At 38.0% G+C, this 56132-nt stretch overlaps 2 protein-coding genes and 1 long non-coding RNA gene across 4 annotated transcripts; all 3 read left to right on the top strand.

Annotated features, from left to right (window-relative positions):
* The first annotated feature begins 26710 nt into the window (after positions 1-26710).
* LOC139187524 (probable leucine-rich repeat receptor-like protein kinase At1g35710) lies at positions 26711-31542 on the top strand. The gene is made up of 2 exons (XM_029106609.2): positions 26711-30515; positions 30923-31542. The coding sequence occupies exons 1-2, from the start codon at positions 26711-26713 to the stop codon at positions 31321-31323; spliced, it is 4206 nt and encodes a 1401-aa protein (XP_028962442.2). The 3' UTR covers positions 31324-31542.
* A 999-nt stretch (positions 31543-32541) lies between these two features.
* LOC103428618 (uncharacterized) lies at positions 32542-36006 on the top strand. 2 transcript variants are annotated; one of them, XR_011583521.1, is made up of 3 exons: positions 32542-33630; positions 34324-34447; positions 35391-36006. It is a non-coding gene; the product is annotated as an uncharacterized lncRNA (long non-coding RNA). The 2 variants fall into 2 exon arrangements; XR_003775214.2 differs by having other exon boundaries at positions 32546-33630; positions 34536-36006.
* Positions 36007-45228: 9222 nt separating this feature from the next.
* On the top strand, positions 45229-48787 carry LOC103428619 (MDIS1-interacting receptor like kinase 2-like). Its single transcript, XM_017330454.3, has 2 exons — positions 45229-47752; positions 48164-48787. Exons 1-2 carry the CDS (start codon positions 45244-45246, stop codon positions 48562-48564), a joined length of 2910 nt encoding a protein of 969 aa, XP_017185943.3. The 5' UTR covers positions 45229-45243; the 3' UTR covers positions 48565-48787.
* The last annotated feature ends 7345 nt before the right edge of the window (positions 48788-56132 follow it).

The following is a 56132-nucleotide window of genomic DNA, read 5'->3' as shown; positions in this document are numbered from 1 at the left end:
GAGATTTTAAAGTACTAACAAAAACATTTTTTTTAAATATAGAACTTATTACATAATATTAGACGACAATAATTCTGGGGGCCCCTTCAAATTTGAGGCCCTGTGCGACCGCACATTTTGCTCTTCCTCAACACCCTCTCTGATTAGAAGTTGCAAAGTCTTGGCTTTGTGCTCAATTTATCAAAACAAAATTATATTTCGCGCTAAAGCTAGGGCGTCACCCGTAAGTGGCGCGCTGTGTGGCCTGAGCACAGTGATAAGTGAGCAAGGGTCGCTGTATCTCCATCGGCACCCGGATGCAGTGTTAAATGAGCAAGGGGGCCATAGAAACTTCTTTTCGAACGACTCCACTCAAAGTTGTTTGGGAGCATATGCTCCTATCAACTTTACCCGGGACACACAAAAGAAGTACTTTGATCCTATTAGACGGGGGAGGGTGAAGAAGCTAGGACAGAAGGGTAGAGTTCAAGAGAGCAAAATGCGTTTAGGAACGTGGAATATAGGAACCTTAACGGGAAAATCTATGGAAGTAGTGGAAGTTATGGTGAGGAGAAGGATAAATATTATGTGCCTACAAGAAACTAAGTGGGTTGGTAGTAAGGCAAAGGATCTAGAAAACTCAGGGTTTAAACTTTGGTATTCGGGCACAAATAGAACGAGAAACGGTGTTGGCATCATCGTGGACAAGACCTTGGTACAAGATGTTGTAGATGTCAAGAGGGTAGGAGATAGAATCATGGCAATCAAGATTGTAATAGGACAAGAACTTATCAATGTGATTAGTGCGTACGCACCTCAAGTAGGGTTGGATACGAGTTCGAAGGAGAAATTTTGGGAAGATCTTGGAGACTTGGTGCAAGGAATTGCCCAGACGGAGAAGTTATTTATAGGAGGAGATTTAAATGGACACGTGGGCAGGGAGACAGGCAACTATGGAGGTTTTCATGGTGGCCATGGTTTTGGGGAGAGAAACGAGGATGGGGAAGCTATCTTGGATTTTGCAATGGCATATGATCTCTTCTTAGCCAACACCTTCTTTAAGAAGAGAGAAGAACATGTGATCACCTACAAGAGTGGGTCGTCAAAAACACAAATAGATTTTCTTCTAATGAGGAAAGGGGATCGTATAACTTGTAAGGATTGCAAAGTTATACCAGGAGAGAGCGTGGCTAATCAACATCGCTTGTTGGTGATGGATGTACATATCAAAAGAGTAAGACAAAAGAACAAGACTTGGAAGTGCCCAAGGACTAGATGGTGGAATCTAAAAGAAGAAAAACAAGCCATTTTCAAAGAGAAGGTAATCACCCAATGTGTGTGGGATAGAGAGGGGGAAGCTAGCCAAATGTGGGATTCCATGGCTAGTTGTATCCGAAAAGTAGCAAAAGAGGTATTAGGAGAGTCCAAGGGCTTTGCCCCACACCAAAAGGAATCTTGGTGGTGGAATGAGGAGGTACAAACAAAGGTGAAGGCTAAGAAGGAATGTTGTAAAACCTTATACAAGGAGAGGACTGATGAAAATGGTGAAAGGTATAGAAAAGCGAAGCAAGAGGCGAAGAAAGCTGTCAGAGAAGCTAAGTTAGCGGCTTACGACGATATGTATAAACGACTAGATACCAAAGAAGGAGAGTTGGATATCTATAAACTATCTAGAGCAAGGGAAAAGAAGACAAGGGACCTAAACCAAGTGAGGTGCATCAAGGATGAGGATGGAAAGGTTCTTGCTACAGAGAACGCGGTTAAAGACAGATGGAGAGGTTATTTTCATAATCTTTTCAATGAAGGACATGAAGTGAGTGCTTCTTTAGGGGAGTTGAGTAACTCAGAAGAGTGTAGAAACTACTCTTTTTATCGTCGAATCCGGAAGGAAGAAGTGGTTGTAGCTTTGAAGAAGATGAAGCATAAAAAAGCAATAGGCCCAGACGATATACCAATCGAAGTGTGGAAACTTTTGGGAGAGACAGGTATAACATGGCTCACTGACCTTTTCAATAGGATTTTGAAAACGAAGAAGATGCCAAATGAGTGGCGAATGAGCACTTTGGTGCCTATCTACAAGAATAAGGGCGACGTACAAAATTGCATGAACTATAGGGGTATTAAGCTAATGAGTCATACAATGAAGCTCTGGGAGAGAGTCATTGAGCATAGATTGAGGCAAGAGACACGGGTTTCGGACAACCAATTCGGGTTCATGCCAGGGCGCTCAACCATGGAGGCAATCTATCTCTTACGAAGATTGATGGAAAGATATAGAGATGGGAAAAAGGATTTACACATGGTCTTTATAGATTTGGAAAAAGCGTATGATAGGGTCCCAAGAGACATTCTTTGGAGGATTTTAGAGAAGAAAGGAGTACGAGTAGCATATATCCAAGCTATAAAGGATATGTATGAAGGAGCAAAGACTGCCGTAAGAACTCATGAAGGACAAACCGAAAGCTTTCCCATAACTGTAGGATTACATCAAGGCTCATCCTTAAGTCCTTACCTTTTTGCGTTGGTAATGGATGAGTTAACACGACATATTCAAGATGATATTCCTTGGTGTATGCTTTTCGCAGACGATATAGTGTTGATAGATGAAACTCAGGAATGGGTAAATGCAAAGCTTAACCTTTGGAGAGAAGTGTTGGAATCTAAAGGTCTTCGCCTAAGCCGATCAAAGACAGAATATATGGAGTGCAAGTTCAGTGCAAATGGAGGCCAAAACGAGTTAGGGGTGAGGATCGGAGATCAAGAAATACCAAAGAGCGACCGTTTTCGTTACCTAGGATCTATCTTGCAAAAGAACGGAGAATTAGATGGAGATCTCAACCATAGAATACAAGCTGGATGGATGAAGTGGAAGAGTGCATCCGGCGTGTTGTGTGACCGCCGTATGCCACTGAAGCTCAAGGGAAAATTTTATAGGACGGCAATAAGGCCGGCGATGCTGTATGGCACAGAATGTTGGGCGGTGAAACATCAACACGTACACAAAATGGGTGTAGCGGAGATGAGGATGCTTCGTTGGATGTGTGGGCACACGAGAAAGGATAAGATTAGGAATGAGGATATCCGGGGTAAAGTAGGAGTAGCCGAAATTGAAGGAAAGATGAGAGAAAATCGGTTACGGTGGTTTGGACATGTGCAAAGAAGGCCTACTGACGTTCCGATTAGAAGATGCGACTATGGGACAGAGGTTCAGGGCCGAAGGGGTAGAGGAAGACCTAGGAAAACTTTGGAAGAGACTCTAAGAAAAGACTTAGAGTACTTGGATCTAACGAAGGACATGACACAGGATCGAGCACAATGGCGTTCTAAGATTCATATAGCCGATCCCACTCAGTGACTTGGATTTTCCAAGTCTCCAACCGAGAAGTTTTCCTCACTCGGGAAATTAAGGGAACATTACCCCAACCTACATGCTCCACTCAGAAAGCTTCAACATACAAGCTTTAACAAAAGAAAATTCAAAGAACTTAGCGAAGAAGGCTTTGGTGTATTTAACACAATACGTTGAAATGAAGGAAAGCTTATTTATTGATATCCCTGATAAGCTACAAATATGTACATATACATGAGTCAAAATAAGCACACAAGAGGGAGCCTTCACAAAGGTTGCTTAGGAGAAGTCTCAGCAGTCGGTAGAGCCCTAGAAAGAGAAGGCACCGGAGGGGGATCATTTGGAGCCTCAGTACTGGACAGAACCCTAGAAGGAGGAGGCATCAGAGGTTGATCATTTGGAGCTTCATTACACGGTACAGCCCCAGAAGACGAAGGCAATAAATGCCTTTGGAACAAACCCACAAATCTCTGATGATCAAGTAAAACCTGACCATCAGTTTCCTTCATCTGGTCAAGCTTCCTCTTCATGTTTGTAGCATAGTCATGTGCGAGCCGGTGCAACTGTTTATTCTCATGCTTGAGCCCTCTAATCTCCTGTTTGAGACTCATCACTTCAGCCGCCAATGATTCAACTTGGCGGGTTCGAGCAAATAGGCGTTGGGCCATATTAGACACAGAACCTGCACACTGAACACTGAGAGCCAGCGAATCCTTAACAGCTAACTCATCAGACCGTTTGGAAAGTAGTCTGTTATCTTTGGGAGTGAGAAGGTTCCTGGCCACCACCGCAGCGGTCATATCATTCTTCATCACGGAATCCCCAACGGTAAGAGGACCAGTAGGGGAGACGAAGGATGGGCGCCATATGTTGTCTGGAGAAGGCGGGGCTGCCTCTTCAACAAGGTTCAAGTCAAAACGACGGTCGGAGGGGCCAGACATTTTCAAAGGTGTTGAAGAGAGAAGAGGTCGGACAAATCAAGATCTTAGAAGTGCAAGAATGAAGCTTCTACTAGTGGAGATTCAAGTGTGCTTTGGAACTTAATGCCAGCCCCTATAAAAATCTGCACTCGACGAAGCTTCAGAAATCGAAGAGGCGCCTGCTCAGAAATCGAAGAGGCGTTTGCTTTCTCAAAAGCTGGGCTGCTTAGAGATCACGAGGGTTGATCTCAGAAATCGAAGAGGCGTTTGCTTTCTCAAAAGTTGGGCTGCTCAAATACCACGAAGGCCGATCTCAAAAATCGAAGAGGCGCTCGCTTTCTCAAAAGCTGGGCTCCCCAGAGACCACGAGGGCCGATCTTAGAAATCGAAGAGGCACCTACTTTTCCAGCCTTTTCCAGCCTTGTCAGCACCTGTCACACGCACACTCAGTTTTGCGGAAATTATGGGCATTCTGTCAAAGACTTCTGGGGAAGTAGAAAACACATGAATCTTACTGTTCAATCACCCACTTCCCATACGCAACAATAGCTCATGGGTACCACAAATAACTTTGCCAAAGTTCTCTGCCAAAGTTGAGCACGTGAAGCTTGCAGCTCCCACTACATCGCTCTGACCAAGAAGGGTAAAAGAATAGCAAAGAAACAGCACTAACAAAGTTTAGACCCATAAATTTTGACGGTCTAGCTACCATATTATTACCCACAAGGGTAAAGGAACAGTACCACTGCTGGATAATTGGAAAGTCCCTGTGTGTCAACCTCTGTGCTTCGTGGCAAGGTAGACTAGCAAACATGCCCAACCTTTACTCACATTCGAGAAAACACTCCCAATAAGATTGCTTGCTCCAAAATCGAAGAGGCACCGTCCTCCGAATCTCGAGAGCCAGACTCCCAACATGACTACTTTCTTAAAAATCGAAGAGAGGGTAAAGGAACAGTACCATTGCTGGATAATTGGAAAGTCCCTGTGTGTCAACCTCTGTGCTTCGTGGCAAGGTAGACTAGCAAACATGCCCAACCTTTACTCACATTCGAGAAAACACTCCCAACAAGATTGCTTGCTCCAAAATCGAAGAGGCACCGCCTTTCGAATCTCAAGAGCCAGACTCCCAACATGATTACTTTCTCAAAAATCGAAGAGACACTGCTCCCCGAATCTCGAGAGCCAGACCCCCAGCATGATTGCTTTCTCAAAAATCGATGAGGCATCGTTCTCCGAATCAATCGAAGAGGCGCTCGCTTTCTCAAAAGCTGGGCTGCTCAGAGACCACGAGGGCCGATCTCAGAAATCGAAGAGGCACCTACTTTTCTAGCCTTGTCAGCACCTGTCACACGCACACTCAGCTTTGCAGAAATTATGGGCATTCTGTCGAAGACTTCTGGTGAAGTAGAAAGCACATGAATCTTACTGTTCAATCACCCACTTCCCACACGCAACAATAGCTCATGGGTACCACAAATAACTTTGCCAAAGTTCTCTGCCAAAGTTGAGCACGTGAAGCTTGCAGCTCCCACTACATCGCTCTGACCAAGAAAGGTAAAAGAATAGCAAAGAAACAGCACTAACAAAAGTTTAGACACATAAATTTTAAAGGTCTAGCTACCATATTATTACCCACAACTGTAAAGGAACAGTACCACTGATGGATAATTGGAAAGTCCCTGTGTGTCAACCTCTGTGCTTCGTGGCAAGGTAGACTAGCAAACATGCCCAACCTTTACTCACATTCGAGAAAACACTCCCAATAAGATTGCTTGCTCGAAAATCGAAGAGGCACCGTCCTCCGAATCTCGAGAGCCAGACTCCCAACATGACTACTTTCTCAAAATCGAAGAGAGGGTAAAGGAACAGTACCATTGCTGGATAATTGGAAAGTCCCTGTGTGTCAACCTTTGTGCTTCGTGGCAAGATAGACTAGCAAACATGCCCAACCTTTACTCACATTCGAGACAACACTCCCAACAAGATTGCTTGCTCCAAAATCGAAGAGGCACCGTCCTCCGAATCTCGAGAGCCAGACTCCCAACATGATTACTTCCTCAAAAATCGAAGAGACACTGCTCTCCGAATCTCGAGAGTCATACCCCCATCATGATTGCTTTCTCAAAAATCGAAGAGGCATCGTTCTCCGAATCTCGAGAGGCAGATACCACAGACCACTTTTTCAAAGTGCTCTGACAGAGTTAAAACATGTGAAACAGGCAGCTCCCACTACCGTGCTATGACCAAGCAGGGTAAAGGAATAGCATTACTACTTGTTGTTAGGGAGACTCCTATATATGTCGACCTCCATCCCCAACGGACAGGCAGACCTGCAAAAATGCTCAACCCTTCATCATATCTGAGATGGCACTCCCAACGAAGCCTTTCGAAATATTCAGCTTTCTTTCCCCCCGATAATACCTCTGCAAACAAGCTATACTAGAGCAAGAATATCTCATATCATCAGGGTTAAAAGCAAGAGTATCCCATATCATGCTTTTTTCCTGTCTTTTCTTTTGGCCTTGTTTTTACCTGCAAGACAAGGAGAAAGAGAGCAATCAGTCAGCACTTGGAATCAAGCTTCCAGCCAGGAACTGACTGCCTGGAACCCCTTACCTGATTACTTACCTGGCATTGCTCTCGAGTACTCATCTTCAACATCTTATGTTTCCAGGGAAGATTCCGCATCTGCTTGAGGAACAGATAGGGCAAGTGCGAAGGATATAAGGAAGCATGTGGAGACAAGCGTAACAGCACACGTGCCGATACATTCATTACTCTGTCAAAAGCAAAAGTATCCCATATCAGCAGGGTGGAACGTACTCTAGATTTGATGGACTTGTTTTGACCCTCAAATTCTTCAGTCGGCCTTATACTCTGGAGGAAACCAGAAAACCCTCCAGCTCAGTTCAAGAATAAGCCTGTGGAAAGTTACTTCTTCAAAAGCAAAAGTATCTCATATCATCTCTTCTCATTTTTCTTCTCTTTATCCTTCATGCTGCTGCAAGATGGGGAGAAGGTGAACAATCAGTCGGAGCTCTGATTGCTTACCTTGTCTGTCACCTCTTTCAGCAGACCCCCTAGCTCGGCGACTTGGGGGACTCCTACTACATGGTTTGTATCGCGCTTGACCAAGCCTGAAACTACAAGTAAGCTTCAAGTGAAATTGATACATTACCTTGTGCATCTCCACCAGTTAAAGATACCACCCCTGGATGGAGGAAGAGTACTTCCAGAGAAGATGCCACATCTACCTATGAGACAGATAAGGCAAGTCAAGACGACACCACACTCCGATACTTAGAAGTTTCGTGATTACGAGATCATTCTCCCACAATATTTCCTAATGTCATTTGTACTAAATCATTCACTTGTACTCACTAAATGAGAGCTTGAACCTATGTACTTGTGTAAACCCTTCACAATTAATGAGAACTCTTCTATTCCGTGGACGTAGCCAATCTGGGTGAACCACGTACATCTTGTGTTTGCTTTCCTATCTCTATCCATTTATATACTTATCCACACTAATGACCGGAGCAATCTAGCGAAGATCACAAAAAGCGATCGTTTTCGCTACCTAGGATCTATCTTGCAAGAGAACGGAGAATTAGATGGAGATCTCAACCATAGAATACGAGCTGGATGGAAAGAGTGCATCCGGCGTGTTGTGTGACCGTCGTAGGCCACTGAAGCTCAAGGGAAAATTTTATAGGACGGCAATAAGGCTAGCGATGTTGTATGGCACAGAATGTTGGGTGGTGAAGCATCAACACGTACACAAAATGGGTGTAGCGGAGATGAGGATGCTTCGTGGGATGTGTGGGCACACGAGAAAGGATAAGATTGGGAATGAGGATATCCGAGGTAAAGTAGGAGTAGCCGAAATTGTAGGAAATATGAGAGAAAATCGGCTCCGGTGATTTTGAACATGTGCAAAGAAGGCCGACTGACGCTCCGGTTCGAAGATGTGACTACGGGACAAAGGTTCAGGGCCGAAGGGGTAGAGGAAAACCTAGGACAACTTTGGAAGAGACTCTAAGAAAAGACTTAGAGTACTTGGATCTAACGGAGGACATGACACAAAACCGAGCGCAATGGCGTTCTAGGATTCATATAGCCGACCCCACTTAGTGGGAAAAGGCTTTGTTGTTGTTGTTGTTGTTGCCCTCATACAGTTACCATGTATTGTTCACGTGATCAAGATAGATGGAAATTGGATAAAAAAAAATCAAAATCTAATGTTAGAAAAAAAAAATTAGCAACTCTATAACAAATCGATAAATAAGTCTTTTCAAATGGATTGCAACGTTGCAAGCATGAAAGGCAACACAAAAACACTCTGTGGTGTGAGACTAAAAACGACATGCCCAACTAATTGGATAAAATATTAAAAATCAGAGCACAAACATTTTATGTATAATATTATAATTATTATTTTATAATATTTATATTTTATCTTTTGGGACAACGTTAATTCAACCAAATTTTTTAATAGGTTAATGCTTACATCATTGAAGTCATCGACACTGTTCCATGTAATATGTAATGTTTTCTTTTCTAGAACCATCATCACATATATTAATGGTTTTATAATCTACACGATATTGGTTTTTCTAGGAATTGAATTCCATCCAAATCTACTTTGTTGAGATTTTAGAGATTTCTATACTTCAAGTATTCATCGTGTATCGTACGATCAGAAATCATTTGATTTTTTATTATTTACAATTAAACACAAATAGCATCTGACGAAAACTGATTGTACAATACACAATGAACGATTAAGATGTAAGAATCTCTATGATCCTCACAAAGTAAATCCGAAAAGGATTCTCTTTCTTGGTTAGAGGCAACAATAGATACGTCATCATCCATTTGTAAGCCCTAATCATGAGAAGAAATTTCACGCACATAAGATCTTCCCATGGTATTTACTCAGGCTATAAATCGAGTTGGATTTGAACGCCATAGGCAAGTAAAGGCGCCAAGACATCAACTCAACTCCAGCCCAACACAAAATGAAAGTAAGGTGGGGTTGGGTTCGAGCAAGTTTTTAGTTAATTCTAACTCTCCCATCAAGTTTAAAAATCTAGTTGAGTAGGAGGGATTCAGGTTGTCCCGACCCTAGTTGCACCCATGTGTTGCCTCAACCAAACCACTAGGTATGAAATTTACAATGAGGCCCGCTCTTTATGTTTTTGGCCGCAGGTAGAGATGTGCAAAATATTCGCGGGTATGGATAATCGCAGTTACCCGTTCATTTAAAATTAATAGTTACGACGATGAATAATAGTTTAAAAAACTGCATAGTTATAGATATAACCGTTTACATCGAGCTAACAAGGCTTACAAACCAATCCAATGCCTGCAGACTCCATAACCACAAATGTAAACCTCCACAATCACACGAGACCATTGTGACACGAGTTAATCGAATAAAGGTGTCACTTTATGTGTCTGTTCCAATGACACTGCTTTGTGCTTCACATGAAGCTTATCTTTTTCTGCAAAAACAGATAATTTATAATAATACACTACTATGAGCAAATCTCGAAACGAAGCCAAAACAAAATTTTCTTAAATTTTAGAATCACAATGTTGTTTCAATAGTCAACACACTCACTCACTAATCACTACAACACAAAATACACACAAACATATATCATGTAACATGCTTCATATAAACCAATATCATCCAACACATCTAAGCAGACATTCATGTCTTAAAACTAAAAAATTTAGAGTAAAAAATGAAAAACTAAATCAGCTAGAAAGAAACACAATTGCCGATGTGTGAGACTATGTTCTCCGAAACACCCACTCATGAGTGGCACCACACTGTGTCTCATGGAAAATCAATTCCCACATTGGCAATGGTCAAGTGTTTGACGTCAACTTAGTACTACGATCTAGTGGTACTATTCTTCACTTGTAAGTAAGAAGTGTTAGGCTTAACTCTCGCCAAAAGTGAATTTGAACCACATTATTATAGCTAGCTCATTGTGTGGCTTAGCCCACTTTCCCATCTCTTTAGTGTAAAATATCGTTTGTTCATAAAATGCTATAAAATCATTACAAAGTTTCAATAATCATCCATTCAATGATATTTCTCAAATGGTACTAAATTATTAGAAATTAATGTGATTTCAGAAATTGACCCGATTATGAGTTGAAATACATAAGCATAGAAGAAAAAGGAATATTTGTTTGGCGTGGAGGAATCACTCAAGGAATTGACTCAGCTAGCTGATACTGCTGGACTTATGGTTGTTGGTTCCACGCATAAAATGTTGGATGCTAAACACTTCTCTGTTGACTGAGAAGGAATGCAGCAGAAGCATAAAGGTGCTAACGGCTAGTTGTTTTAAATTGTAACGGCTAGTTAGCCTTTAGTGATAGTTTTAGACAAGTGTAAGGCTTAGATCAAAAGCCCCAATGAAGGGTTAAGAGTAGCCTTGTACTATCAGGTTGTTATGCATTTTGTCAGCTAGCTCCAATGGGGATAAGGGCTGATTGTGCTCACTCTAAAACCCTACTGACATCATATATAAATGAATGCTATAAGCTGCTGCAATTGCAGAGCAATATAGCCGACATTCCCTTCTCACATTTTGTGCAATCATCACCATTCTCTGAATACAAAACCCTGTCGAAACAATCACTCAAAATATCAACTTTATAAAACACTATCATGGTATCAGAGCTTAGTTCTTGATTACTGAAATCTGGGCGTTGTGGAATCTGTTTCTTTGAGGTGTTCAGGTAAAGGCTGAAACCCTAAGTGTCAATACAAGTCGAAGATGAAAGGATCTGGGGGTGGCGACCTTAAAGCTCCAATCTTTGATGGAGAAAACTATGACTATTGGAGGATTCGGATGACTACCATCTTCAAGTCATATGATCTCTGGGAAATGGTTCAATATGGATATGACCTACCAGAGATGGAGATCAATGCTCTAGAAGAGGATCTCACAGAGAAACAGATAGCTACACTGAAGGAGAATAGGATGAATGATGCTAGAGCGTTGGGGATCATTCAAGGGGCTGTCTCAGACTTCATATTTCCCAGGATAGCAAATGAAGAAACTGCCAAGGCTGCTTGGGATACTCTGCAACAAGAATACAGAGGAGATGTGAAGGTACGAAAGGTAAAGCTCTAGTCTCTTAGACGTGATTTTGAATACACACGCATGAGAGAAGATGAACCACTTAAAGATTATTTTTCTAGGTTGTTTGATGTTGTGACTCAAATGAAAACTTATGGAGAAGAACTGCCAAATGAAAGAATTGTGCAAAAGCTCCTAATTAGTTTGACTAAGCCTTATGATTCTATTGTGAGTGTGATAGAAGAAACCAAAGATATTGATACACTCAGTGTGCAAGATGTGATGGCTTCCTTGAAAGCTTTTGACCAAAGACTCGAGAGGCATGCTGATAGTGCAACTGAGAAAGCTTTTCAGTCACTAAACATAGGGTCTTCTAGTCACTCTAATCAACATCAAAACAAACCAAGGAAAGATTGGAAAGGGATAAACAAGAAGTGGGAAGGAAAACCAAATGGAGAACACAAGTATAACAGTGGAAATAACAGTGGTAGTAAAACCAAACCATTGTGCAAATACTGTGATAAAACACATTTTGGTGAATGTTGGTTCAAAGGGAAACCGAAATGTCACAAATGTTTTAGGTTTGGTCACCTGCAGAAAGACTGCATATCAAATACTACTCAGAGAGTGAACATTGCAAACCAAGTAGATGAAGAAACAAATGTCTTCTGTGCTTTTAGTGCAAGTGTTGAAAAGGACAATGAGGTTTGGTATATAGACAGTGGGTGTAGCAACCATATGACTGCTCATGAGTCCTTATTGACAGATATTGACACTGCATTCACTGGAAAAGTAAAGATGGGAAATGGTAACATTGTGAAAGCAACAGGCAAGGGCACTCTCATCATAGACACCAAGAGGGGAAAGAGACACATTAAGGAAGTCATGTTGGTACCGAGTCTAGAGGAAAACCTTCTCAGTGTTGGACAGATGATGGAACATAGCTACTTTTTATTGTTTGGAGACACTATTGTTGAGATATATGATGATAGGACCCTGTCAAATCTAGTTGTGAAGGTTGAAATGAAAAACAGAAGTTTTCCATTGTTACTTAAATGTTTGGAAGAAGTGGCAAGGAGGGCAAGCACATTTGACTCAGAAAGACTATGGCACAAAAGGTTTGGGCACTTAAATATGCAGAGTTTGAGAAACTTGCAAAAATATGAAATGGTGCAAAGCTTACCCCAACTAGATGATATGAATGAAGTTTGTGAAGGATGTGCACTCGGGAAACAACACAGGGAAAAGTTTGAAACTGGGAAAGCCTGGAGAGCTGCAAAACCACTAGAATTAATTCACACTGATGTGTGTGGTCCAATGAAGAATGCATCCATAAGTGGGAACAAGTATTTTCTGACCTTCATAGATGACTACTCAAGGATGTGTTGGGTATATTTCATGAGATTAAAATAAGAGGTCTTCAACATCTTCAGGAAGTTTAAAGCAATGGTTGAGTTACAAAGTGGACATCAAATCAAGAAGATAAGGAGTGATAGGGGAGGTGAGTATACCTCACTGGAATTCAATGCTTTGTGTGAAGAATTGGGTCTAGAAAGACAGCTCACAGTAGCATATACTCCACAACAAAATGGCACTGCAGAGAGGAAGAATAGTACAATAGTGGAGATGGCAAGGTCCATGTTACATGAAAAGAAAATTCCCTACTCATTCTGGGGAGAAGCTGTGAATACTACAGTTTATCTCTTGAAAAGGTGTCCCACCAAGGCTTTGGAGAAACAAACTCCATTTGAAGTGTTTAGTGGAAGAAAGCCTGGAGTTAAGCATTTGAAAGTTTTTGGCTCTGTGTGTTATGCACTTGTGCCATCACAACTCAGACATAAATTACAAGAATCCAGCAACAAGTGCATCTTTGTTGGATATGGAACTAATGAAAAAGGTTACAAGTTGTACAACTTAAAAACTCAAAAGATCAATCTCTCAAGAAATGTGATTTTTGATGAAGAAACACTGTGGAATTGGGAAACAAAGGCAGTGGAAGAAGACAAAGTCTCACTGCAGATTTGTGTCACTGAGAAAGGAACTGCACATAATGAAATTGGTGCAAGTCATGAATCCGAAGAAGGAAGCTTGCAGATCCCTCAAAATTCACCATTTCAAACCCCTCAGAGTTCACATAACTTAAGTGCAGGTTCAACATCCCAACAGGAAGGGCAACAAAGCTCAAACTCAAGATCAAGTGTACAAAGCTCAAACTCAAGCTCAGGGTTAACACTAATTAAGATGAGAAGCCTGGAGGAAATCTATGCTGCTTGCAATTTATGTGTCATTGAACCAGAAACATTTGAAGAAGCTGAGAGTGACAAGGCATGGCAGATAGCAATGGAAGATGAAATCTCAATGATAGAAAAAAATGGAACTTGGATTCTAGTTGATAGGCCAAGTGATAAACCTGTGATTGGTGTGAGATGGGTCTATAAAACCAAGCTGAACTTGGATGGATCTGTGCAAAAGAACAAGGCTAGATTGGTGGCTAAAGGCTACTCCCAAAAGCCTGGAATTGACTTTAATGAGACATTTGCACCTGTGGCTAGACTAGATACAATTAGAACTGTAATTGCATTAGCTGCACAGAAGGGTTGGTAGCTATACCAGTTAGATGTTAAGTCTGCATTCCTAAATGGTGTGCTAGAGGAAGAGGTATATGTGGACCAGCCACAAGGTTTTGAAGTCAAAGGGTCCGAGAGCAAGGTGTATAGACTAAAGAAAGCACTTTATGGCCTAAAGCAGGCACCAAGAGCATGGTATAGTGAGATTGATGCACACTTCACCAAGTGTGGATTCAAGAAAAGCCTTAGTGAAGCAACACTCTACACCAAAGTTGAAAACAAATCAGAGATCCTCATAGTGTCTATCTATGTGGATGATGTGGTATTCACTGGAAATAGCAAGAAAATGGTTGATGAATTCAGAAATGAAATGATGGGAAAATATGAGATGACAGATTTGGGGTTACTTCACCACTTTCTTGGCATGGGGGTAATTCAAAAGGCAAATTGCATTTTCATCCATCAAATGAAATATGCACAAACACTCCTAGATAGATTTGGTCTCAAGGGATGCAAACCAGTTAGCACTCCCTTAATTGCAAATGAAAAACTCAAAAGTGAAGATGGAAGTGAATCGGTGGATGCAAGTCTCTATAGGAAAATTGTTAGCAGCCTGTTATATCTCACAGCAACAAGACCAGATATCATGTATGCTGCAAGTCTACTATCAAGGTTCATGCATAATCCTACCAAAATACATTTAGGAACTGCTAAAAGGGTTCTCAGGTATGTGCAAGGAACAATTGATTTTGGAATCAAGTATGAGAAAGGACAGACAACCATATTGGTTGGTTTCTGTGATAGTGACTGGGAAGGCAGTGAAGATGACATGAGGAGCACATCGGGGTATGCATTTACTTTTGGCTCTGGTGTATTCTCGTGGGCCTCAGTTAAGCAACAAAGTGTTGCACTATCAACAGCCGAAGTTGAGTATGTAAGTGCTGCAGAAGCAACATCTCAAGCAATCTGGCTACGATTCGTTCTCAAAGATTTTGGGGAATTGCAGGTTGAACCAACTAAGCTAATGTGTGATAATACCTCAGCCATAGCAATGCAAGGAATCCAGTATTTCATCAGAAAACAAGACACATCAAGAGGAAATATCACTTTATCAGAGATGCATTACAAGAAAATGTCATTGAACTAATGTATTGCAGAACAGAAGATCAAGTAGCAGACATTTTTACAAAAGCACTACCAAAAGGAAGGTTCACTTACCTTAGAAGCTTGCTTGGAGTCAACACGAGGAAGAGTTTAGAGGGGAGTGTTGGATGCTAAACACTTCTCTGTTGACTGAGAAGGAATGCAGCAGAAGCATAAAGGTGCTAACGGCTAGTTGTTTTAAATTGTAACGGCTAGTTAGCCTTTAGTGATAGTTTTAGACAAGTGTAAGGCTTAGATCAAAAGCCCCAATGAAGGGTTAAGATTAGCCTTGTACTATCAGGTTGTTATGCATTTTGTCAGCTAGCTCCAATGGGGATAAGGGCTGACTGTGCTCACTCTAAAACCCTACTGACATCATATATAAATGAATGCTATAAGCTGCTGCAATTGCAGAGCAATATAGCCGACATTCCCTTCTCACATTTTGTGCAATCATCACCATTCTCTAAATACAAAACCCTGTCGAAACAATCACTCAAAATATCAACTTTATAAAACACTATCATAAAAAGTGATTAGTTTTCGATGCTTTCGTGTTCTTTGCTAGTATAGTGCTGTCCAACCTAGTAGTTTGTGTCAATGTGTGCTCAATTATTTGATGCTGATCACCTATCTTCAAATTGCTAATGCCTATATGTAATGCAGACTCGTTTTTCCAAACTCGAGGACATACATTGGATCCGGCAAGGTTGCAGAAATCAAGAGCGCAATTAACGAATTGGTTGTTGAGACTGATATTTGATGATGAGCTCTCAGCAGGGTATGAAACATGACTTCACAGTTATTACGTACATGCTTATGGTCACTGTAGACTGAGTTGCATGAGTTGCGCAGTTTTATTTTGCCGATGCTGACTCCCTTTCCCCCGCATCTATCAATTTGTTGTGTCTGTTGGATGATTTGGATTAGAATTCAACTCTCTTCTCTTTATCTTTGATTTGAGACGCTATGGAGATTTTTCTGTTTAAATTTTATTTTCTCCAAGAACCTTTCAAGCACTACTATGTTTAAAGTTTTTGTCTTTGTTTCAAATGTTACTAGGCGTTTGCGCAATTTGGAAAAGGCTTTTGGTGGGGAGGTTAGAGTTTGTGATTGCACTGCCCTCGTTCTGGATAATTTAACCAGCGGGCTGCAACACATGAAGCAGCTTTACAGGCAATTTATCCTTGTGCTTTTAATTCTAGGTAATAATTTGTTTCGTTATATTTGAATATATGGCAACAGCTTACTTGGTACAGTTGTAGTAACTAGTAACGTAATAACAAAATACAAATTTTCCAGAATTATCATGCTGACAATATTTCAATCGTGATCTTCTAGGTTGCATCGGCTCAAATGGAATACCAGTTACCTCGGCAAACAAAAGGGTGGACCGATCTTGAGCTTTAAGCAGGAGGACAGGTTAAGAGGACGGGTGAGAAGCAAATTGAAGTGGATAAGCGTATCTTACGCACTCAAGTAGGCCCTTCAATTGAATCGACAATATTCCAGTAATTCATTGCATGATAGAGATGGATGTTTATCGTAATGTGGAGCCGTTCTATAGCAATTGTAGATTACAAACTAAACGAAGATTTTTGTCTTGAAATTGATTCGCTAGTAAATATGTCTGTAATGCTAGATTGGTGTTCTCAAGGAGGAGTTAGAATCTGTCCGAAAGCATGGAAAGCAGTATCGTAATCAGCGCCTTTCGGTACCTGTCCCTGTAGTATCTTTGGTAAGTAAATACGTTGACATTGTGGAACTCACATTTATTTGGTGGTAATTTTTAGTTTCTGCCCGGTGTTGGTGTACCGAATAAACAACTGAAAAGTCAGAGAAGCAAAATTTTGATTTTGATGTAGTACCGAACAGGCTTCAGGGTTGCATGAAATTTGGTTAACATGCTATACAACCTTTGATTCGCCACTGACAATGAGCTACTTTAGGTCCTATACCAGGCTTCAGGGGTTGCATGAATTTGGACTTCGTGCAATCAGTTAATTATTTATGAATCTGTTCCAGTTGAACCATCAGGCTTTTACATTGATCAGTCTACGATTTTTAAGTTTTTTCTAGTAGACGTGCAAGTTTAATGCTAAATTTTTTATATTTCATGTACTATAAGTTTGTGCTACTTTCCTTCCATTTGGTTGTAAGTCATGCGTGTTTCGTTTTCTTCCAGACGAAGAATGGGAAAGAGTTTCTTCTCACAGATACTGTTGGTTTCATTCAGAAGTTATTACTACAGTGGTAAAATGCGCACAATTTATTCATGAAGCTGCTACCGTGCAGTTTAATTTCTCTGCCTCCTATTGTTCATTTTCAACTGTATTGCAAGAAAAATGTTTTGACGAATGTCAGTCCAATGTCAGTCAAGCTGATTATGTCTTGCACTTCTTTCCACTAACTGCATCTTACAGTTTGCTGCCTTCAGAGCAACACTGGAGGAGATATCAGAGTCCTCATCATTGGTGTATGTGGTGGATATCAGGTACAATTTTGGAAACCTATAAACAATGCATTCGCGATGGTGGACATTGGTATCTTATTAGATATGTTGATATCGACTTCAGTCATCCACTAGCTGAGCAACAGATAGACGGACGTGTCTGCAATTCCAAAGTTGATGGTGTGGAACAAGGTAGGGTGAATTTCCCTGATGGCTCAGTTATTTAATCCAATGTTGTGAAATGAGTGATTTATATTAATCATCATATCAGTGAATTGTGTGGTGTTGGTTGTTCTTTTATTTGCATGGAGTGTGCATGGGTCTTCTTTTATAAATACCGATGATCATGTACTGGATTTCATTTGTGAAGCGTATGCACAAGATTGATGATACACGGCTACTTTTTTTGCAGGTTGATAAGTTTAGCGATCCTGAAAGGATGAAGTTGGAAGCAGAAAAGAGAGATGATGTGATTTGCATATCTGCTCTGAGTGGTGAGGGTATAACTGAATTCTGCAGTTCAGGAGAAATTGAAGGTACGAGTGCTTGTTTCACTGTTTACTTTTGATACTCAAGAGTGAAGTCTGTACCTATATAAAGTGAAAGCAATCTGTTGCTTAACAGGACTCTATGGTATGGGTTGAAGCCTTGATCCCGTTTGAGAAAGGGGAGCTTCTTAGTACCATACAAAGGAACGCTAGCAACTCAAATGTTCCCTTTTTTTATTACGGAAATTGAAATTGCATTTTGGGTGGAAACGTCTTCGGATGACTATAATCCATCGTACTTAAACGGTGAATTTGAACTATGAAGTCGTTCCCTTTGCAAAAAAGTATCATAAACGCAAATCGGAGTTCAGACAACAAATTCGCAAATTCTCACTGCTTCCTTTTGCCTGCCAATGGTCCATTTCCTCTTCAATTCATTCGGCCATTTGTTCCACATCATGTTATCTTACTAGCATCTCAAAATGGAGCCTTTCACTTTCTCCATTTTATTATTTTAAGTTCCTGAGTTCACATCAGTTACCGTGTGGTTTGTTCGATGTACATACAAATCGCAGCTGGCAGAAGACATTGTTAAAAAGTATGTTTTCTGTATATAGCATTCGAACGCTAACCATCGTGATTGAATCAATCACACTTGCCTGAAATCACAAATATGAAACCAATATTCATATCAATGTTTTATGCCATTTTGAGGGGTTGTGCTGTGTCATCTTGTCAAGTTGTTCATCTTCTGGAAAAACCTTTTTTCACGAAAGGCTTTTTCTTTTTTCTAAAGCTAATGCGGAATTGAATAGCATCTCCAAATGAGGTGTCAAAATCTTAGTTTGAGTGTCTCTGTGCATATTTGACATCATAAGTCTCTCCAATCAAAATGTTATTTGCTTACTGGATTTGAAAGCTTTGTGGTTTGAAGTCAAATTTGACATCAATGTCAAATTTATTTTTAATTCATTTTAATGGTGGATCCAGCAAGGTTCGAGGGGATGCTTTGGTGCTGTTATTCGAGATCATAGGGGAGTTTTCATTGCTGCAACTGCGGGTTCGATTGGTTGGACATGTTCTGCGTTCCATGCAGAACCTTTTGCTGCTCGTCAGGCAGTGTTGCTGGCCCAAACGTTTTGCCATGTTGGTAAAAGGATGATTTTTGAAGGTGACTCTAGCTTGGTTTTGGCTGCCATAAAGGATCAGGAGGAGGATTGTTCATTTTTGGGGCCTATCATTAATGATCTGCATTTTTTGCTCCAATCTTTTCCTCAGTCGTTGGTGAACTATGTGCAACGGGGAGGTAACTCGGCTGCGCACAGGCTTGCTCGGGTGGGAGTTGTAAGTAATCAACAGCTCTTGTGGTTTGAAGACCCCCTTGATTTGCTTAGGGATATTTTATTCGAAGAAAGCTTGTAAATTGTTATGTTTTGTTATGTATTGTCATTTTAGGATAGTTCTATGTGTTGTGCGAGACGCTTTTTTCCTTTCGACCAGGTTGAAAGTCCCCGTAAGATTTTATTGAGGCTCATTATGCACACTATCCTCAGTTTGTATGTGTTATATTTCAATGCAATGAATAACTTACTTTTCCTTAAACAAAAAAGTGGAGTGTATTAAATAAGTAGGTATAGTCAACAATATGTAAGGTGTGAATAAAACAATCCTTGGGTTTGTTTGAGCTTCCCTGGCTTGGGAACCCCTCGGCCACGCGCACCTCTGCCTATGTCCTTCTACATTGCTTTGCCATTTAGCATATCTTATCGCACTTGCTTTTGTCCCCTTTTTACTATAGTTGCTTGTGACAAACTAATGAAAACAACAATAAATCTTCATGGACAAATTGTAGAGAAAGACAACGGGCACACAAAAGAAACACGCAAGCATGAAATAAAAATGTTAATTTGACTTCAATTCTTTTGCTCTTATTTTTTCCTCTAATAATAGTACAAGTTTAATTTATTTTTCTTTTTAGTACAAAATGTTAATGTGGATGATAGAAGTTGATGACATGGGTAATAAGAAGATAAGTAATGGGTAACTGCTAAATCCTTGTGTTAATGTATGTGTGTTTGTTCCTTTATCTTTTACCTGGATAATAATTTAGATAAAAGACTTATTTACAGGTAGAAGGGGCATAATATGGCCTCCTATTTAAGTTTTTGCTAAAGAGATTTAATTAATAAGAATACACCAAACAAAGCAACTCTTCAAAATCACCAAATTTATATTAAGTCTTTTTCTAAAAGGGGGCGGGTACGGGGCATGTCCATATTATTTTATATATAAAACGGGACGTGGCGGGTCCAATTAAATAGAGGGGTGAGGCGGGTCCAATATTATGAAGACACGGCCCCCGGCCCGAACCGTATCCAATAAAGTGCCGTCTCACATACACACACTCAAATCTCACACACACACAAATCACATCACTTTCTCAAAGACTCTCATAGACTCGAACTGAAACTCTTCTCCTCAGTCCTCCCCTTTCAATCTCTTTCTCCCAGAGTCCAAACTGACTTTTATCCCTCTCGATTCTCAATCTATCTCTGTCAAACTCAGAGGGACGAAGGACGAAGTCAGTCTCTCTCTGTCGAACTCGAGGGGACGAACAATGAAGTCAAACAACTTGAAACGACGAATCAGTCATCTCCTCTATCTGGCTCAAATTTATATGGAAGCCGAGCTCTGCTAACGGTCTTTTTCAATTTCAAGGTATTATGTTTTAGGGATTTAGGATTGAAAATTAAATTATGGTTTCCTAGGGATTTTGTTAGGTTCTTGAATCTTGACTTTTATTATGTTCCAATTTCAAATCTTTTGTTTGATTGAATTTGAATATTATGTTGAATATTTTTAATTATATTATGTAAACTAGATTTGAATGTTTCATGCAAATTAGATTAGTGGAGCATTTCATGCAAATTGGCAGGTTATGAAACATGTATTCACCTTAAAGAGAACTAAGAGAAGGTTGCGATTCCTGCGAACACCTGTGTTCTGACTTACAGTGATAATTGGACCCGTGTTCAATTTGTGTAGCTGTTGTTGTGAATCTGTGTTGTCTGCTCTAAAAATTCAGTTCCCCCCCCCCTAAAAAAAAAGGACTCGTGGACCCAGTCCAACAGGTCCAATTCCTGTATTAAAATTTGATGTACCCGCCCCAGCTCGATCATTTTCTTTTAAACCCGGATCCAATCTGGTTCCTTCAAATTTGGACACGGCCCATCCTGTGCCCAGCCCTACTTCAAAGTCACCAAATTTATACCACCTACCTCCAATACTACCAATTCCACGCCACCTCCCTTTCTCGTGGGAATTTTTTTATAGAACACGTGCTTGTTTATGCATTGTTTGTTGCACACCAACTACATGCATCCATGTGGCATCTTACTCCTTCCTCTGTCCTCTTTTTTTTTTTTTTTTTTTTTGTCAAACGAACTCCTCCCTCCGTATTTAAATGTTTCAATATTGAACGTATCCAAATTTTGCCACGTGAAAAATCAATGAGGAAGGAAAGGGAGGGTGGGGTACTAATAATTGGAATGGTGTGTGATGAGAATATTATGGCATATTACCCAAGTCTCGAAAAGAAATTGCACTATTCATGTTGCATATGGAATGGCCCCTCGATTTCGAGCTAATTACATATGTGCCATTTGGTCTTTTCGTTTTATTTACAAGACTGCCACTGCTGGGTTTATCGAATTAGGCTGGATTACAAGTATCTGGGCCCAATGAAAGTATTGGTCCAGTGGAAGACTTCATTGTGAGGAGTGCATTTTGTAATCAAGAAATTCAGAATGTATAATTTATCTGTGTTGGCCTTTCACTTAGAATTACTTACCCCTGTTCCACTTAGAATTATAATAAGCTTCTTCAGGTAGGATTGGCATGTCGGTTCGTTGTTGTTGTTTAACTTTTATATATTTCAAACATAATCTTTCATTTAATTTTCAATCTCGCAACAATGCGTGAACACTAATTTCTAGTGAGTCCCTAAGTTATAACATATGCTGCTCTTACATGGGTTGGTTTATAATTGATTATAGTTTGTTAGACGACTTTAGAGTATTCCTTGAAGCTTGTTAATGTGATCTTCAACTGCTCTAATTTAGGAGAAATTATATCATCAAGACACAAAAATTCACACCTACCCCACGCCCTTGATTCCCAGATCTAACACCTACCCAATTCTCTAGTCATATCCTTTCTCTTTTTGGCTCTAGTCCAATTTTGGTAGGAGAACTTCTCCTAATTTAGGTGACTTAATTTTAGCACCTTCACGATAAAATCTGCACATTGGTGACTTTGCTTAATAACGTTATTCTCTTATTTTGATGCAACGATATATCTATGCTAGGGTTTTTATTACAAGAACAAACATTTTTTTATTTACCAAACACAATTAAGGACTCAACTTTTTCGAGAAGCTGTTTTAAAAAAAAAAAAAATTAAGCAACCCCAAACTGACCATAATTAAGTTTTCAAAAATATTAATGCTCATAAAAGTTGAACATAATACCTTTTATTTATAAATAAAGAGATAAACATCATTACACAGTATGTGTTACAACTTACAACTGATTCTTAATAATCTTTAGATGATTGCCTCAAAGAGATAAAACGTAAAGTTCACCAGCATTACAACTTACAACTGATTCTTTAGATTATTTGATAAATTTGAACATAAAAATAAATGAGAAATGAAGAAGAGGGGTTGATATAGTGATATTTGAGAAGAAGAAAGATTGACAATTACACACATCCGGGATAACCGTTCGAAGGAGTGGAAGAGGATCTTCTCCGGGTTCCCTTTGTGGGAATCCTAGAGATCTTTATATTCTAGCAGTTCATCGTACATCGTACGGTCAATTTTCGTCAGATGTTATTTACGTTTAATTTTAAATAAAAAAAATCAAATAATTTTTTATTACACAATGCACAATGAATGACTAAAATATGAAAATCATTAGGAATATGATCCCCAAAATTTGGATTCATATGGGATTCAAATAGTGGGGTGGGGTCCATAAAACAAAGTGGTGCACTGTACTAGCTGGCGACAATTGAAGACTTTTGACTTGGAGTGAGTCAATTGATGGAAGACTCCGTCAAGAGGAAAAATTATTAATTGGAAAAACTTTTTCGTAGTCTGAGAGACACTGAGTCATGAAGATGTAATTTTCTTGTGGAAAACAAAATATTTTGTCACGGTCAAATGAAATAAAGGACAATACTAAGAATAAAATTGGAAGTATCAATTAAGATCATCAAGCTCATATTCTTCGAAGAAAAACTTTGAAGTAAATTACCAAATTGCATTTATGGCCCTTGACTTGGACTTTGGCCAAATTGCCAAACTGTATTGATGGAAGACTCGAACATCGACTCTTTTTTTTCTTTTTTTCTTTTTCAAATGATAGATTTGTTTAATTAGGTAGCTGATAAGATTCGAACTCATTCTGTAATGCAAGGGCAACATTCCTCTTCACCATTGTGGTAGAGGGTCACTTGCTACTCTAAAATCGATTTGGACTTTGGCCAAAATGCCAAATTGCATTTATATAAAAAGACTCCAAAGTTATCCAAGTTACCAAATTGCATTTATAAAAGACTCCAAAGTCATCCAAATTGCCAAAATACATTTGTGGAACTCCAAGGACCATATACAATGATTGGTTTAAAACTCAAATTTTGAGTTTCAAAATGTTAAAACTTGCTTTTGGGCCAAATTCTCACCTCCCCTCCCTAAAAAAAGGAAAATTAATGAAAATGACATGAAAACTTTGAGTTTTAACGATAAGGACAAAATAAAGGGTAAAGTGAATAGTACCAAGATTGACTTTTTAGTGTAAAAATATGGTTTTTCGTTAAAGTGAACAGTACCGTGGACTTTTTGTTAACACTCCCAAAAAAAGGAAAATTAATGAAAAGAGCATGAAAACTTTGAGTTTTAACTATAAAGACAAAATAAATGGTAAAGTGAATAGTACCATGATTGACATTTTAGTATAAAAATATGATTTTTTGTTAAAATGAACAGTACCGTGGACTTTTCGTTAACACTCCCTTAAAAAAAATGAGCCAAGGAGAGTGATTGCCCTAGCTCCAACGCGTGAACACGCCTACAAAGTGTCAAGCTGTAGCTAAGCAACGCATCAGAAACATCTTATGCAACAAGTCATCAACTCCTGGGTCCCAATGACTGGAAATGATGAGCAATTGGTTTACATATTCAAATTTTTTTAAATCAAATTTATAATTAAATTAAATTGAACGGATGAATTCTTATATTAAATAAATTGTAAAAAAAGATCTAACGGTCCAAAATTAAATTCAACGGCTAAAACATTTAAAAGAAATTATTTAAATCAAAATTCATCCAAAAACTCTATAAATACATGAATTTGTTCAAACATTTACCCAAAATTCACTTTCATCAAACAATTCTTCCATTTTTCTACTGACTTCCAAAAATTTCAAGATGGCAAAATATCATATTAGAAGGAGGACCCTTACAAGATGACATTTGATTTTGATGTAATGAGGGAGGACCCCAACAAATATACCTCAAATAGAAAGAAATTATTCCGCGACAAGCAAGCGGAAATTAAGGAATGCCGTAAGGAATACCTTTGAGGATGATGACCAATATAATGTCTATTACCCAAGTCCACCACGAAATCCACCACAAATTCAAGGACCAAGTCAACCAAATGTTGATGAGTATTATTAATATTAGTAATTGTTGTAATTCTTATGTAGTATTTTACTTATCGTTTATTAATCTTTATTTAGTGTTTTAATTATGTTTGTATTATTAATTATTGTAAGATTGAAGCATATAGAACTATTTCAAGTTTCAAAGTTGTAATCCTTATCTTTATAAAAATGTAATTATTGTTCCATGACTTCCATGTTTCAAGGGGCAGGTTTATCGGAATTTAAATATTTTTAAGTTAAAATGTTCATAAAAATAAATCAAGCTAATTTACATAAATTTTACTTTAAAAAAAATTAAGCTAAAATCATTCTTTAATAATCTCGGCCTAAAATTTTTAACCAAAACTATTGAAGGATAAGAGTAATTTTTTAGTTAAAACCTAAATTTTTTTATACAACACAATCATGGAGGTAGATTTCGGGGCTAGTTTGGGGTTGCTGTAATTTTTTTTTCTTTTCAAAACTTCTTTTGATGTACTGTGAGAATAAATAGCTGTGAAAAAAGCAGGTAAGTGTAATGGTAAATTATAGTGCTAAAAGTGCTTTTAGATAGAAAAGAAAAGAAAAAAAAAAGAAAAAAAAAGGGAAGATGGGGTAGGATTGTCAATATGAAAGTTTCATTAATTGGTATTGTTCACCTGTGTCATTTGGAAGAAAAAAAAAAACTTTTTTGAGAAGCATGTATAGAGTTGCTTCTTTAGCTGTTTTAGACCTATGATTTGGAAAGAAAAAAAAATATTATTTACCAAACACAATTAAAGATCCAACTTTTTAAAGAAAGCTGCTTTTAAAAAATTTAAGCAACCCTAAACTACCATAATTAAATTTCAAAATTATTAATGCTCGTAAAAGTTGAACACAATACCTTTTATTTATAAATAAAAAGATAAATAGCACTACACATTACATGTTACAACTGATTCTTAATAATCTTTAGATGATTACCCCAAAGAGATAAAACATAAAGTCCACTAGCATTTCCCAAATTTTCTTTTATTTGATAAGTTTGAACTTGTGACACCAAACGGAATAACTTTAATGAAAAGAAAAAAATAGAAATAAGTGAGATGTGAACAAGAGGACATGGCTGAGATGGTGATATTTGAGAAGAAAGATTGACAATTACACACATTTGGGACTAAGTACATTGTATATTATAGGAAACAACCGTTAGAAGGAGAGGGGTGGGCCCCATACAATTACACACATTGAGACTAAGACTTTAACTTATCTTGTACGTACAAAACATTTTGCAAGTCCTGTATCTTTCTTCTCTCCCACCCCCTTTTTCAGTGCTGGTTGAATTGAATTATTTATTTATTTGTTAAATAAAGATTTAAATTAATAGGGCAAGGCCCAAAGAGAACAAGAAACAAGCAGAGAGAAACTCTCACAGTACCAAAAAAACAAAGGGGAAACAACCCCAAAACAAAGCCTAACCCACGCAAGGGAAGACGATGGGAAAACCTAGAGCCTAATGAGCAGCAACATTCCAATTATGGAGGATCGTCATGTAATGGTTGAGGGCTTAACATGCAAAGTACACAGCCAACACCAGATCATAATAGTGATTGATTGAAGAATAGCAGCATGGGTTTTCTTACAATTGTTGAACATGCGATTATTCCGTTCACACCAAATGCAATAGACTATGACTGCAAAAGAGAGCTTTTTAACCACCACGGGAAGGGATTTCCCCTGCCAATGGGCTGCCACATAGTCCACAAAAGAAGGCCATGGAGGATGAAGCCAAGGAGCCCCACATCTCATCAACACATTTTGTCATAGACCTTCAGTAAAGGGACAATAAAAAAAGAGGTGGGAATGAGATTCCAAGTCAGAGTCGTAAAGCACACAGTTGAGATTGGCTCGAGAGGAAAACTGAATTAATTACAATAACTCATGGATGCCATTATAAATAAGCCCTAGGAGTAGAGTCTAATATGTACACGAAATTAAACACTAGTGGCCATGACATCCTTAGATTTTCATAAACTATGCCTTTTGGCTTATTGCCTTGTCTTATTCGTACAACTTCTTTCACTGCCAAGTTGCTCTGCTTTTGCTTCTGCTATTTCTACTACTGAAGCAGAAGCGCTTCTCAAATGGAAAGCCACCTTTCAAAACCATACCCGCCTGCAAAATCTCACCTCATGGACTTACCTACCCGTTCATACAAAGGCAGCCCCATGCTTCTGGATTGGTATTTCATGCAATGCTGTTGGAAGTGTCAATGTGATAAACCTTACCAATTTTGGGATACAAGGTACGCTACATGAGTTTTCCTTCTTGTCTTTTCCTAATCTTAAATACCTCAACCTCAGCTACAATAATATCTTTGATGTCATTCCAGCTCAAATCAGTTCCTTCTCCAAACTCATCTATCTTGATCTTTCTAACAATTGGCTCAGTGGTTCAATCCCAACATCCCTCTGTGATTTCACAAACCTTACCATTCTTTATCTCTACAATAATAATCTTTCTAGCACAATTCCTAAAGAGATAGGGAAATTGAAATCTCTTGTGGACTTACAATTGTGTAACAATCAGCTCAGCGGTTCAATCCCAACATCACTAGGTGATCTCACAAACCTTACCACTCTCTATCTCTACAAAAATAATCTTTCTAGCACAATTCCTAAGGAGATAGGGAAATTGAAATCTCTTGTGTACCTAGAATTATTTGAGAACCAACTGAGCGGTTCAATCCCAACATCCCTTGGTGATCTCACAAACCTTACCACTCTCTATCTCTACAATAATAGTCTTTTTAGCACAATTCCTAAAGAGATAGGGAAATTGAAATCTCTTGTGGACCTAAGATTATCTGAGAACCAACTGAGCGGTTCAATCCCAACATCCCTTGGTGATCTCACAAACCTAACCACTCTCTATCTCAATATTAATAATCTTTCTGGCACTATTCCTAAAGAGATAGGGAATTTGAAATCTCTTATGGACCTACAATTGTATAACAATCAGCTCAGTGGTTCAATCCCAACATCTTTTGGTGATCTCACAAACCTTACCACTCTCTATCTCTACAATAATAATCTTTCTAGCACAATTCCTAAAGAGATAGGGAAATTGAAATCTCTTGTGAACCTACAATTGTGCAACAATCAGCTCAGCGGTTTAATCCCAACATCTCTAGGTGATCTCACAAACCTTACCACTCTCTATCTCTACAATAATAGTCTTTTTAGCACAATTCCTAAAGAGATAGGGAAATTGAAATCTCTTGTGGACCTAAGATTATCTGAGAACCAGCTGAGCGGTTCAATCCCAACATCCATTGGTGATCTCACAAACCTAACCACTCTCTATCTCAATATTAATAATCTTTCTGGCACTATTCATAAAGAGATAGGGAATTTGAAATCTCTTGTGGACCTACAATTGTATAACAATCAGCTCAGTGGTTCAATCCCAACATCCTTTGGTGATCTCACAAACCTTACCACTCTCTATCTCTACAATAATAATCTTTCTAGCATAATTCCTAAAGAGATAGGGAAATTGAAATCTCTTGTGAACCTACAATTGTGCAACAATCAGCTCAACGGTTCAATCCCAACATCTCTAGGTGATCTCACAAACCTTACCACTCTCTATCTCTACAATAATAGTCTTTTTAGCACAATTCCTAAAGAGATAGGGAAATTGAAATCTCTTGTGGACCTAAGATTATCTGAGAACCAGCTGAGCGGTTCAATCCCAACATCCCTTGGTGATCTCACAAACCTAACCACTCTCTATCTCATTATTAATAATCTTTCTGGCACTATTCCTAAAGAGATAGGGAATTTGAAATCTCTTGTGGACCTACAATTGTGTAACAATCAGTTCAGTGGTTCAATCCCAACATCCTTTGGTGATCTCACAAACCTTACCACTCTCTATCTCTACAATAATAGTCTTTTTAGCACTATTCCTAAAGAGATAGGGAAATTGAAATCTCTTGTGGACCTAAGATTATCTGAGAACCAGCTGAGCGGTTCAATCCCAACATCCCTTGGTGATCTCACAAACCTAACCACTCTCTATCTCAATATTAATAATCTTTCTGGCACTATTCCTAAAGAGATAGGGAATTTGAAAAAGTTGGTTGTACTGCACTTGCATAGCAACCAATTAAAAGGTTATTTGCCTCAAAATATTTGCTGTAGTGGACAACTCCAAAACCTTTCGGTGAATAATAACCATTTGACAGGTCTAATCCCCAAAAGCTTGAAAACATGCAAAAGCTTAGTTAGAGTTCGTCTTGAAGGGAACCAATTCACAGGCAATATATCAAAAGACTTTGGTGTTTATCGAAATCTTGATTTCATTGATATGAGTCACAATAAGTTTTATGGTGAAATTTCACAAAAATGGGGCCAATGCTCAAAATTAGAAACCTTACTAATTGCGGGAAACAACCTTACTGGTAGCATACCTCCCGAGATTGTCAATGCTGACAAAATTCATAAACTCGACCTATCTTCAAATCACTTAGTTGGGGCTATTTCGAACGGGTTCGGGAGAATGACTTCTTTGCAGAAGTTGATGCTGAATGGAAATCAACTTTCAGGCTGTATACCTTCGGAATTTGGATTACTTGTTGATCTTGAATATCTCGACTTGTCATCAAACAAATTAAATGGGTCAATTCCGAGCACATTCGGCAACTTTCTCAAACTGTTCCATCTGAATTTGAGCAACAATCAATTTTCCCAAGGAATTCCATTGAAGTTGGAAAAGTTAGTTCAGTTGAACGAACTTGATTTAAGTCACAACTCACTAGAAGGTAGCATACCCGCTGAAATCAGCAATATGGAGAGTCTACTGACACTCAATCTTTCTCACAACAATCTTTCTGGTTTCATACCATCAAGTTTTGAAGGCATGCACAGCTTGGCATATGTGGATGTATCTTACAATGAATTGGAAGGTCCCATTCCCAACAACAGAGCATTTCGACAAGCTCCGCCAGAAGCTTTACAAGAGAACAAAGGACTGTGCGGCAACGTTGAAGGTTTGCAATCTTGCACAATTGACCCAAGAAAGGACCACAAATGGGTATTTGGAATCACATTCTCCCTTATAGCAGCAATTTTACTTGTTTCTGCTTTCTTTACAATTAAATTTGTAGTGCAAAGAAAGAAGAAACGTCCAGAAAAAGCAGAAAAAAACTTGCATGAAGAAATATCATTTTCAGTTTTAAATTTTGATGGAAAGTCAATGTATGAGGAAATCATAAGGGCGACAGAAAATTTTGATTCCACATATTGCATCGGGAGCGGAGGACAAGGAAGCGTTTACAAAGCAAATTTGTCAAGTGACAACATAGTGGCTGTGAAAAAACTACATCAATTGTGGGATGGTGAGAAGAATTTGGAGACGACATTCTTGAATGAAATAAGGGCACTAACAGAGATAAGACACCGGAATATTGTGAAGCTTTATGGTTTCTGTTCACACCATCGACACTCGTTCTTGGTGTACGAGTTTGTTGATAGAGGTAGCTTGGCTGCAATTTTGAGCAAAGATGAAGAAGCTAAAGAAGTAGGGTGGAGAAAAAGGGTTAATATTGTTAACAGTGTAGCTCATGCCTTGGCATACATGCACCACGATTGCTTGCCACCAATTGTGCACCGGGACATATCAACCAAGAATATTTTGTTGGATTCTGAATATGAGGCCTCTGTTTCAGACTTTGGCACTGCTAAGTTTTTGAATCCAGACTCAACAACTTGGACTACCGTTGCAGGCACATATGGGTATCTCGCACCAGGTAATATGTTTTCTTCCTTTTAACCTTATTAATTTAGTGTTGTTTATGATTAATTTTTGGCCAAATTTATTTCTTTTCAACGTTAGGATGGATTAAACATGCCACGTTACATACTTTGATTTTGAAGAGAACCTTCACATAAAGTATAGGCGATACTTGGGTTAATTGTATGTTCTTCCAAGTCAGCACTCTCTTTCCTCCAAGTCAGCGATACTTTGATTTTAAAATTTTGCGAGCAAATTGAGATGGGTTAACAGGGTCCACTTTTCTAGCTCTATTATCATCTAGTTTTTTTAAAAGTTTGTTGTAAATTAGTTTTGTTCAAAATTTTCACTCTTTATCTTCGGTTTAGGTATTATATATACAAACTAATAGTCTCAATATTGCTATGGTCTTATTATGAGCAGAACTTGCATATACCATGGAAGTGAACGAAAAATGTGATGTTTATAGCTTTGGAGTGGTTGCTATGGAAACAATCATGGGAAGACATCCTGGTGATTTTTTCTCATCATTCTTATCAGTGCCTTCTTCGTCCACGTCGTCATCAGCATCAACATTACCACCCCATCAAATGTCAGTTGTGGATGTTTTGGACCAACGCATTTTACCTCCAACACATCAAGAAGCAGGGGAAGTACTCTCTCTTATGAAGATTGCGTTTTCATGCTTGAATCTCAGTCCGCATTCTCGTCCTATAATGAAACGAGTTACTCAACTCCTCTCAACTCAGAAGTTGCATTTGTCGAAGCCAATATGTATGATAACCTGCGGTGAATTGCTTGCTCTAGATCCTTTGACGGCTTGAGAAGCAGAGAGTGTGCTTGTTTCCGATAAATAAATTTCGAGTCTTCCTTTTAGAAGAAAGATTATTTGTAGATGTTTCCTGTATTGTAATTTATTTTTATGCACTAGTTTGCTGGGGCTCTATTCACTTTATGCAGAACGCTTAATGTTTTTCAGTTGAAATTGTGTTTACGCTTGTGAGGAAGAAATAGAAGTTAATAAAACAAAGAATTGGTTTTCATGCATAAGGACAATGACTGGCTAAGATGAGAATGCAATGGCCACACTTATATTATTATTTCTATTTATGTATACGAACAGGCGTAAAGTCATAGACAAAAGCAACCAAGAAGTAGACCAAAAGCAATCAAATTTTGGAACGTAAGCAAATGAACGTGCGTCGCCCGTTGGAACGTAAGCAAATAAACACAAATAAACACATATCTAGCCTATTTCTTGGAAAAAGTCAAATTTTGGAAATTTAGAGAGAGAGAGATAGGGAACAGGTTGAATATTACACCGTAAAATTGATTGGAGAGCTTGAGAAATGATGTAATGATGATATCGCCAATTGAATCTACGGCTGATCTTGCAAATTGAGACTAGCAGATTGATCTCGAGTCCGACTTCTCTTGAATTTCTCCTTTCTCCCTAGCAGGCCCGGCCCTGGCCCAATGCTAACAAGGCTCCTGTCCGCCGTCCTGCGTCTTCACCATCGACGCTTCGGTCTCTCCGTCTTCGAAGTTCCAAGCCTTTCTCTTCGTCTTCATAAGTTCTTCGCGACCAGACTACAGGCTAAGGCTGTACTGTCCACCCACACCGAGATCCAACGGTGCACACAGACCTGCCTGCCTCCACCTCCGCCTCCAGCTCTCCGCGGCTCCACCAACCGTGACACCAATCACACCACCACCTGGCCACCATGGCCCATCGGATGATCGCCGATCTAATGCCGATGATCAGTGGCGAAGCTACAGAGGGGCAAGGAGGGGCGACCGTCCCTCCACTCGCCTGAAATCAAACCCAGAAGTGGTGGTTCCGCCCCTCTGATCCCGCCGGAAGTAATGGCTGCTCATGGAGTTGTATGGTGTTCTGGGTTTCTGCAGCTGCTGTGCAGTAGTGTTCTAACTTTTCTTCTTTTTTGAAAAATCCCTAAATGAAACGACGCCGGTTCTTTTAGTGATTAAATAAAAAATTTAAAACAGTCCTTAAGTAAACGACGCCGTCCATTTAGTTGGTTGTTAAAAATAATAATTAAAGGGGTGACCACTAGTTCCCCGTTACCTCTGCCTTCACAGCGTTCAGGCATTATACAATTCACTTGCAGCTGCAGGCTGCCAAATCTTTGTTCTACCATTGGAGAGGGCGACAATCAGCAACAAAGGCTGCAAGAGTCTCTCCCGCGCCACCGCCGTCCACCCATTTGAACACCATGCGCCATCCCTTATTTATTGTCATTTGCATAATTTAAATTAATTGATGATTTGAGATCTCTGTGAGATGGGTTTTGTATGATTTAGTGTGAATTTATCTGGGTTTAGTGCTAATTGTGGTTTCCAGGTTGAATTTGTTCTCTCTAGATTGAATGGGGCATTCTGTTGTTTTGAGTAAGTTTGGATGGAATCGGAGCTAATTCGGTATTTTTTTTTTTGAAACAAAGAGCTAATTCGGTATTCTAGTTTGAATTATCAAGTGACATTCATTCTATTTTGTTTTAGGATTTTTATCCATCTGTTGCTTCCTTGTTGCAGGTTCTTCTCCTATGCTTCATCTTGTGCGCCATTAGGATTTAACATTAGGGATGTCATATTGATTAAAATCCTTTGTTTATGTTACATATGTCCAGGGAAGTTATTATCTGAGTCAATTCTTGGAGGTGGATAAATATAAGATTACTCTACAATTTGATCAGTTAATGAAAACTGTACAATGAAATGATGCTTACAAAAGAGGGCCAGTAGTTTCATTTCTACAGTTTGGCAATGGATTTTAGTGGATTTAGTTTGTCAACGGATTTGTAGGCAATTACGTGTAGTGTATAATACGATTGGCTTGATAAATTATGATATTGTCTACTAACTAAAAGAATTTGATTGTCTAAAATTTTATGAAATCTTTTACCCTTATAAATTTCGCCCCTCCCCTTGACAATTTCTGGCTTCGCCACTGCCGATGATATTAAATCCCGACTCCCAAGCCCAGCCCAACCGCGCAGCCGTGGCGAAGCGAGTTTCAAATGCATCCGCATTGACTCAGGGTGTCAAGTCGGTCTTTCGGTTCGTTCGATTCGCCGAGATCGAAATCCTCTTTCGTTGTCTTCATCATCGCTGTAAGTTCCCCATTCCCTCATATTTCTTTTGATTCTTTGCTTAGATTCCTAAGTACGGTTTTGGTTAATTATGTAATTTTAATTTTCTAGACATTGATTATGTTCATATAGTTAATCACCTCAAGTGATATGATTTTGAAATCTTTAACTTAAAACTCCGGTACTGTTTATTTTAACGAAAAATCACATTTTTACAGTAAAAAGTTAATCACAGTACTATTTATTTTACTTTTTATATTGTTTTTATCGTTAAAACTTAAATTTTTCAGACCATTTTCATTAGTTTTTCTCATTAGTTTTTGTTATGTTTTTATAAGGGACGAACACATTATACAAATTCTTGAAATTTGTTGACTCGTGTTGATTGATGTGGGCAAAAATTTTCTAGGCATTTGATGTGATGATAATTAAAGAACCGAATAAGTTTGCTAGTACTTATTTTAGTCAATAGGAATACGGTACTCAAATTTGGGACCTCTCCGGAGAGAGAAGTCCCATAAAATGTTCAATTTTTTTTTTTTGTAAGTGATTATAGTTTAATCACCATATCAGTGAATTGTGTGGTGTTGGTTGTTCTTTTATTTGCATGGAGTGTGCATGGGTCTTCTTTTATAAATACCGATGATCATGTACTGCATTTCATTTGTGAAGCGTATACACAAGATTGATGAGACACGGCTTCTTTTTTTGCAGGTTGATAAGTTTAGCGGTCCTGAAAGGATGAAGTTGGAAGCAGAAAAGAGAGATGATGTGATTTGCATATCTGCTCTGAGTGGTGAGGGTATAACTGAATTCTGCAGTTCAGGAGAAATTGAAGGTACGAGTGTTTGTTTCACTGTTTACTTTTGATACTCAAGAGTGGAGTCTGTACCTATATAAAGTGAAAGCAATCTGTTGCTTAACAGGACTCTATGGTATGGGTTGAAGCCTTGATCCCGTTTGAGAAAGGGGAGCTTCTTAGTACCATACAAAGGAACGCTAGCAACTCAAATGTTCCCTTTTTTTAATACGGAAATTGAAATTGCATTTTGGGTGGAAACGTCTTCAGATGACTAAAATCCATCGTACTTAAATGGTGAATTTGAACTATGAAGTCGTTCCCTTTGCAAAAAAATATCATAAACGCAAATCGGAGTTCAGACAACAAATTCGCAAATTCTCACTGCGACCTTTTGCCTACCAATGGTCCATTTCCTCTTCAATCCATTCGGCCATTTGTTCCACATCATGTTATCTTACTAGCATCTCAAAATGGAGCCTTTCACTTTCTCCATTTTATTATTTTAAGTTCCTGAGTTCACATCAGTTACCGTGTGGTTAGTTCGATGTACATACAAATCGCAGCTGGCAGAAGATACTGTTCAAACATAGGTTTTCTGTATATAGCAGTCGAATGCTAACCATCGTGATTGAATCAATCACACTTGCCTGAAATCACAAATATGAAACCAATATTCGTATCAATGTTATATGCCATTTCGAGGAGTTGTGCTGTGTCATCTTGTCAAGTTGTTCATCTTCTGGAAAAACCTTTTTTCACGAAAGGCTTGTTCTTTTTTCTAAAGCTAATGAAGAGTTGAATAGCATCTTCAAATGAGGTGTCAAAATCTTAGTTGGAGTGTCTCTGTGCATATTTGACGTTAAAAGTCTCTCCAATCAAAGTGTTATTTGCTGACTAGATTTGAAAGCTTTGTGGTTTGAAGTCAAATTTGACAATGTCAAATTTATTTTTAATTTATTTTAATGGTGGATCCTGCAAGGTTCGAGGGGGAGGCTTTGGTGCTGTTATGCGAGATCATAGGGGAGTTTTCATTGCTGCAACTGCGGGTTCGATTGGTTGGACATGTTCTGCGTTCCATGCAGAACTTTTTGCTGCTCGTCAGGCTGTGTTGCTGGCCCAAACGTTTTGCCATGTTGGTAAAATGATGATTTTTGAAGGTGACTCTAGCTTGGTTTTGGCTGCCATGAAGGGTCAGGAGGAGGATTGTTCATTTTCGGGGCCTATCATTAATGATCTGCATTTTTTGCTCCAGTCTTTTCCTCAGTCGTTGGTAAACCATGTGCAACGGGGAGGTAACTCGGTTGCGCACAGGCTTGCTCGAGTGGGAGTTGGAAATAATCAACAGCTCTTGTGGTTTGAAGACCCCCTGATTTGCTTAGGGATATTTTATTCGAAGAAAGCTTGTAAATTGTTATGTTTTGTTATGTATTGTCATTTGAGGATAGTTCTTTCTGTTATGCGGGATGCTCTTTTCCCTTCGACCAGGTTGAAAGCCCCCGTAAGGTTTTATTGAGGCTCATTATGCACACTATTCTCAGTTTGTATGTGTTCTATTTCAATGCAATGAATAACTTACTTTCCCTTAAAAAACAAAAGTGGAGTGTATTAAATAAGTAGGTATAGTCAACAATATGTAGGGTGCGAATAAAACAATCCTTGAGTTTGTTTGAGCTTCCCTGACTTGGGAACCCCTCGGCCACGCGCACCTCTGCCTATGTCCTTCTACATTGCTTTGCCATTTAGCATATCTTATCGCACTTGCTTTTGTCCCCTTTTTACTATAGTTGCTTGTGACAAACTAATGAAAACAACAATAAATCTTCATGGACAAATTGTAGAGAGAGACAACGGGCACACAAAAAAACACGCAAGCATGAAATAAAAATGTTAATTTGACTTCAATTCTTTTGCTCTTATTTTTTTTCTCTAATAATAGTACAAGTTTAATTTCTTTTTTTTTTTAGTACAAAATGTTAATGTGGATGATAGAAGTTGATTACATGGGTAATGAGAAGATAAGTAATGGGTAACTGCTAAATCCTTGTGTTAATGTATGTGTGTTTGTTCCTTTATTTTTTACTTGGATAAGAAGATTTGGATAATAATTTAGATATAAGAGTTATTTACAGGTAGAAGGGGCATAATATGGCCTCCTATTTAAGTTTTTGCTAAAAAGATTTAATTAATAAGAATACACCATACAAAGCAACTCTTCAAAATCACCAAATTTATATTAAGTCTTTTTCTAAAAGGAGGCGGGTACGGGGCAGGTCCATATTATTTTATATACAAAACGGGGCGGGGCGAGTCTAAGTAAACAGAGGGGCGAGGCGGGTCCAATATTATCAAGACACGACCCCCGTGTAAGATCCCACATCGTCCAGGGGAGTGATCCTTATATGTATATTCCCATCCCTACCTAGCATGAAGCTTTTTGGGAGTTCACTGGCTTCGAGTTCCATCGGAACTTCGAAGTTCTCGTGTGAGTTCCCATAAATAAAACCGTGAGGACGTAGTCGGGGCCCAAAGCAGACAATATTGTGCTACGGTGGTGGAGCGGGCTCGGGATGTGGTGGACCCCGGGCCGAGATGTGACACCTCGGCCTGAACTGTATCCAATAAAGTGTCGTCTCACATACACACACTCAAATCTCACACACACACACACATCACATCACTTTCTCAAAGACTCTCATTTGACTCGAATTGAAACTCAATCCTCCCTCTCGATCTCTTTCTCCCAGAGTTCAGACTAACTCGTATCCCTCTCGATTCTCAATCTATCTCTGTCGAACTCGAAGGGACGAATGACAAAGTCAGTCTCTTTCTGTCGAACTCGAGGGGACGAACAATGAAGTCGAACAACTTAAAATGACGAATCAGTCATCTCCTCTATCTGACTTAGATTTGCATGGAAGCCGAGCTCTGCTGACAGTCTTTTTCAGTTTCAAGGTATTATGTTTTAGGGATTTAGGATTGAAAATTAAATTATGATTTCCTAGGGATTTTGTTAGGTTCTTGAATCTTGGCTTTTATTCTGTTCCAATTTCAAATCTTTTGTTTGATTGAATTTGAATATTCTGTTGAATATTTTTAATTATATTATGTAAACTAGATTTGAATGTTTCATGCAATTTAGATCAGTGGAGCGTTTCATGCAATTTGGCAGGTTATGAAACATGTATTCACCTTAAAGAGAACTGAGAGAAGGTTGCGATTCCTGCGAACACCTGTGTTTTGACTTACAGTGATAATTGGACCCGTGTTCAATTTGTGCAGCTGCTGTTGTGAATCTGTGCTGCCTTCTCTAAAAATTCAGTTTCCCCCCCCCCCCGAAAAAAAAGAGGACCCGTGGACCCGGTCTGACAGGTCCGGTTCCTGTATTAAAATTTGATGTACCCGCCTCAGCTCGATCCTTTTCTTTTAAACCCGAATCCGATCCAGTCCGTTCAAATTTGGACCCTGCCCGTCTTGTGCCCAGCTCTACTTCAAAGTCACCAAATTTATACTACCTACCTCCAATACTACCAATTCCACACCACCTCCCTTTCTCGTGGGAATTTTTTTATAGAACGCGTGCTTGTTTATGCATTGTTTGTTGCACACCAACTACATGCATCCATGTGGCATCTAACTCCCTCCGCATTCAAATGTTTCAATATTGAACGTATCCAAATTTTGTCACGTGGAAAATCAATGAGGAAGGAAAGGGTGGGTGGGGTACTAATAATTGGAATGGTGTGTGATGAGAATATTCTGGCATATTACTAAAGTCTGGAAAATAAATTGCACTATTCATGTTGCATTTGGAATCGATTTCGGCCAATTACATATGTGCCATTGGTCTTTTCGTTTTATTTACAAGACTGCCACTGCTGGGTTTATCGAATTAGGCTGGATTACAAGTATCTGAGCCCAATGAAAGTATTGGTCCAGTGGAAGACTTCATTGTGAGGAGTGCATTTTGTAATCAAGAAATTCAGAATGTATAATTTATCTATGTGGGCCTTTCACTTAGAATTTACTCACCCCTCTTCCACTTAGAATTATAATAAGCTTCTTCAGGTAGGATTGGCATGTGGTTTCGTTGTTGTTGTTTAACTTTTATATCTTTCAAATATAATCTTTCATTTAATTTTCAATCTCGCAGTAACGCGTGGGCATTAATTTCTAGTGAGTCCCTAAGTTATAACATATGCTTCTCTTACATATGTTGGTTTATAATTGATTATAGTTTGTTAGATGACTTTAGAGTATTCCTTGAAGCTTGTGAATGTGATCCTCAACAGCTCTAATTTAGGAGAAATTATATCATCAAGACACAAAAATTCACACCTACCCCGCACCCTTGATTCCCAGATCTACACCTACCCAACTCTCTAGTCATATCCTTTCTCTTTTTGGCTCTAGTCCAATTTCGGATAGAAGAACTTCTCCTAATTTAGGTAACTTAATTTCAGCACCTTCACGATAAAATTTGCACATTGGTGACTTTGCTTGATAACGTTATTCTCTTATTTTGATACAACGATATATCTATACTAGGGTTTTTATTACAAGAACAAACATTTTTTATTTACCAAACACAATTAAGGACTCAACTTTTTTAAGAAGCTGTTGAAAAATAAAATGAAAAATTTAAGCAACCCCAAACTGGCCATAGAAGTTGAACATAATACCTTTTATTTATAAATAAAGAGATAAACATCACCCCACAGTATGTGTTACAACTTACAACAAATTCTTAATAATCTTTAGATGATTGCCCCAAAGTGATAAAACGTAAAGTTCACCAGCATTACAACTTACAACTGATTATTTAGATTATTTGATAAATTTGAACATAAAAATAAAAGGAAAACTGATGAAAAGGGCTTGAAAACTTTGAGTTTTAATGATAAGGACAAAATAAAGGGTAAAGTGAATAGTACCAAGATTGACTTTTTAGTGTAAAAATGTGGTTTTTCGTTAAAGTGAACAGTACCGGGTGCTTTTCGTTAAAGTTCCCAAAAATAAATGAGAAATGAAGAAGAGGGGTTGAGATAGTGATATTTGAGAAGAAGAAAGATTGACAATTACACACATTTGGGACAACCGTTAGAATGAGTGGAAGAGGATCCTCTCCGAGTTCACTTTGTGGGGATCTTAGAGATCCCCACATTCTAGCCGTTCATCATACATCGTGCCATCAATTTTCGTCAAGTACTATTTGTGTTTAATTTTAAATAAAAAAAAGTCAAATGATTTCTGATCGCACGATGCACGATGAATGATTAAGATGTAAGGATCACTAGAATCCGCACAATTTGGATCCGGATGGGATTCAAATCCAGAAGGCGTGGGGTGGGCTCCATAAAACAAAGTGCAGCACTGTACTAGTTGGCGACAATTAGGGCGCGTTTGTTTGGCCGACTTAAGTTTCACTGGATTGGACTACTTAGCTAAAATCAGTAGTCCTGTGTTTGGTGCAAATTGGGATTGTGTTTAATGGGATTAAGTCGGACTCGTGCAGACTAAATCCTTCGCTAGGTGGGCTTAGCAAGAGCCACAAAAAACGATGGGATTTGTAGTCCCGTTTCTGTTCTTCGCTTCACCTCGTGTTGCTTCGCTTCGCTCAAGGCTGGAGGCTTCCAGAGAAAGGGAGAGTTTTATTAGAATAAAAAAAGATAGAATTAATTAATATAATATTATTAGATATGATTTAAAAAAATATAATATTGTAGTTTGTTATTATCCTTCTTTTTAGTCCAATACTGCACCAAACACTTCACTAAGTCAGTCCAGCTTAGTCTAGTTTAAGCCAGTCCAGCTTAGTCCCTGATGCTAGTTTAGTCCGAGATAATCCGGTGCAACAAACGCACCCTTAAAGACTTTTGACTTGGAATGAGTAAATTTATGGAAGACTCCATCAAGAGGAAAAATTATTAATTGGAAAAACTTTTTCGTGGTCTGAGAGACACTGAGTCATGAAGATGTCATTTTCTTGTGGAAAACAAAATATTTTGTCGCAGTCATATTAAATAAACGAGAATACTAAAAATAAAACTGGAAGTATCAATTAAGCATCATCAAGCTCTTATTCTTTGAAGAAAAAATTTGAAATAAATTGCCAAATTGTATTTATGGCCCTTGACTTGGACTTTGGCCAAGTTGCCAAATTGCCAAACTGCATTGATGGAAGACTCTACCATGGAACCTTTTTTTTTCTTCCTCAAACGATAGATTTGTTTGATTAGAGAGCCGATGAGATTCGAACCCACGTTGTGGTACAAGAGCAACACTCATCTCCACCATTGTGATAGAAGACCACTTGCTACTCTAAAATCGACTTGGATTTTGGCCAAAATGCCAAATTGCATTTATATAAAAGACTCCATAGTCGTCCAAGTTACCAAATTGCATTTATAAAAGACTCCAAAGTCATCCAAGTTGCCAAATTGCATTTGTGGAACTCCAAGGACCATGTACAATGATTGGTTTAAAACTCAAATTTTGAGTTTCAAAATGTTAAAACTTGCTTTGGGCCAAATTCTCACCTCCCCTCCCAAAAAAAAAAATGAGCCAAGGATAGTGGTGGCCCGAGCTCCAACGCGTGAAAGCGCCTAGAAAAAGCCCAGTTGTAGCTAAGCAACGCATTAGAAGCAAGTCATCAACTCCTGGGTCCCAACTCCCAACGACTACCCACTAGCATAACTACTCTTTTTGTGATCCAATGATTGGAAATGATGGGTGATTCAACGGTCTATATTCAAATTTTTTGAAAACAAATTTATAATTAAATTAAATCGAACGACTGAATTCTTATATTAAATTAACTGTAAAAAAAAGGTCTTATGGCCCAAAATTAAATTTAACAGCTAAAACATTTAAAAGAAATTATTTAAATCAAAATTCATCGAAAAACTCTATAAATACATGTATTTGTTCAAACATCCACCCAAAATTCACTTTCCTCAAACAATTCTTCCATTTTTTTCTACCGACTTCCAAAATTTTCAAGATGGCAAAAGATCATATTAGAAGGAGGACCCTTACAAGATGACATTCAATTTTGATGTAATGAGGGAGGACCGGCCCCAACAAATACACTTCAAATAGGAAGAAATTATTCCGCGACAAGCAATCGGAAATTATAAGAAGGAATGCCGTAAGGAATATATTTGAGGATGATGACCAATATAATGTCTATTACCCAAGTCCACCACGAAATCCACCACAAATTCAAGGACCAAGTCAACCAAATGTTGATGAATATTATTAGTATTAGTAATTGTTGTAATTTTTATGTGGTATTTTACTTATCGTTTATTAATCTTTATTTATTGTTTTAATTATGTTTGTATTATTAATTGTTGTAAGATTGAAGCATACTATATAGAATTATTTCAAGTTTCAAAGTTTTAATCCTTATCTTTATAAAAAGGAAAACTAATGAAAAGGGCTTGAAAATTTTTAGTTTTAATAAAAAACCATGTTATAAGTTTTATTTAATGATTAGTACAAGGCCCATATTAAAGCAATCCAACTAAAAATGGGCCAACTATAATAAATTATGATTTATCGATTTTACCACTAACTTTTTAAGGTTGAATTCCAGATTTTCATCGTTAATGGAATTCATCGTTGTTTTGCAGACCTTCTTCTTTTTCTTTGAAACAAAAATATAGATCTCATGCTATTTAATTTATATTTTGTATTATTTCGTTGAAATGTGATCGTTGTTATTATTTATAGTGTATTCGAGGTACTGTTTTTCAATTTTTCTTCGTGAGTGGAGTTTATCGTTTGGTTCTCCAGAAAATAAATTTGAGATTTGCATGCTATTCAATAATAATGACGGGTCACTGTTTCTGGACTATAAAAATAAACTGTCTCTGGATTTTAAGTAACACTGTTTCTGGAATCTAAGTCACAGTTTTTTGAATTTAAATTACTGTTTCTGGAATCTAATTCACTGTTTCTGAATTTAAATAAAATATGCACATTGTTTCTTAAATGTAAGCTAGAAAAGAAATGGTGAAATTCACTGTATCTGGATTCAAATAAAAATAAGCACTCTGTTTCTTAAATATAATCAGCTGATACATGAAAGAAAAGAAATAGTCAAAGTTTAAAAACATAGACTGTTTCTGGCATGTAAGTCACTATTTCTGGAATGTAAGTCACTGTTTCTGGAAAAGAAATAGTGAAATTTACTGTATCTGGATTCAAAGCAAAATAAACACTCTGTTTCTTAAATATAATTAGCTGATGCATGAAAGAAAAGAAACAATCAAATGTTAAAAACATAGACTGTTTCTGGAATGTAAGTCATTGTTTCTGGAATTTAAGTCACTGTTTCTGAATTTTGGTGTTTTTTTTTTCCAGATACAATGTTTGTTTGTGCACAAACAAAACAAACACTGTATCTGATTTTTTTTTCCAGAAACACTGTTATGTTTTGGGTTCTCCAGAAACAGTTTTATGTTTTGGTTCTTTTTTTTTTTTCCAAACACTTTTTCGTCGGTTTCTACCATTAAACTTCTTTGAACTTGGTTCGGCGGCTTTGTTCCGATGAATGCTTCAATTTTCAACTTTGATTTGAACTGACACTCCCTTTAGGGGTATTTACGGGTTGAGGTTGGTGAAGAGTTGTCTTCGAGTGCCGCATGCCAACATCGAAAGAGAACAAAATCCCCACGATTCTTAAATGTCCGCCTGCGCCGAGAAAACCGGCCAGAAGGGTGGGTTCTTCATGCAAGAGGAAACTGCAGTTCTTCGAGACCACGAACCGCGAAGAGGTTGAAGATATGTTCAACATCCAAAGAGAATAAATAATAAGAATTCAAAGAATACCAATTAGCTAGCTAGTTGTGGAGGAAAGGTAATTCATATGATTGAAGTAATTCACACTCATAGATGATGAAGGAATACAAATATATATCCACATCCAACTGTCTGAAAAACTCATCCAAGTACTCCTCCTATATATAACCTGGAAATTCAATCTTGCCCACCAGGCTTGAATCTATCCATGAACTTGCAATACAAATTATACGGATGCGATTGCCACGTTTTTGGACCGTACATATCCCTCATATATAAAAAGGAAAACTAATGAAAAGGGCTTGAAAACTTTGAGTTTTAATGATAAGGACAAAATAAAAGGTAAAGTGAATAGTACCATGATTGACTTTTTAGTGTAAAAATGTGGTTTTTCATTAAAGTGAACAGTACCGGATGCTTTTCTTTAAAGTTCCCTATATAAAACCCAGAAACCAAAAATCGTGAAAAATAAATAAGAAAAAAGGTGTAATAATAGTAGTCCGTTGAATTGAATTGGCACCAATCCATGAAGCAGCTTTGATTTATGTACATGGGCATCTCCTTTTGGCACGAGAGTTGATAATAAAGCTCGATCTGAACATATCTTCAACCTCTTCGCGGTTCGTGGTCTCGAAGAACTGCAGTTTCCTCTTGCATCGAATCATTTAGGGTATTTACGGAAGTGTAGATTTGTAGCGGGTTGGGATTATAAGTTTGGCCCGTGGACAATAGTTTTAGATGATTTTTTATTAAACTTTGAGCCCTTTTGGTTAAATAACATTTTGGGATGATTTTTTATTAAATATTTGTTGACCCAAATCCTTTTCATTAAAGCTCCCTTATAAAAATGTAATTATTGTTCCATTACTTCCATGTTTCAACCGGCAGGTTTATCGGAATTTAATTCTTTTTAAGTTAAAATGTTCACAAAAATAAATCAAGATAATTTACTTAAATTTTACTCTAAAAAAAATTAAGCTAAAATCATTATTTAATAATCTCGGCCTAAAATTTTTAGCCAAAACTATTGGAGGATAAAAGTTATTTTTGAGTTAAAACTTAAATTTTTTTTATACAACACAATCACGGAGGTAGATTTGGGGCTAGTCTGGGGTTGTTGTATTTCTTGTTTTTAAAATTGCTTCTACTGTATTATGAGAATAAATAGCGGTGAAAAAAAGCAGGTAAGTGTAATGGTAAATTATAGTGCTAAAAGTGCTTTTAGAAAGAAAAAAAAAAGAAGATGGGGTAGGATTGTCAATATGAAAGTTTCATTAATTGGTAAACACCTGCGTCATTTGGAAAAAAAAAATACTCTTTTTTGAGAAGCATGTGTAGAGTTGCTTATGTTTTTAGCTGATTTAGACCTATGATTTGGAAAGAAAAAAAAAACAAATTTTTTTTTATTTACCAAACACAATTAAGGACCCAACTTTTTAAAGAAAGCTGCTTTTAACAAATTTAAGCAACCCCAAACTAACTATAATTAAGTTTTCAAAATTATTAATGCTCATAAAAGTTGAACACAATACCTTTTATTTATAAATAAAAAGATAAATATCACTACACATTACGTGTTACAACGGATTCTTAATAATCTTTAGATGATTGCCCCAAAGAGATAAAACACAAAGTCCACTAGCATTTCCCAAATTTTCTTTTATTTGATAAGTTTGAACTTATGACACCTAACGGAATAACTTTAATGAGAAGAAAAAAATAGAAATAAATGAGATGTGAACAAGGGGGCAGGGCTGAGATAATGATATTTGAGAAAAAAGATTGACAATTACACATATTATAGGAACAACCGTTAGAAGGAGAGGGGTGGGCCCCATACAATTACACGCATTTGGGACAAAGACAATCTTGTACGTACAAAACATTCAAGTCCTCTATCTTTCTTCTCTCCCACACCCTTTTCGGTGCAGGTTGAATTGAATTAATTACAATAGCTCATGGATGCCATTATAAATAAGCCCTAGGAGTAGAGTCTAATATGTACACGAAATTAAACACTAGTAGCCATGACATCTTTAGATTTTCATAAACAATGCCTTTTGGCTTATTGCCTTGTCTTATTCATACAACTTCTTTCACCGCCAAGTTGCCCTGCTTTTGCTTCTGCTACTTCTACTACTGAAGCGGAAGCACTTCTCAAATGGAAAGCCACCTTTCAAAACCATACCCGCCCGCAAAATCTCACCTCGTGGGCTTACCTACCCGCTCATACAAAAGCAGCCCCATGCTTCTGGACTGGTATTTCATGCAATGCTGTTGGAAGTGTCAGTGTGATAAACCTTACCAATTTCGGGATACAAGGTACACTACATGAGTTTTCCTTCTTGTCTTTCCCCAATCTTCAATACCTCGATCTCAGCTACAATAATCTCTTTGATGTCATTCCAGCTCAGATCAGTTCCCTCTCCAAACTCATCTATCTTGATCTTTTTAACAATTGGCTAAGTGGTTCAATCCCAACATCCCTCGGTGATCTCACAAAAATTACATTTCTCTATCTCAACCGTAATAATCTTTCTGGCACAATTCCGAAAGAGATAGGGAAATTGAAATCTCTTGTGGACCTAGAATTGTCTCATAACCAGCTCAACGGTTCAATCCCAACATCCCTAGGCCAGCTCACAAACCTTACCACTCTCTATCTCCATAGTAATAATCTTTCTGGCACTATTCCTAAAGAGATAGGGAAATTGAAATCTCTTGTGGACCTAGAATTGTCTCATAACCAGCTCAACGGTTCAATCCCAACATCCCTAGGCCAGCTCACAAACCTTACCACTCTCTATCTCCGTAGTAATAATCTTTCTGGCACTATTCCTAAAGAGATAGGGAATTTGAAAAAGTTGGCTACACTGGAATTGCCAAGTAACCAATTAATAGGTTATTTGCCCCAAAATATTTGCTGTAGTGGACAACTTCAATACTTTTCAGTGTTCAACAACCATTTGACAGGTCCAATCCCCAAAAGCTTGAAAACATGCAAGAGCTTAGTTAGAGTTCGTCTTGAAGGGAACCAATTCACAGGCAATATATCAAAAGACTTTGGTGTTTATCCAAATCTTGATTTCATTGATATGAGTCACAATAAGTTTTATGGTGAAATTTCACAAAAATGGGGACAATGCTCAAAATTAGAAACCTTACTAATTGCGGGAAACAACCTTACTGGTAACATACCTCCCGAGATTGTCAATGCTGGCAAAATTCATAAACTCGACCTCTCTTCAAATCACTTAGTTGGGGCTATTCCGAACGGGTTCGGGAGAATGACTTCTTTGCAGAGGTTGATGCTGAATGGAAATCAACTTTCAGGTTGTATACCTTCGAAATTTGGATTACTTGTTGATCTTGAATATCTCGACTTGTCATCAAACAAAATAAATGGGTCAATTCCGAGCACATTCGGCAACTTTCTCAAATTGTTCCATCTGAATTTGAGCAACAATCAATTTTCCCAAGGAATTCCATTGAAGTTGGAAAAGTTAGTTCAGTTGAACGAACTTGATTTAAGTCACAACTCACTGGAAGGTAGCATACCCGCTGAAATCAACAATATGGAGAGTCTACAGACACTCAATCTTTCTCACAACAATCTTTCTGGTTTCATACCATCAAGTTTTGAAGGCATGCATGGATTGTCGTATGTGGATGTATCTTACAATGAATTCGAAGGTCCCCTTCCCAACAACAAAGCATTTCGACAAGCTCTGCCAGAAGCTTTACAAGGGAACAAAGGACTGTGCGGCAACGTTGAAGGTTTGCAATCTTGCACAATTGGCCCAGGAAAGGACCACAAATGGGTACTTGGAATCACATTCTCCCTTATAGCAGCAATTTTACTTCTTTCTACTTTCTTTACAATTAAATTCGTAGTGCAAAGAAAGAAGAAACGTCCACAAAAAGTAGAAAAAAACTTGCATGAAGAAATATTGTTTTCGGTTTTAAATTTTGATGGAAAGTCAATGTATGAGGAAATCATAAGGGCGACAGAAAATTTTGATTCCACATATTGCATAGGGAGCGGAGGACAAGGAAGCGTCTACAAAGCAAATTTGTCAAGTGACAACATAGTGGCTGTGAAAAAACTACATCAATTGTGGGATGGTGAGAAGAATTTGGAGACGGCATTCTTGAATGAAATAAGGGCACTAACAGAGATAAGACACCGGAATATTGTGAAGCTTTATGGTTTCTGTTCACACCATCGACACTCGTTCTTGGTGTACGAGTTTGTTGAAAGAGGTAGCTTGGCTGCAATTTTGAGCAAAGATGAAGAAGCTAAAGAAGTAGGGTGGAGAAAAAGGGTTAATATTGTTAACGGTGTAGCTCATGCCTTGGCATACATGCACCACGATTGCTTGCCACCAATTGTGCACCGGGACATATCAACCAAGAATATTTTGTTGGATTCTAAATATGAGGCCTCTGTTTCAGACTTTGGCACTGCTAAGTTTTTGAATCCAGACTCAACAAATTGGACTACCGTTGCAGGCACATATGGGTATGTCGCACCAGGTAATATGTTTTCTTCCTTTTAACCTTATTAATTTAGTGTTGTTTATGATTAATTTTTTGGCCAAATTTATTTCTTTTCAACGTTAGGATGGATTAAACATGCCACGTTACATACTTTGATTTTGAAGAGAACATTCACATAAAGTATAGGTGACACTTGGGTTTATTGTATGTTCTTCCAAGTCATCACTCTCTTTCCTCCAAGTCCGCGATACTTTGATTTTAAAATTTTGCGAGCAAATTGAGATGGGTTAACAGGGTCCACTTTGCCAGCTCTATTATCATCTAGTTTTTTTAAAAAGTTAGTTGTAAATTAGTTTTGTTCAAATTTTTTTCATTCTTTATCTTCGGTTTAGGTATTAAATATACAAACTAATAGTCTCAATATTGCTATGGTCTTATTATGAGCAGAACTTGCATATACCATGGAAGTGAACGAAAAATGCGATGTTTATAGCTTTGGAGTGGTTGCTATGGAAACAATCATGGGAAGGCATCCTGGTGATTTTTTCTCATCATTGTTATCAGTGCCTTCTTCGTCCACGTCGTCATCAACATCAACATTACCACCCCATCAAATGTCAGTTGTGGATGTTCTAGACCAACGCATTTTGCCTCCAACACATCAAGAAGCAAGGGAAGTACTCTCTCTTATGAAGATTGCATTTTCATGCTTGAATCCCAGTCCGCATTCTCGTCCTATAATGAAACGGGTTACTCAACTCCTCTCAACTCAGAAGTTGCATTTGTCGAAGCCAATATGTATGATAACCTGCGGTGAATTGCTTGCTCTAGATCCTTTGACGGCTTGAGAAGCAGAGAGTGTGCTTGTTTCCGATAAATAAATTTCGAGTCTTCCTTTTAGAAGAAAGATTCTTTGTAAATGTTTCCTGTATTATAACTTATTTTTATGCACTAGTTTGCTGGGGCTCTATTCACTTTATGCAGAACGCTTAATGTTTTTCAGTTGAAATTGTGTTTACGCTTGTGAGGAAGAAATAGAAGTTAATAAAACAAAGAATTGGTTTTCATGCATAAGGACAATGACTGGCTAAGATGAGAATGCAATGGCCACACTTATATTACTATTTCTATTTATGTATACGAACAGGCGTAAAGTCATAGACAAAAGCAACCAAGAAGTAGACCAAAAGCAATCAAATTTTGGAACGTAAGCAAATGAACGTGCGTCGCCCGTTGGAACGTAAGCAAATAAACACAAATAAACACATATTTAGCCTATTTCTTGGAAAAAGTCAAATTTTGGAAATTTAGAGAGAGAGAGATAGGGAACAGGTTGATTATTACACCGTAAAATTGATTGGAGAGCTTGAGAAATGATGTAATGATGATATCGCCAATTGAATCTACGGCTGATCTTGCAAATTGAGACTAGCAGATTGATCTCGGGTCCGACTTCTCTTGAATTTCTCCTTTCTCCCTAGCAGGCCCGGCCCTGGCCCAATGCTAACAAGGCTCCTGTCCGCCGTCCTGCGTCTTCACCATCGACGCTTCGGTCTCTCCGTCTTCGAAGTTCCAAGCCTTTCTCTTCGTCTTCATAAGTTCTTCGCGACCAGACTACAGGCTAAGCTGCACCGTCCACCCACACCCAGATCCAACGGTGCACACAGACCTGCCTGCCTCCACCTCCGCCTCCAGCTCTCCGCGGCTCCACCCAACCGTGACACCAATCACACCAGCACCTGACCACCATCGCCCGTCGGTCTTTCGGTTCGTTCGATTCGCCGAGATCGAAATCCTCTTTCGTTGTCTTCATCATCGCTTTTATCATTTTCAAAGATCCTGTAAGTTCCCCATTCCTTTTTTCTCATGTTTCTTTTGATTCTTTGCTTAGATTCCTAATTATGGTTTTGGTAAATTATGTAATTTTAATTTTCTAGAAATTGATTATGTTCATATGGTTAATCACCTCAAGTGATATGATTTTGAAATCTTTAACGAAAAACTTCTGCTATTGTTTGCTTTAACGAAAAAATCATATTTTTACATTAAAAAATCAAACATGATACTATTCATTTTACCCTTTATTTTATTATTTTTATCGTTAAAATTTAAAAATTTCAAACTATTTTTATTAATTTTTTATTATGTTTTTACGAAGGACGAACAAATTATACAGATTCTTGAAATTTGTTGACACGTGTTGATTGAGTTGGGCAAAACTTTTCTAGGCATTTGATGTGATGATAATTAAAGAACCGAATAAGTTTACTAGTACTTATTTTAGTCAATAGGAATAGGGTACTCAAATTTGGGACCCCTCCGGAGAGAGAAGTCCCATAAAATGTTCTTTTTTTTTTTGGTAAGTGATTATAGTTTAAGGTGGTTACGAACGTTTATTTTTGCACTTGAGTAATATAATATGTGTCAAGGGCCCCACCCTCTTTAAATATTTATTTTTAATATATACTTGTGTATTGAGAAAAGGCATTTTCTTAGCATTCGTCCTGAGCACCAAAAAACTCAAGATCGACTCTACTCCCTAGCAGAACAATTTGGGGAAGTTAGAGCAAGACACAGAGCCAACAACTCAGGGAATGAAGTTGGAAACACTACATCGAGAAAGATGAGGATGGTGTTACCCTTTTGCTCTTAGAGTAAATTGTACCAATGACCCCTTAACTTTAACTCAATTAGAGCAATGGTCCCTCAACCAAAAATACATTATCATTGGTCCCTCAACTCATCCAAACGTGCAGCTATGGTCCCTCAACTAAAAATTCATTATCATTGGTCCCTCAACTTTAACTGAATTCAAACAATGGTCCCTCAACTTTAACCCAATTGTAGCAATGGTCATTCCAACATAACTCGTTTTGACAAAATTTCGACGAAGTTGACAAAAATGATTATAGTTACACATTTTGATGAGTTAAGGTACCGTCTAGTACGTGAGACGGGACGGAACGGAATGGAGTGGGACGAGAGGCGTTCCGTCCCACGTTTGGTGCGCCTAAAACGGGTGGAATGGGCTGTTCCACGGGACGAATTTTGGGTGAATTTTTCGTTCCGCCTCACCCCCCTAAAACGACTCGTTCCACATCTGTGGAACACAAAATTATAACCTATCTGCCTCCTTCTTCTTCCTCCTTGTTTTTATCTGAGGGCATCTTTGCTACCTCTTCATTCCGTCCCGTCCCGTTTCATTCTGTTCCGTCCTGTCCCCTCTGCATACCAAACGATACCTAAGGGACCCTAATTGTAAGAATGATCATTCCAATACAACTCATTTTGACAAAATTTTAAAGAAGTTAATGAAAATGACCATATTTACACATTTTGATGAGTTGAGGGACCAATGGTAATAGATTTTTAGTTGAGAGACCATTACTCCAATTTGATTAAAGTTGAAGGACCATCGTTACAATTTAATCTTGCTCTTATTTGTGCAGCATGTGCATGGCACGTGATAATTTTTTTGTTCATGTGCATGGCTCATGATAAATTTTTAACAGAAATACAAATGGAAAGTTGGAAATCTAAAGGAAGGGTGGTAATTAGCTATTAACAAAAGTTTAAAGGAATGATGGGCTAAAATAAAAGTTCAGGGTGTAAATTGACAGCAAGTTACAAGTTTAGGGGAGAAATCAACAAATACCTCAATTGAGAAACAAGAAAAACTGTGTTTTGCAAGATTTTCCTACCCCCCAAAGGAACTCTATTTTATACATTTATACATAGCAGGCAAGAGATTACATTGAACTAAACTCTAATTATTATATATTTAATTGGAGATCCAGGAAGAAAGAAAATGAGTTTGTGGGACGAACACGCAATTTTTTGTTTTTTTGAAACCAACATAGAGGTTGGTGTGGAGTGAAAAGTGTGAAAGCAGATATTCTGCACCCATTTTTGCATGTGGCTCCTCTATGCCTTTGTTAATTGGCTGAGGATTTGGTTTATTTTTTATTATTTTAATTATTGTCAAGTTAACATTAATTATGTTTAGTTCAATTAACAAAGGCACAGAGAGGCCACAGGGAAAAATGGGTGCAGAAAATCTCAACTCGAAAAGTGTAGAGTGTGAGGGTAGTATTGAAAAATAACTTGGGTATTTTAAGATAAATTGTAATTTAAAAAGTAGGTATGAAGTGTATTAAATAAATATGTATATTCAATAATATGTAAGGTGTGAATAAGGCAATCCTTGAGTTTGTTTGAGCTTTCCTGGCTTGGGAACCCCCTCGGCCACGCACACCTCTGTCAATGTCGTTCTACATTGCTTTGTCATTTAGCCTATCTTATCGCACTTGCTTTTGTTCCTTTTTTACTACAGTTGCTCGAGAAAAACTATGGAAACAACAATAAATCTTCATGTGTTGTAAATAATGGGTATGTTTGCCCACATGTGTATATTAATGTGTATAGTGAAGTATCACATGTGTATACTATATACTCATAAGCTAAATAGTAATGTTTTGTAATTTTCTATAGAAGTAGCTCTATAAATAGAGCACTTCAATTGTGCAAAGATTAGTGAATGAGAAGAAGAAAGAAAAGAGAAATATATCTAATAGCAATAATATACATTACTTCCTCTGCAACAGCTTGTGTCGGTATATTACTCTGCAACTGCTTCGTTCCTTCACCGAGTAAAGGTTATTTCTCTATAAATTTTGCCTATTTATAACACGTTATCAGCACGACTCTCTAATCTTTTTCTCATTTCCTTTCACCGAAAGAAAAAAAAATGTTTCCTCTAAGGTTTTTTCTGTTCTTCTTCTTCCTCTCCCTCAATTGCTGGGTATACCCTCGCGAAGAACTATTTGCACCATGTTTACTTCTAGTTCTCCAACTAACAGTCACTTATATCTTTGATTTCTTGTTTGGTGTAGATATTGACTACTAACCCACTGATTATTTATGCAATCCAAGATTGTGCGGTTCTATCGCCTATCTTGGACTGCAGATCTAATTTTACTGCAAATTTTAAGTGGAAAGAATCGTTCATTAGATATTTGGAACCTTTGACTGGTGATGTGTTTACAGCTCGTTTTGCTGATTGTCATTTTGATGAGACAATTTTCCCGTCGTTAGGGGGAGAAAAGACCGTTCCAGAAGAACGACAAGAGCTAACATGGGTTGTTCCCACCTTATCTCATTTTGATCCAAGAAGCACTCAATGTGAAAACGAAGTGAAAAGAATCGTTCATCTTCAAGGTATTGCTAATCAAATGCCAGATGCATTTAATGATGCTTCGAAAGTGACACAGTCATATATACCGGCTGCAAACGTACCTGCAAGAATTGATGTCCCTGTTGGACAAAATAAAGTGGCAGCGAATGATTCATCCAGTGCACGCCTGAAGCGTGGTAGACCCCCAGGTTCAAAAGATTCAGCCCCTCGAAAGAGAAAGATGAGGGCCCAATTGAACCCAAATGATATCATTCAAGAAAAGGAATTGAATGATAAATCCACAATTCGTGACTCTGTACTTCCAGAAAAAGAAAATGTCCTTGATGAGACACATGTCCATGAAGAGACAGAAGTACATGAAAGCAAAGAAATATCCATAAATTATGCATGTACTAATGAATTGTGGGATCGAAATGAAATAATCATCGATGACATGTTTGCATTTGCAATAGCCACTGAAATTATATTAAGTGATGATATTGAGCCCCGCTCTGTTGATGAATGCAAACAGAGACAAGATTGGCCTAAGTGGAAAGATGCAATCCAGGCAGAATTAAATTCCTTGGAAAGGCGAAGTGTTTTTGGACCAGTAGTCCAAACCCCAACTGATGTAAACCCCGTAGGTTACAAATGGGTGTTCACAAGGAAACGCAACGAGAAAAACGAGATTGCAAGATATAAAGCACGACTCGTTGCACAAGGTTTTTCACAAAGACCTGGAGTTGATTATGAAGAGACATACTCTCCTGTAATGGACACAATTACGTTCCGTTACTTAATAAGTTTGGTGATTTCAGAAAAACTTGACATGCGACTTATGGATGTCATCACCGCGTATCTATATGGAGAATTAGATACTGACATATATATGAAAGTCCCAGAAGGACTTAAGTTGCCTGAAGCAACTAACAAACCACGGGGTATGTTCTCAATCAAATTAAGGCGATCACTATATGGGCTGAAACAATCTGGGCGAATGTGGTATAATCGTCTTAGTGAGTATTTGATTAAAGAAGGATATGCCAACAATGTCATCTGCCCTTGTGTGTTCATTAAGAAATCAAATACTGGATTTGCTATAGTGGCAGTATATGTCGATGATATGAACCTAGTTGGAACCCCTGAAGAGCTCAATAAAACTGCTGAATATCTGAAAAGCGAATTTGAAATGAAAGACCTTGGGAAAACCAAATATTGTCTAGGCCTGCAGATCGAGCATTGTGTTAGTGGAATTTTGGTCCATCAATCAGCTTACATTGAAAAAATACTGAAGCGATTTGGCATGGACAAGGCTTATCCACTTAGCACCCCAATGGTCGTTCGTTCTTTGGACATTAAGAAAGATCCATTTCGTCCAAAAGAAGATGATGAACTGGTCCTTGGTCCAGAAGTACCATATTTGAGCGCAATAGGTGCTTTATTGTATTTAGCACAATGTACTAGACCAGATATAGCTTTTTCAGTTAACTTGTTAGCCAGGTACAGCTCTGCTCCAACAATTCGTCATTGGAAGGGAGTCAAAGATATTCTACGATACCTTCGTGGGACAACAGATATGGGTCTCTTCTACTCAGACAAGCCCACAAATGAACAAATCCTTGTTGGATACGCAGATGCTGGTTTTCTCTCCGATCCGCATAAAGCCCGCTCACAAAATGGATATGTGTTCACTAATGGAGATACTGCAATTTCATGGCGATCAACAAAGCAAACGCTAGTTGCAACATCTTCCAATCATTCGGAAATAATTGCTTTACATGAAGCAAGTCGTGAATGTTCTTGGTTAAGATCAATGATCCATCACATCCGGAATTCATGTGGTCTACTTTCAAAGACAGACACTCCAACTATCATCCATGAAGATAATGCAGCCTGTGTCGCCCAGATGAAGGAAGGATTTATCAAAGGTGATAAGACTAAACACATATCTCCAAGATTTTTCAACGCACATGAGCTTCAGAAGGCTAAAGTTATTGAAGTCAGACAAATCCGTTCCAATGAAAATTTAGCAGACTTGTTCACCAAATCTCTACCAAAGTGCACATTTCAGAAGTTGGTACAGGGAATCGGATTACGTCGGCTTATAGATTTGAAGAATGCGGAATCAGGGGGAGATACAATTCAGGGGGAGCATCCATGATACATGCATGTTGTACTCTTTTTCCTTCGCTTAGGATTTTTCCCACTGGGTTTTTCCTATCAAGGTTTTAACGAGGCAACCTAAGCATGCTCAACACCATCCGGGTAAAGTTGTACTCTTTTTCCTTCGCTATGGTTTTTCCCACAGGGTTTTTCCAAGCAAGGTTTTAATGAGGCAACTGATGTTTTGATATGTGGGCATCCAAGGGGGAGTGTTGTAAATAATGGGTATGTTTGCCCACATGTGTATATTAATGTGTATAGTGAAGTATCACATGTGTATACTATATACTCATAAGCTAAATAGTAATGTTTTGTAATTTTCTATAGAAGTAGCTCTATAAATAGAGCACTTCAATTGTGCAAAGATTAGTGAATGAGAAGAAGAAAGAAAAGAGAAATATATCTAATAGCAATAATATACATTACTTCCTCTGCAACAGCTTGTGTCGGTATATTACTCTGCAACTGCTTCGTTCCTTCACCGAGTAAAGGTTATTTCTCTATAAATTTTGCCTATTTATAACATCATGGACAAATTGTAGAGAAATACAACATGCACACAAAAAGAACACGCAAGCATGAAATACAAATGTTAATTTGACTTCAATTCTTTTGCTCTTATTTTTTCCTCTAATAATAGTACAAGTTTAATTTCTTTTTCTTTTTAGTACAAAATGTTAATGTGGATGATAGAAGTTGATTACATGGTTAATGAGAGGATAAGTAATTGGTAACTGCTAAATCCTTGTGTTAATCTATGTGTTGTTCCTGTATTTTTTACTTGGATAAGAAGACTTAGAAGGGGCATAATATGGCCTCCTGATTAAGTATTTTGCTAAAAATATTTAATTAATAAGAATACACCAAACAAAGCAACTCTTCAAAATCACCAAATTTTTATTGTCTTTTTCTAAAAGGTTTAATTAATAAGAATACATCAGTCATTTAGTACTATGGTATAATAATATTTTTCTTTACTTGTAATTAAGAAATTTTAAGTTGGAAACTAATTTATACACCAAACAAAGCAAACCCTTCAAAGTCACCAAATTTATACTACCCACCTCCAATACTACCAAT

The sequence above is a fragment of the Malus domestica genome, chromosome 08, assembly GCF_042453785.1.
Source record: "Malus domestica chromosome 08, GDT2T_hap1".
Lineage (NCBI taxonomy): Eukaryota > Viridiplantae > Streptophyta > Magnoliopsida > Rosales > Rosaceae > Malus > Malus domestica.
This window is presented reverse-complemented; position numbering and strand designations above follow the sequence as displayed.

Bases quoted from the DNA above. Each gene is read 5' to 3' on its own strand.
- LOC139187524 (XM_029106609.2), top strand. From the start codon at position 26,711: ATGACATCCTTAGATTTTCATAAACTATGCCTTTTGGCTTATTGCCTT. The intron at 30,516-30,922 runs GTAATATGTTTT...TATTATGAGCAG, and splicing joins ATATGGGTATCTCGCACCAG to AACTTGCATATACCATGGAA.
- LOC103428619 (XM_017330454.3), top strand. From the start codon at position 45,244: ATGACATCTTTAGATTTTCATAAACAATGCCTTTTGGCTTATTGCCTT. The intron at 47,753-48,163 runs GTAATATGTTTT...TATTATGAGCAG, and splicing joins ATATGGGTATGTCGCACCAG to AACTTGCATATACCATGGAA.